Source organism: Haemaphysalis longicornis, unplaced genomic scaffold (genome assembly GCF_048455015.1).
Source record: "Haemaphysalis longicornis isolate Haplotype H1 unplaced genomic scaffold, Haemaphysalis longicornis Haplotype H1 scaffold_12, whole genome shotgun sequence".
NCBI classification, from domain to species: Eukaryota; Metazoa; Arthropoda; class Arachnida; order Ixodida; family Ixodidae; genus Haemaphysalis; species Haemaphysalis longicornis.
In genome coordinates, this window is record NW_027526225.1 from 89,181,144 (window position 1) to 89,252,115 (window position 70,972).

Consider the following 70,972-nt stretch of genomic DNA (forward strand, 5'->3'; position numbering starts at 1 on the left):
GAGGATGGAGAATGTCCAAGTTTTGAGGTTGGCTGGCTGTTTCCATCTGTTAACAAAAAGCCAAAAAAGCAGATCGTGCATCGCAATATCTTGCCCATTGGCAGAATCGCTCGCCATCACGAAAACAATGAAACAATGAACACGTTTATTGAAAAAAGAGAGGGCCCCCCTTGATATGGCCAGAGGCCTCTGTCAGGAGTCAGAAATGGGATAGGAAGTTAGAAAAGTCGCACGTGTGAAAGCATCTGCAGGAATTTTTGTCCAGCCATTACGTCCATTTCTTCACTGGCGAGCAACTCACCAAAGCGCAAATATCAAAAGAGGCAAGCGCAGATTTACCACTCGAGTTTAAAAATCTGGCAACGGAATACGCTAACTGCCCTCACCAACACACTATTACTGCGCGATGTAACGTGAAACAGCATAGCTCCAAGGATCTTATGGCAGACGTTTGGCCCTTTTGCGCGCGCGAGGTAGCCAGGGTCTCAATCTGCCTTCCCTTCTGTTGCCAGGTGAAGGACGCTGGTTTCCTACACCTGCTGAGGGAGGGTGTGGGGTGTGTCGAGGAGCTCCTCCGTCGCTGGTCGGGTGCCCAGGCGGTACGCATTCGCTACCGTGCCAACCGGTCCGGCAGCCACCACTACGCCCTCGTGTCGGCTCGAGGCCGCGACTGGCAGCTGTGGTTCCTCGAAGAGCTGCTGCTCCAGCCCTGGTTCGAGCAAGCCGTCGTACGAGGCAGTGTCGAGAGACATCTGTGACGAGCATCACTCCAATGGGCATCTTTGCGGGAGTTTCACAGCGCCCTCTCCATCCCCTGGTACTTTTATACCACCTGATATGGAAGTGCCGGCGATCCTCGTCTTTATCCCATCCCGGAGCAGTGAGTGGAGCAATTGACCAGCGCGGACACCTTGCGGAGCAACACGAGGTCGTCAGTTTGGGTGGCCAGCCAGGATGTCTCCCACAGGGCTGCTGTCTGCCGTTTAACACTAAACTTATCGTTTCAATAAAATGTTTATTCCCTCTCCCCGTACCCTTTCTTGAGCACATTAGTTTAATTGTTATCACTGATGCAAAAGCCGTTCTGTATACATTAGGCGACCGTTTTTTCGGACTCCGAAAATTCGGACTTGCTGGATATTTCGGACTTTCCCGAGGAACCGCCTGTTGTCTCATTGGAGTAATGGCTCACGGATTCTTCGGACTGCTCTTTTATTCGGACCACTTTTCGTTCCCGTCCAAGTCCGAAAAATCGGTCGGCTCTGTATGCATTCATTTGACAGGATCAGCTAGAAAGCCCGAATGTGCTGAAATTCACAGCATATGGCATTAGTGTACTGGAGCCCACAAAAATGAAATGAACCAAGCGATCAATGCACGAGAACTATCGGCGCGACACCTCCTGGCCCAGCACCTGCTGTTGAGATAGCAGAGTGTGCATGTGGGTCCTTCGCTAGCAAATGCATGTTTTCAGGATTTCGGCTGCAGTGCTTTGTTTGTCTCGAAAGTAGCACCCGGTGGAGTTTTGCACGGCAGGTAGTACCGTGTAGCTCAGAGATATGCTTGTAAGGTGCTCTTTTAATTCGTGAGCAATCTTTGCCGAGTATCCCACACTACCAACCGTGTATACACCTGCATAACTGGCATAGTTAACGCATTTAACCATTTTAATAGCGGTGGACATAAAGGGCCGAAGGAGATTTCTAAAAGCAGAAAAAGGAAGAAATCAGCAGCAAAAAATACAAAAGATAAACTAACTAAATCCAAAATGTTGTTTACCTCCATCGAAGACAAGAATAAAAAGTCTAAGAAACAAACCAAAAAAGGAATAAAAAATATAATGAAAATCCACTGACCATGCGACGCCCCACAAACGCATAAGAATGTATAATTGGCGAAGTCAAAACACGTTTTTATCCTTACAATAATGCAACATACTAAAATGTACAATATTTGGCAAGAGAAGCAAACTTAAAATGAAAAGTGGCGGTGGTGCTTGATATTTGTTTCTTCCGTTGCACGCCGACTGGCAGGCATTAAATCATGCACGAAAATTTATCGTCCAGCTGCTCCAACGCAATCTGCTGTACAGCCAACAAAATCATAAGAAACGAGCTTCTGATGCGCATCATATCTCAAAGCTGAACACGAACCACAACACAGCTTCAACACATGCCACAGGTTGTCAGCCACTGCAAAGAATCATTAGGTTGAAGGCCTTGAAGTTTAAAGGAGTACTGACACCAAATTTCGACGCCTAAAAAATGATATAATTGGCTTCAGTAGTTTGTACAGATGCCTCACAGAAATTTTTGCAGCGATCCGAGGACGGAATCACATCTAAAATCGATTTTGATTGTCCAGGCCACGAGCTTTCACAAATCAGCAGCACTAGCGAAATCGCTTTCGGCGTGACGAAACATCGGCCTGCGTGTCTGGCCGTTTCAGGGTGACGTCATTTAGTCGTTTTCGGAACCGGAAACGATATCCTGCGCTGCTGTCGTCGGTGGTATTCGTTTGGTGGTATTCGTAGTGTGAGCAATGCTTGTAAACGTTGCGTGTTCCACGTCTTTGCTCTTCAGTTCGTGGCCGGCGCATGGTGTTCCCTTGCATTGGTGCCGAAAACTGCGACACCGCGAGGTGCGCGATGTCGTAGGGCACCGCGGCGACGCGGCGGTGCGCGTCGCCGAGCTCGCCCAAGTTGTGCTATGGCAAGCTCGCGGTATGCGAAGTACTGCTCGTGGAAGCCTGTCCGAGCAAATCGACGACGACGCCAAGATGCATTATTTTCCACGCGCGACATGCAGCGCTAAACGTGGACCGAGTTCGTGCGTGGCGGCGGCCGCAAGAACTGTCGCCCAAGCCAGCGGGCTCGGGGTTGCACGGGTCACCTTGGGTGTTGGGAACTTTAGGCTTAGTATCGTGGCGACTATTTGATCGCCGGTATCTGTACAACTGCAAATGAACTGCAAATCCCTTACACAACTTTTCACCACACTATCATCCCCTTTTTCGCATATGGAGCTTTATTTTGGCAATAATTTCCGTTTCAGCGATCGGTGACTAAGACATCTGCCGCGGCCTGTTTTGATTCTAGCGCGCAGGTGGCGCCATCTTTCGGCCGCTCACCGCACCGCGGTGCCGGCAGTGCTGGGTCGGAGCGCCGAACCTCCGCTGCCGGTCAGCGTAGGCTTACCCTCGCGGCAAATATCTGAACGCCACTTTTATTTTCAGCGCTGATAATAACCCCTAGCACAATTTTTCAACACACTAACATCTACTTTCTCGCATGTGGAACTTCTTTTTCGCGATCAGATTGATTAGAAGAGTGGCGACAAGCTGTTGCTATCACGGTCTGCGCCGGTTCAAGCCGCAGTGATGATAAAAAACGGACGACGGCGAAGGCATCGCCGGCCTAATCGCCTGGCCAAATAAAGTTGTTCTGTCTGTCGGGTTGCAGCGACTCATCCAAGTCTGACGATTCAGACAAAATGTCGACTGCGCGGGCGAGTGCGGACCATGTGCAATCATAGCAGACGATGTGGCGAACGCATGGAGGAAAGAAAAACGTCCCCGACGTCACGGGTGAGACAGTGACGCAAGGCTGGCCCGCTTGCAGGCTGGCCTTCGAACGGCCATTTTCCCACGCAGGGACCAAATTTGAAATTGGTTGCAATAAACGTGCTATAAATTGGTTGCAATAAACGTGCTATAATTAATTCTGTGTTGGTGGCTGACGGCTTTCGGCTCGATTTTCGTAATTACTGGGCCAATAGGTATTCTTTACAGCATAAAAACTGAAAGCGAGAAATTTCATGTCAGTACTCCTTTAAGGTTAAGCTCATGTGAAACATTATGTTAGATAGCTCTAACATTGAGCCTAATGTGGTAAGCAAGGTCAAACTCATAAATCATGTTGCGCGTACTTCATGTCAGACCTTAAACGTGACGTTAAGCCTAATGTCAGGCGTCGCATACCCACATACCCCCTCAATGCGGACATGTTCTGCTCAGTGCCTTGACGGTTTTGCGACTCGCACCGGCAGAACAAGCTCCCACAGAGTGACCTGTATGCCACTTGTAGAAGAATTTTCGCCTACGGGGAAGCTGGCAGCCATGACAAAAAATGGCCATTTTAGAACGAGGCGTCACCTGGAATATTCGGAACAATGGAACAAAACTCACGTTTTTACGCATCGCCACTATAACTGAGCAAGCTTTTAAAGCATGTTTTTATGAACCTGCTCTTAGCGAAGCCCTGGTCTTTAAAGGAGCCATGAAGAGAAAATGCAACTTCGTGTAATTTGAACGAACTAGGATTCAGTATCTCACTCAGCTCCATTACAGCCCTAAAAGATGTTTTTTTAACAAAAAAAAAAAAAAAAAAAGCAAGAAGTATTTAAGAACTTTCAAATTTTGCGCCACAATGACGTGTTATGAGCAAGAATGGCGTCATACGGGTCAACAATAAAACATAATTTTCAGTGCGTTAACTGCACGTTAGCATTCAAGTGATGCGGTCAAATGGAACTAGAGGCCCCATTACAGATGTCCAGTCATGTGTCGTCGCGACAGGTCAGTTAGGCGGCCGCCAATCGCACAAACAAGGTTCCGTGACGTCACAGAAAAGTTGCGGGAAATTGGCTAGGGGGGTCGCGACTGCTTCACACGTTACACGTTTTCTTTAATATCTCCGTTATTTGTTCGAAGATTGCGACGATATTGGCATCTGTTATCGGGACTAAGCAGTCTTTCTAATAAACCCAACTTGTATTTTGTCTTCACGGCTCCTTTAACCCCTTTAGCCCATTTTTTTTTTTACAGTTCCAGATTGCAAGCACAGAGCAGTTAACATTTTACAACCAAGCATACCATACAGTAAGTTCTAAACAAGTCTAATTCATATGTAAAATTCTATTCTAGTACTCTACTCAAACAAAGCAGTCTTTTTCAGTTTATTAGCAGTTTTCTTTAATGACCGCTTAGCCCAACAGGCACACATCACGTACCATGTGGCACGCGTACGTCACAGACACAAACCCAAAATGAACCATTTTATTCAGCCTCGAAAACAGACACTTCACTTTGCAAACGAACTCGCGAACCGTCTCAATTTTATTGTACACTTGAAAAAACTAGAGCCTTTGAAGCGCGATATTAGATACAAATATGCACAGATAGGAAATATTCACAAGCGCAACCCCCTTCGTAGGAAAAGAACTCCGAAAGGCCTGCTCGTTAATCTCCTTGTCGTTGGCGATGAGTTGGTAGACTAGACATTCATAAATAGGCAGAGCGACCATCCACATCTCTACTCCCCGCATACTCCAAACATGGCAATCACCGTGTCATCGTCAGCACTTGGACTGTTGTCTATCCTCGAGGTATGGTGTTACAAGCGCGCTCGTTACGTACAGCCACGCGCGTACACATTCCAGGTTGGTGTAAAAAACAAAAGTCTCTATCACAACACTGCACTTTGCTCCTTTCTTTTTTCCGCCAAACGAGGGGTGGACGACGTGACGGTCAGTCAGTGTCCATCTTCTCGGGGCCTTTGTCGTCCTTTTTCTGTTCGGAGGGCTGGCGTCCTATTTCGCTCACGACCTGCAAAAATAAACGTCACTTCATTGTGCAAAGCTTCAAAAATCGAGAACATGCGGACCACAGCAAACAATGGCCAAAGTACACTCATTCCACATTTCACTGCTCCCAGGTGAAACAAACTTTGCAGTGTTCCACCTAAAATTTCCATAATGTTCCACATAAAACTGATGCACAGTCGTGAAAAAAAGAAATGCGGTCACGAATATATGCACCGGAACGCAGAAATAGTGCGGCTTCTTTCGACGAAGGTCAAATTGACGCACGGCTTAGTCACAGTAACGAAGATGGAATATGTGACTTTTCAAAAATATCAATGTGCCATTATTTGACCTCCACAAACAGCACGAACAGTATTTTTCAATTTTGTGTGCCCTGGTTCATATTTCCGTGTTTCCATTTTATCTGTCCATGACAGAACGTACTATTTTGTGTAGACAAATACATGATAAAGGCAGCACGTACCTATAAAGTACAACCGACTAACGCCTGACAGAACAGACAATAAATAAACAATTCAAATCAAATGAATCGGTATGAATCAACAAATAAAGTAAAAAATCGCTTCAGCTGTCACTAAAACTTGAAGCATACTGGCAATGTGGTACCTGAACGTGTTAGTGCACAAGCACTACATAGTACAACCACAAGAAATCCATGTGTACTCTGAAGACTAGCATATTTTACCAGCAGAGTTGCATAGGACATTGCTTTATGAAATGACTAACCAACTCAATCATTTTGGTCAGGCAACAAGTTGACACAATTAGATTAATCTACCAATTTTTATACCAGTGCACAAGCACTAGGAGGGTAACCACAAAAATCTGAGCATCCATTTCTTGTCCCCACTTGCAAAACTGGGAATACTACTCTGAACTTTTCGCTTTCACAGGATGCTGACAACAAAAATGGTACGACAGACCACCGCACACGTCAGATGTTAGAGAAGCAGTCTTACAATACAACCTGGAAGAGCCTGTCAAGGCAAAACATTTCCACAAAGGCGTACCACGTGCCACAGCATCTCAGTAAAGGTCCACATCATGACCTTTCGACCATGTAGGACATAAACCAAAAATATTCTACCAATTTGAGAACAAAACCAGAACTGCTAGTTTTCTGGGAAATAGTTCTTCAGGGACGCCTCTTTCGATAGATATTATTATTGTTCATTTTTTGTTAAAGCTGAACGCTAGAAAAAGGAAGGTATTGCAGTGAAGACCAAATCAGGGTGACACCCAAGGACTGAAAGTCGTAGTTTGATGACATGGCTGTAAGTCTAAATATACTTGCACTAGCAGCTTCATTTCTTGTATGTTGGATCAGTGCTTTCCAAAATTTAGCAAAACAGCAAAATTCTGTGCTGTAATTTTAAATTTTAATTGCCTGACGACCTGATTAGATATCATGCTTGTAAATCACTAATTACTTGTATCACAAGGCCAATCTTTCATTTGTAAGCTTATAGGGTCCAAATATGAAAGAAAACATACAGAAAAAAATATTTTCTGTAGAAAGAAAAAATTCAGGGCTGAAAGCGTTAAGCACGCCCAAAATTAGACGGACCACTCACTATTCCTTCTCACCATAGCTTAGGAAACCCTTCTTTCCCTTTCTATGGCTTCTAATCCCAAAGACGCAGGTTCGGTTCTCGGCCGCGGCGGCCGCTTTTCTGATGAAGGCAAAAAGCCAAAATGCCCGCGTATTCGAGATTTCAGCGCGCGTAGATCCCCAAGTGGTCAAAATTAATCCAGAGCCCTCCACTATGGTGCGCCTCATCGCCTCTGTAGCATTGGCGTGTTAAACCCTACAGTCAATCAAATCAATTCCAACTTACCCTGTTTTCCACCTCCTGGAGCAACGAGACAACTGCCTGTAGTTGCTCAACTGCCCGCTTCTCCTCTTCTGCGTCGCGGCGGACGGCTTCAACCAGCTTCTCTTGCGGATTCGGCACCGGCGGCGTGAGCACCGTGAAGCCCGGCCCCTTGCGCACCTCCCGGCCTGCCGCAGTCGCCTTTTTCGTCGTGGCGATATCGTCCAACTTTTTCGCCACTGTGGAACCGTCGGGCGGTGCGGGTGTAGGCGCGGCGGACGCGATGGGGCTCTCGCGGTGCTGCCCCGTGCTGCCGACCTGGCCGGTGGCGATCTTGGCCTCCACGTCGCGGCTGATGGCAAAGTGGCCGTGCGGCTCGAAGCACAGCTCCAGCCGGTCGTGTTCCGCATTGTACGTGAACACCTGCGAGGGGCAGGGTCGGGTTGGGAACACTGAATGAACTAGAATTGCAACCTTTATAGAAAAAGAGGACCTTTAAAGGGGCCAGGCAGACAAAAAAAAAAAAAAAAAACAAGTTGGTTTTATTCGAAATATTTCGTGCTGTACAGTGCCTCCCGCGCTAGTCCGGCAGCAAATGATGTTTTATTCACCGAGAAATTAATAAATTGAAGTTAAAATTTTTATTCGCTTGCCAAATCCTGTGTTTTCGGGACGTCTGCAATGACATCACAAGAATCGCCGTGCAGCCGTCAACCTAGATGATGCCACGATACCGCGAAGGGCCGTTTCTCTGCCTTTGCTTTGTTTGTGACCTATTTGCACCTGGCTTGTTTTTGTTATGGTAGAAAGTAATTGTTTCGTGAAACATGGGGTATACTCGACAAACAGGGTTACGCAAGACAACGTCGCTTACGCCAATCGGCCAGTCTCCTGTAAGACAACTCCAAAGCGGTGGTCAGCTGTGCAGCTAAAACAGGCACAATGCACCCAGTACCAACAGCGGTCGCATCGGTACTTCATGTTTACGTGTACTTTCGTAACTTCATCCCACCATTCTTACTGCTATAAAATGAATATGCATTACATTTAAGTGCAAATAGCTTGTTCAGCAAGCTTATAAGCCCTGCCTAATTTGCGTTTGCTTTTGCCGGCCTCAGCCAATCGCAGAGCTGCCACATATGACATCATAGGTTCTGTTTTAGGGAATAAGCTAGTGGATCGCATAGCCATTCCCCTTTTTCCTAATTATGTAGCTGATCTAGGCGAATTTTACGTTAAAAGTGGTGTCAGTATGATTCTAACGAGGCAATCTTTCGAATGAACTAAGCTTGTGTTTTGTACGCATGGCCCCTTTAAATTTGCCTGAATGCTAAAATCGCAATAAATGAGATAGAATTAACAAGACTAATTTCATAGCTAGTACAACTGGACACCAATCCACTCACACAAGTAAGCTTCTAGGCGTGGAGTAAAATACGCAGTAATTGCACAGAGAAAAAAAAAAAAAACCCTGTCAAATTTCAAACCAACTTTGGTAATTCTCATCTATATTCCAGACTCAAAGAAGTATTCAAAAAAAAATGCAAGTACTGAATTCATGCTACATGACGTCAGCGGTGATGCAACAGAGAAAAATACAAGAAAACAATAATCAGAGTGTTAACTACGCATTCGCATTCCAGTGATCTGATTAAATAGAATCAGAGGCACACAACTGCGCAGTCAAGTTTCTGCGAGTGGGGTTGGTTGGCAGCGACCAACACCAATAAAAATGCAAATGACACCAATAAAGACCCAACATTTCAGACAGTGCCTGTTGAGTCCGCACTGCATCCTCCATTTCCCATCATATCTAGCTTGGTTGTAGAGAGTTTGGAACAAAATTGGTGTCATTGTTATCGGGACAAGGCAGTCTTTCTAATGAACCAGACTTGAACTTTGTCTCTGTAGCCTCACTAAGACTGACCCAGAGCCTCAATGAAGCTTGGTGCTGGGCTAGTTGGTATCGAGACATCATGAAACGTAGAGCGCTGAACTTTACAAGGTGACCATAGAATAAAAGGACACGAAACGTTTGATGCGCTACTAGCAACTGTAAAAAGTTTAATCAACAAGAAAACATTTAAACACTCCTGTGACCACTTATCACATCCCAGTAAGAGTGCGTCTCTTATCAATTTGTACAAATGTTTTAAGATACTCTGTCTCTCTCGCCAGCAACAAAACAGACGGAGTACAGTAAAACCTTGTTACAAGAGGCTCTGTTACAAGAGACAAGAGGCTGTGCTACAAGAGACGCTTGGTTATAAGAGACCTTTGAACGAAAACAGTTTGGTTGGCTTCCTTATGTTCGCTATGTCAGCAACATTGCATACAAGAGACCTTGGTTGCAAGAGACCTTGGTTGCAAGAGACATGATTCCCAGGTCCCTTGAGCGTCTCTTGTAGAATGAGGTCTTACAGTGCCAACGCACTCACCCTCAAATTGTTTTCTTGTTCATTAAACTTTTTACAGTTGCTAGTAGCGCACCAACCGCTCCGCGTGTGCTTTTATTTTATGGTCCTCTTGTAAAGTCCAGAACTCTATGTTCCATGATGACCCCGAGCCATTCTGCGCAGCTTTGTTCCCAGCTCCCAGGTGCTGCCCCGCCACACAAAGATGGCCGCAGTCTGCGCCTATCAGTCGACCGTGCCGCTATTGTCACCTTTTCGGGGATGAGGGGCAGCTGGCAGTGGCGGCCGTCGACCAGGCCGACGTCCCGCTGCATCTGCGCGTAAAACAGGCCCCCCCGGCAGAAGAGCCAGGCGTTCTCCTGCGCGTACGCCCACACTGACCGGTCCGAGCTCTTCAGGTGAGACAGCAGTGCCCGCAGGCCGGAATCCAGCGACGAGGCCTGCTGGGCCTCCGCAATCAGGCCTGCAGGGGGAGGGAGGGGGAACTCTTGACGGGCAACGGCAGTCGATTCCACAAACGCGGAAAGCAATCCGCACACTGGGGCTCTTGGATTTACAGTTTCGGGTTCACTGCAGGTAGTTCGCGGATATTCCGAAGAACTTTTGTGCCACAGAAATACGCGAGAAATACAAATGCTGGGTTGCTTCCCTTACAAGTCTGCGTTAAGTGCAAGGCTGTAAATTGAAGAGTCCCAGTAACGAAACAACGGACGAGAGAAGAGGGCAAGAAGTAACAGTGGTGTTCCATGTGGGGAATTTTCCCTTTCTAGGGGAATTTTCGGCTGTAATTTTGGCCAAAAGGGAAAAAAAGAATTTTTAATAGATGCAGGGAGTTTTAGGAGTCACGGAGTCAAAAAGAAATATAATGTGAGTAACCGGACTTCGCATAATTTATTACTTTATTTTCTTTAGGGAAAATCCCTTAAGAACCTCGTCGGATTTATGTTCAAATATCCGCAGTTGTGTTCCCGCAAGCCACAAGAATCCAAGACCGCTTCGAATACAGTTCATAAAACAGGAGTGAGAATAGAGGAAAGAACACTGCATGGGGAAGAGCTAGTAAAGTGTGAAGTGGCGCTGGCTGATAGGATGAAGCCTGTTTGCATGTATTCTTGCGCAATGTACAAAAAAGTATTTCGGGTGTGCCTTAGTCCGCGTGCTCGCAATCAACAAGAGATGGCACCAGAGTACCAGCACTGAGCTAAAATTACCTCGATTACCCAACAATGTCTCGTTCTTCTTCATATAAACAGTTTTTACTTAGAACTTTAGCATGAAAAGTAAGCATGCTGTTTGGTACAAAACGTAAAATGCATAGTCAAAGGATGGTGAGCAGAAGATGTAGTGGAATTTAGTTCACGCTGAAACTCTCATTCTCTGAACGGCGTCTGCGTCGGGAAAGCAACGTAAAGTAGACATAGGTGTCACTGACTAATGCCGAAGACTGAACAGGAATCTACGTAAAGATCTTTCAGCTGAAGAAAGAGAGCGCAGGGAATTTTGCAGGGAATTCTTGAGAAACCTGCGAGGAAAATATGCTAAACATAGGGAATTTATGAACCGAGAAATGGGAATTTTTCGCCCCAGTACGGAACATCATTGAGAAGTACGGGAAGGCCATAAAGTTTCATACCACTATGAACTAGAGACAAATAGGAAAACCTGGCACCAGCTTCCACTCATGCTGCACATCAATGAGAGTGCCACAGTGTACTGCAGAGAGCTGCTCAACTTCTGCTTGGCATGGCTTGTGACCAAGCTCGAAAGTTGTCGAAAGCATTCATCGGGGATTTTTTTTTTTTTTTTCAAAACATTCATGCAATATGAACAAGCGTAAAAAAATGTTTCCCCCATTGCGGGTTTCACTGCCAGGAGTGAAACGAAGCCATGTAGCAAGCCAGGCCACGTACACACGGACCACTGTTAGCTGTCGTGGTAGCACATGCATTAGTGCAACAGTTTTTCCTTTAGTATATATAGTATATATATTGGTATGAAAATCTAAGACAGCATGCCAACTTCTTACAGGCAACGGTGGTTGATTTTTCAATGTGCAAGGCAGTCAGTAGAAGAACAACAGAGAAACGAAATGAATTTTTTTTTGTAATGTTTTGCCTCCACATGTGTAAACTAGTCTTCTTTTTTTCCAATTTAGAGTTATTGCTGTTTGCATTGAATGCCATGAAAATGAAACCCGAAGGTTACATTGAACGCCTGTATATAATTTGTCTGGATTGCTTCTTTTAATGCGTACACAAGAACTTGTAGTGCATTGTTTTCTGTTCTACACCCCTGAAGCACCCCCCCCCCCCTTCCTTTTTCTGTGTTACCCCTTCTAATTGTTTTCTTTTTTTTTCCTCAACATTATTTCTGTGCCTCCTTTTTGTATAGAAGTGCGTACTATCTTTTTCATTTTCCCTTTCTTTGGTTTGTATTGTTTACGCGCGTACGCGGCTGTCTCCAACCGTAATGAATTTGTAGGGCCCGTCAAGTTGCATGATTGCAACTCTTTCCCTATTGTCCTGGCCATAAACTTTTGTTTGTGGAAATAAAACAAACGTTCAAACTAGCGAGGAAAAAGATGACAGGTAAGGCAAGACACAAAACTTAGTGGAAGGATGAGATTTGGGGGCAAAAAGTAACATGGGGAGGCCTTTGATCTGCGCTGGAATATCAAAAGCGTGACGATTACCACAATGAACGCAGTCAAGACCCACTGAAGAAGCGGCAGCAGCCAATAAGGCACGCATCGCTGCAAAGCCACAGAACTCCGTTAAACAGAAATCAATTAGCCAATGAGAACGCTACATTCCAAACAGTAGAATCTGCATGCACCAGTTACCAGCATAAGCTCGGAATCACGTCACTCTTGAACAAGCCCATCTACAACCGAGTCTCTGAAACAGCAGCATGTGAATGAGACCGGCAGTGGTTAGAAAAGGGTTCTTGGCACTCACTGTGCAAGCGTCTTGCTATGTCCTCCTCCAGAGAAGCATTACTTGCGGGTTCTGCACTGGACAGGCCTCCTGCAAGAGATGGGCAGAGTGCGAGAGAAACTTTTAGAAATGAGCAAAGCTGAAGAGGTGGGAAAGACCTCGGTTGACACAACAGCGCAGATGACGGCGGTAATTTTGACCTAGACACCTCTGGGAATTTCGTGGCAGAAAAGCTTCAAAATGTTCCCAGTGCTGGTACCCACAAAGTACAAGGTACAGTCTACGCTCGTTACAGAGGATCCGGCAGCAACGGACTTCCGCTTACAACACACCATTTCCGTTGGTTTGTTTGGTCCCCATGCATTTTAAGGGGGCACATGGGTCTTTGATCAAAAACTTTATTTTTGCAGTTATGATGATGAAAATTTGGGGGGCACATGTAGTTTCTCATTCTGATTGTAGATATCAAATTTGTTTTTGAGTAAAATGATTATATTCACATTTATTTGGATTTTATATTCAATTTTTTGACAGCCTTTGTAAAAAAACTGCTGGAGGGATGCAGCTAAACAGGCAACCAGTGAACTGTGCACAAATCAAAGAGTGCAATAAGACTAACATTATTGTTCTATCTGGTCTGTAGCAGAAGTTACGACCATTTGAAGTGTGGGCCTGGGAGGCAAAACCGGTTTTTTTGGTTGCCACCTTTCAAGCCCAAACTTCAAATGGTCGTAACTTCTGCTACAGACCAGATAGAATGATAATGTTAGTCTTATTGCACTCTTTGATTTGTGCACAGTTCACTGGTTCCCTGTTTAGCTCCATCCCTCCAGCAGTTTTTCTACAAAGGCTGTCAAAAAATCGAATATAAAAATCCAAATAAATTTTAATATAATCACTTTACTCAAAAACAAATTTGATATCTACAATCAGAATGAGAAACTACATGTGTCCCTAAATTTTCATCATCATAACTGCAAAAATAAACTTTTTTGGTTAAAGACCAGTGAGCCCCCTTAAGTGGAATCCACTCCACTCATAATTGTCCCGGCTATAGCAGACTGTCTACTACAACAGACTAAATTTTCGTCAAAAATTGTTTTGAAATAACATATTAACATAACACCACATTAACATAATTAACATAACACCACAAACAACAGTTATGTAGTGACAATTTTCCGCAAATAAGCCTAATGTTATCTTTTTGGTGAACAATGTTCACAAACATGGAGCATTTTTTTAGATTTATTAGATCAAAAATGTTTTGCCTATATAAATTCCTATATATATATATTTTGCCTATGCAAGTTTTGCCCAAGAATTCTTTCAACTTTTGCCGGGCAGCTGAAGCTAGGGACAGACAGACAGACCGACCAGAATTTTCGCGTCTGAGTAGCCCAAGAAAGGCTATTATTTTTAAAAAAGCACAGGAAAGGGTGACCAACCATGGGCTCCTTGAGACGGGGTCGGGTCGCTTCCGACGACCTCCACGATGACCCGGTCACCGTGGGCCAGGGGCAGGGGGCCGCCATCCGCTGGGGTCACGATCTCCCGTGGCGGGATTCCGCTCTTGAGCAGCTGGCGATGGGTCGGGATCCCAAACTCAGACACCACCCACGCCTGTAGCTCAGCCAGGCTGATACCGTTGGAGCCAGGCCTGAGCTGTCCCTGTGACGAGGGCGTGGGAAAGAACAGCGATGAGACAAGTCCGGCTCCCTTGTGCAGTTTGCGTCACAGTTGGTGTTGCAAGTTGATAGCAATGGCCTCCATGCAACGGGAATGACCATATTTGCAATTACTATGACCATCGATGAACACAGTGTGTTTTAACGAGTTATCTATTTTCGCACATTAAGCACAATGTTTTCCCAGATATTGTACACGTGTTTTCTTCCAAAGTCCGCGTTAATTTTTCAGCTGCCCGCCCTTGAGGCTGTGCATACACTAGTGCTGTAGTGCTGTATAACATTTTTCAATTCTGTACCGGCCCTTACGGGTTGACAGTATGAATAAATAAATTAACGAATAAACAAAAGCATGTTGCTGTACCTTCTGCAGTTGCATCGAGTCCTGCTTTATTTTGCATCAAGGAGGCTCATGGGTCTTTGACAAAACTTTATTATTTGAGTTACTGTCATGAAAAATTTCAGCGTACGGACCATATATATAAGAAATAAATTTTGCATAGAACAAATAGTTCGGAATAGAGTCAAACTCCGCAATAGCAAAACTGCCGGGGAAAGCCAAAAAAATGGCTTTTGCGGGAATTTCGTTACCGCGAGAATGAAACATTAAACGACACAAAAATTGGCCACAAACTGAAAACTTATCTCCGAAAGTCAGTTACATTACTTTGCGAGCCTCAACTTGCAGCAACTTCACAGCTCAGCTTACACACAAAAAGTGGTTCATTGCTAATCGTCGTGCGCACCTAAGAATGATGGTTTGATTGATTGATTATGATATTTAATGTGCCAACGCTTCACAGGCGATGAGGTGCGCCGTAGAGGAGGGCTCCGGATTAATTTCGACCACCTGGGGATCCTTAACGTGCGCCGAAATCTCGAACACCCGGGCATTTTCGCTTTTCGCCTCCATCACTAAGAATGACGGGATCGTGCCAAACACTTTCAAAGCTTCCCACGGGATCGCCTTCTCTGCATGTTTTTCTCCTTGGCCTTCAGCACCGGGTATGTCCGAGCATGCAAGTGAAGCCCAACTTCCTCTGTTGACAAAATTTGCCAGACAGTGTCACCTCGTTGTTCCAAGGCCGTTTGCAAAACTAAGTGAGCACCACTTTGTTGACATCCAGAAAGACCACAGCCGTCAATGTTATTATGTTTTGCGAACTCGTCGGCACTATCCTCCCTTCCTGATTGATTGTAGGGTTTAACGCGCCGACGCAACGCAGGCGATGAGGCGCGCCGTAGTGGAGGGCTCCGGATTAATTTTGACCACCTGGGGATCTTTAACGTGCGCCGAAATCTCGAACACACGGGCGTTTTTGCTTTTCGCCTATCCTCCCTTCCTCCACTTGGGCCACTGACTAGGGCTATGATGGCTACCTCAGCTTGTAGCGATAAAACTTCCACTTTTGGGCTGGCGGAGGTACCTTACTGTGAGAAGACGTTCCAAATGCTGCACACAGAACAAATGCACGCACGGTGGTCAGAGGTAGCGAACTAGTGCAGCCCAAGCCAAAGCCATGCCATGAGTAGCCACGTCTTGCCCCTTGGTGGCGTCGCCACAAGGCTACCTCCACGGTCATTTTTGTAGACGAATATGGCGGCGGCCATGAAAGCATGCGGTGGCAGAAGTTTATGCACTTTGAGTCGGGAAGAAAAAAAAAAAAAAATGCATTTGAGCACTTTTTGGCAACTGTAAGCTTCGAATGGGTAGGTAAAGTGCTGACTGGACCTGCAGCGAATTTCGTTAGTGTGGGATCGCTTTTTGAAGACATTTTGCTGCTGTGAGATACGAAATACGTAGCCGTCCATGGATGTTTGCCGGGTATCCGAAAATATTTCGTTGCTGTGGGAATTTCATACTTGTGGACTTCGTTATCGCAGGTTTGACTGTACAGTGTAGACCATGTATAATGTAACTGCTTGTATGCGGGACCTGATATAACACGGGTTTTCCTGGCCACTGGCAGGCCTCCCATAGAAGTCAATGCATTAGCTTACCACTATAATGTGGTTGCCCAAAGCGAAATACCGCTTAGAGTGCGGTTTTTTGGCGGGTCCGCTGCTCAACAGGCGCAGCTGCGATTTTCGGGAACAAGGAAGAAAGAAAAAAAAAAAAAAAAAAGCCTGAATCAGCCAGCCCACTCAGTGCGCGCTCCCTGCTCTCCTCTAACTTCGACACATAAAAGAAAAAAAATATGCAACCTTTGGTTCGCATGTTCCGTTTGCTCGCTTGTGATAACCCCAATTGCCATTGCTTGACGCACCTCGAAAAGTAGACTTACCTGCCGCCCATCGGAGGTGACCACTCGTACGAAGTTCGGCCTTTCAGTGGCCACGGTGGGCTGAGACGGCGCTGCGCCAGCGGAAGAGACGGCGGGAGAAGGAAGCGGCGCCACGGATGCGCCGGACGCGGCCGAAGGATGGTTGTCCTTCTCTGGCGAGCTGCTGGAGCGCTTCAGCCGCGATGTGGCCGCACTACCCTCTATCCGCTTGAGGAGGCGCCGCTCCGTCTCACTCACTCCGAGTTCCTCTTTGTGAAGAGTCTTGCCAAGGCGAACAGGGAAGGAGGAAGAGGACAGATGTTACGCTTGGTTTTACAGTCCCCTCGTGCGAGTCTCAATTCGAATTCAAGGTTTAACACATCCCATCCATACCTCGGCCCAAACTATAGGGGCGGGTTGTATTCAAGCTTTAAACGGTGGTAGGTGAAACAAACTAGGTTTGTGAAGACACTGGCATTGTCACCCCATTCCAGTGCCGACTTGAATACCAAAGCATCAACTCCCAATTTTAATGGCATGGTCAGGGGAGCATTCTAAAAGAGTTTTGGCTACCCAGAGTTCTTTACTGCGTATCATGATTTCGCCCAAACAGGCCTAGGTTATGGTTATCAGATCCTACACCCCCCCCCCCCCCCCCCCCCCACACACACACACACAAACAAGCAAACAAATGGACAACCAGCATGGCTAGCTTAATAAAGACCTACAAGTAGCAACAGAGAGAATTAAGCAGTGGCTGTCAGAATTCTTGAGAGTTATCCGATACATTTTGGCCCCCCAATGAAGGGCGACCAGAACAGGTCATAAGACACTGGCCACGACAAGTCACAAGCCATGGTGACCACATGGGCCATAACGGGCCACTGGCCACAGTAAGTCGCAGGCTGGAGCAGGTCCCTGACCAAGGTGACCTCAATGCCCACTCTGGCCCACTGGTGGCCTTACCGACCATAGCAGGCCACAAGCCAGAATGGGCCCACTGAGTTCACCTTGTATCCCTTGATGATGAACTTGCAGGGCGCCGTGCTTCCAGGCGGGGTGCGGCTCCCCGGCTGGCGGCAGAGGCGTGGCCTGGTCTCCCCCTCACTCCCGTCCTCTGGTTCGGGCCTATCCTCCTCCATGGAGTCCTCGGGCAAGCGGGTCTGCTCCAGGATTTGGTCCACCACCTGCTGCAGGAGCCGCTCCACACCAAACACACCTGCACGGCACGCACAGTTTTCGTGGCTTGTACGACTGCAGCGTTGCACTGGTGACATAAGCGTTGTTTAATGGTACATAAAGTTGCCATACGGCCAAGTTTTGGTGTGCCGCAGTGTACAGTGCGATCTGCTGTTAAATGGAACGTGGGAGCACATTGCCATGCTTCTTAGAATGGCTTCTATGAGCTCTCAGAAGGAAATCTGCAGTGTGTGTGTGTCTAGGTTGTTTACCAAAAGAAATGTTCGAGGTGTGGGCCTCAGTTTTGATTTCAATTTCAATGCATTACAATTAATCAATTTCAATCAATCAATCAATGCCTTGTCAAAAAAATCAATCACTTAAAATTAATAACAGCTTCAGCTCACGCTGGTCTGCAACCTCAGTCTCTCTAAGCATCCGTTAAAAAAAAAAAAAAACCTTTGATAGGAGTACGTACAAACAAGGGGGAATCAGACAAGGCTTGATGAAACAGCTAACTCAATAAATCATTTAAATCCATCCATAAATGATTAGAGTCAGACCAAAAAAATCACATCACTCCTTTGTCCTCATTTTTCCCCAAAAAATATGAAGGAAAAACAGTCATCAATTTTGTCGGTGAATCTTAAAACACAAGGTGTGTAAAAGCCTGTAAACCGGGCACGTTTGACTATACTCGGGGACAACATAAAAATGACAACCGAGGTTGCTGCCGAGCCCGACCACTGCAGCCAACGGTTACTCAGCGCAGCGCAATAAGTGCCGTACAGCGAGTGTTTTGAATGTAAATCGAGCCGTTTATGTGACTTCTTGACACTTTATCTGCTATAAATTCCTGCAGCGATGACAAACAAACTAGGTGTGGGAAAGAGATGACGATACGCATTAAGCGCAATCTCGCTTGACATCTTGGTCCATCACTTCAGCGGAGTGCCACACTATACAAATGAGCTACTGCCGTTCTTCGCTTGTACTCCACTCGAGTTTAGCACCTTCGCTAGGACTTCGAATACGAGTCAAACAAACTCGTTTTCAAAAGTTCCAATCTGCTCCGACAATTTTGCCCGCCCTCACTCATGCTACCCCGTACACTAACCGGGGAAGGGCACTGAGACAAAGCAAAAGTGCTTCCCTGTTGCGGCGTTGTATACTTGGGGACAACTTTCTGTGGCACTGGAGCTAGTTGTTTCGTGTTACTGTGCCAAAGTAGTTCCTGATAAACTGGTTTCAGTTTCAGTGCAACAGATACACCTTTGCTTCAGTCCATTTCTTTGCATGAGCTCCGTGGTTGAGTGCAATGAACCGCAATCACCGAACATGTAGGCATATTGGCGTCTCCTTCGCTACGCTTCATTTGTTTCTAAGCACAAGCCAATGCTTTGACTGGAGAACTCGGACCATCGAACTCTGAACCAATGACGTCAATTGTGTCAGAGCTGCAGTTTTGAGGGCATGCACTGATATGTAAACTCTTCTTGACCTAAAAACAGCAGTGCTGCTCACTGTTTAGCGTGCCTAAATATAGTGGACGCAGCATACTGAAAGAGCAGCACTCACACACTACGGCGCGAAGTCAAATCCCATTTGGATTGCTTTGAGTGTTGGAGGGTGAAAACTATCACACCACAGCACTCATCTTTCTGGTAACTTCAGGTAATCTTCCAGTCTCCAAACGTTTTACGTTTTGAGACTTCAGGGTCCCACGCGGAACCTCTGCCTTGAGCCATGCGACAGCCAAATGAGAAAAAGCTGGCTAACTAAATGTATAAACAGCGGAAAGTCCCGGTTGCATCAGCCTCACTTGGGCCATACATGGTGTGCAGAGAACTTGCCTCGTCTGCTTTGATAATTTTTGGTCCTCAAGCTTCTTAAAAATCCTATGCGCGAATTAGATCACAAGCTATCGTAGGGAAACAAAGCTGCCGTCGCCAAAAATGCCATGTTTTTTTGTTTGTTTTTTTTTTTCGTGAAGAGAACCTATGCGATGCCAGTGGCGAACACTGGAAACAAAAAACCCAAAAATCTAAAACAATGCTTTCTGTTTCACTCATTCTCACTAATAATTTAGTGCCACTGTCTATCCAAGGCTAAAAAATAAAAGCTATATCTTTTTGAATTGCTTAGGTTGCATTTATTACTGATTATTTTTGTTCAACTACTCTCAGCTGCGCAGCGAAACGGCAAGTTTCAGATCTGTAGCCTTGACTGCATTAGCCCAGAAAGTTGTCCCCCGAGTAAGTAGAATCTCGATAAATGGAAATCGCTTAAACGGAACAGTAGCCTGTAAGTTGGCTGGTTTTGTACTCAGATAACATTAAAAAAACTTTGGGTAATCGAAACTAAAATTTCCACGTCACCGTGTAAACAGAACCGAAAATGAAACTTCTTGTCAGGCCTACTGCCATGAGCATCAACTGCTGAAGATGCTGATCCAGAATATGCAGTTGCAAGGGCTTAAAAAAAAAAAAAAAAAAAAAAAAAAAAAGTTATGCATTTTTTAGTGCACATTGACTAATTGTTGCCAAATAAACTTTGTGAATGCTGTGCCTAAATCTCGTAGTTTTCTTGCTTTCTGAAAAACTATCTGCTACATTCACCTTCCAGTGCTTAGAGTTCCATTCCATGAAATATGAAGAGAGTGTACACACTATAATTTGCACCACTGCACATCTCTTGCAGTAAGTAGATGGAACTCCTGTTAAATGGAACTAATTTTTTCAGCCCCATGAATTTCTGCTTATCGAGAGCCTACTGTATAGGCAGACAGATTTCCCTCATTTGACCCACATAGAAATGCTGATGCCCTTAAAAACGAAGAATCACGAACCCGGGAAGTGTTTGTTGACAACTTCCGAGGCCACTGTGTAGACGTTGCTGTTGAGCGTGGCGTCGCTCTCGTGCTGGAACCAGTACACGGTGTCCTTCACCACCTTGGCGTTCCACTCCAGCGACACGGTGATCCTGGCAGGGGGAAACAAGGAACTCGGTGGCACAACCCAACCCGACCACTCCCAGCGTCCTCACAAACTCACAAACGCAACAACAAGAGCTCACGGCCACTGTACACACACGATGCGTGAGAAAATCGCAGCCAAAAAGGGAACATATGACACGGTGTAAAGCAGCACAAAAGTATTATTCCACAAATGTATCCTTTTTGTTGTTGTCCTTCGAGAAGTCCTACAAGAAGTTCCAGTTCAACAAAAAATCAAATTATTTCCACTTCACGAAACACCGAGCACAATTTAGTAGCTGCTACAGTGAGGTTGAGTTACCGTATTTTCGCGCGTATAACCCGCACCAAATATGCGAAAATGCAGGGGTGAAATAGAGGTGCGGATTATATGCGAGGTAATTTCCTTTGGTGCAGTTTCACTGCAAGGTGTGTTGGGCCGTGATGCCCCTACAGCAGTAATAGCGACTCAGCCACTGTTATCTCATTGACAGTGCTTATTTTGCACATGCAGCTCAATAATAACACTAAGCTCAACCTGAAAAAAATGTATGCTGCAAGTCATCTAGTTACATAGCTAGGTAAGTTTCTTTTGCCTAAACAAATGTGTAATGTTGCTTGCGTAGTAGCTTTGGTCCATCCTTTTACATATAAAATATGCAGGCAATACGCAAGTATACAATTTTTTTTTAATCGACAAAAACTGGTGGTGCAGGTTATATGCCGGGGCTCGTTATACGCGCGAAAATACGGTAACTCTTTCTCTGCCACACCCATCCAAATCGATCACCAGTGATGAAAGATCTCAAACGATTTGACGGAAGCTAACACAATAAAATGCCGCAGGATTTGGCTCGCCCAAACTGTGGCACGTATGGTGCGCTGAAGAACCAAATACCACATTGCGCTAAAATTCATGAGCGGATGGCAGCTGGGTGTGCCTCTTTGAGCTCTAAACTTTGCGCAAAGCAGGAGGAGGGCCAACTCACTGTTGCGGCAGGGTGTCGTACTCCTTGCCGTCCCAGTAGTGCTTGTAACCGCAGCTGCAGTAGTTGGAGTTGGACGGCGTGCGGGTGCGGTCTCCGTTTCGGAGCTCCAGGGTACCGTCTCCCCGGAGGTGTCGAACGTGGGCACTGCGTGGGTATAAGACAAGTCGTTTGCAGCCACAAGCAGCCAAGCCACAAGTCACGATGAGGTAGGCCAATGCTTAACGTAACCACCATCATCACGAGGCAGAATGAACTGCCATATCTCCCTTCCACCAGACTTGTTTATTGGCCCTAGAGTGCTCTTATGCTCCCCATCTGGTAGATACCGTTAAGTCGGAATAAAGGTCGAGATTTTTCACTAAAACTTTTGTTGAAAAGTCACCCCTCAACCTATATACAGGAGATTAGCTTAATTTTTTTTCCTTTTTTCGGCCTCAAGGTAAGGGGTTTGACATATACAGTCTACACTCGTTACAACGGACCCTCTGACTCCGGAAAAAAAACGGATAAGCCTTACAGTGGGTACTTTGATTGATATTGCATGCACAGTACATACTTTGTTCTTTCTACACTCCTGCAGCACCTCTGCACAGTGTTCGCGCGAGGGCAAAGAATCGCGTAAACACCGTTTCCAAAGCTTAGCGCCGGCACTTCGAAAAGGCCTAGCCAATGCGGTCAAACGTGTAAAGACGCAAGATAAGCTGAGCAAATAAAGCAAGAATATAACTAGGCGCAATTATAAACCAGCTATAAAACATCAGTCGTGTCCATCAGCATTAGCTAGGCTTTTTCAAATCCCCTCACGACGAGGCAGGTTTTCCCGAAACCGTTCGTCAAACAAATCGGATCGCTGCCTGACGTTCCCTCAAGGCAGCTTCCACATTTCTTGCGATTTTATTCTGGTCATTGAAACAACTGTAATGAAATAATCTGATGACGGACAGCTGTAAAATCGAAAGTTAGACCAGTTGGACTGCGCACGGCTACCGGCAGATTGCACACAATGAATGGGGAACAACCCCTACTTGAGGCATTTCTTACCTTTTTCACCGAACGGAACGGGAATGATGCATGCGTGGGAATAATAAAAACCAAACTTCACTGAACCCGAGTTTTTTATTACATAAAAAAAACTGACGAGGGCAGACTCGCCTCCGAGTGCACCACTTCGAGTATTCGATAGCCCTGTTTTCAATCTCACCGGAGTCGCGTTTATCGGCAGCGGCCTTGTTCTTGACGGTAGAGCAGACACTCTGCTTAGACAGGCCTGTACTTCTGGCGATGTCAGCCTGTTTTTTCCCCATGTTCAACAGCGTTAATTACGCTTAATTTATCCGATAGTGAAATCAGCTACCCTGCCGCTTATGCCGCTGGTCGCAAAAAAAAAGCCACTGGCTTGGCTTGGCTGCGCCAACGACCCGGCTGCCAGCAATGTTGCCAGACATAATAGTTTTCTTGCCAAAATAAACAAATAAAAAGCACATCGGGGGCCGGCCCCGCGGAAGTCCGCTGTAAACGTCCAGTCGAAACAATTTTCGCCTAAAATTTAGTCTGTTGTAGCCGATAGTCTGCTCTAGCCGGGTCCGTTGTGAGCGGAGTGGACTCCATTTAAAATGCATGGGGACCAGACAAACCAACAGAAATGGTCTGTTGTAACCGAAAGTCCGTTGTCGCCGGATCCGCTGTAACGAGCGTAGACTGTATTCCGGCTCGACCTATATTCCGACTTACACTGTAGTATGTACTCTGTTCCTCATGCAGTTAAAGTATTGTCTGCCAGGCTCATCAGTTGACTAGCTCAACTTGACTTTTCCAGCTAATTTTCAGCTGGTACAATATCTACTACAGAGCTTTGTTTCAACACTACATTACCTTCATTTCCCTCATTCTTTGCACTGACATTCATTGCCGTTTCATGCTATTTCCCTGTGCATTTCACATAAACTGTGGTGTTGATAGCGTGCTCAGAGTTTGTCAGGTGCACCACGCACACTTGAGGAGTTCCCTTGAAGATGCGCACACTTGAAACCACCGAGGAAAGGCAGAGTTCATGAGTGCCTACTACACCATAAAGACGTACAACGAATGAGACGTCATGTTACAACCTTGCAAGCGCTTTGGTTGCAGTGTACTGTCTACACGTGTGACTGGGGCGAACAGACTCACCTCTGACACCAGCTGCAGCATTCCAGGGAATTCTTAGAGATGACTGGTATCAGCTCGTCCTTTTCCCGGTTATACCAGCACGTCACGCCTGCGAGGAAGAGACAAAAGTTACAAGCTGACCGGTGAACAGGATGCAATAGCCTCTTGCAATAACCTCTAGATGCAATGAACTCTTTCCCGGCCAGGCAAAAAGCTGGAATCTCTGCCACCTACACAACCAAGTGACAAGAGACTTGGCAATACTTTCCAAGTTTAAGTGACTGCCAACTGAATAAGAAGCCAATCGTTTCTGAACTGCCCTCGAAAAGCCTTGCGCAAAGAGTACTGTGTGTACCCACATTATAACCAGCACCCTTTCCTTTTTGAGAGGGAACCACACCTGCAAATTATGTGTGCACAAATATGGTAAGAAATGAAGACTACCTTATCGCCGTTTTGAAAGGGGCTGTAGAACATCACTTTAGGGCTTTCGCACAACAGATGTACTCGAAAACCTCCTTAGAGGAAGTGAACTCTTGTGTGCCATACTTAGCAGGCATTACATGGCTGCCCCGGTCACATGCAAACGGTTATGCCAATTTTCGTTTCAGCACAAATTTTATGCTATAGTTGAACCCGTGCATACTGAATCCAATGAAAGTCCGAAAATAGTTCAATACAACAGTTAATCCAAGGTGCAAAACATACTGAATACAAGCACTTTCCACGGCTATGTTTAGACTACCCATTATAATGAACAATTTGAATAACCAGGTTTGAAATCAACAGTTTCACACACGCACTCTGTGGAAAGCACAAAGAGAAATGCTGCGATGAGGTGTGGGGCCACGGTGGAGATGTTAGCACTGAAATACTCCTGAAATCCTAATGATTCCCTTACTTACAGCAGAGGGGGTTAAAGCAGGCCAGGAAAGTACTTCCCCATCTACTGAAAACCAAAACGACTGCTACTCTAGAAAACAGAAACACAACGCTTGCAAGATAACTAATTGGGGGGTTCAACACGCCAAAGCTACAGTTGGCCTTTGAAGTGCACTGTAGTGGAGGGCTCGGGATAAATTTTGACCACCGGGTGTACCTTTAACTCTTTCGGGACCGCTCCATAGGCCATCGATCACATATGATCGATGGTTTCGCGAGCCTGCAGAATACAAATTTTCGCTCGATGGCACACCTAGCGACATCTAAGAGATAGTTTGAAAACTGGAATTTTCTCTTCTGTGAAGTTTCTTTTTTTATCGCCAGGTGGCAACGCATCAGATATTTTATTCTGACGGGCAGTGGTTTCGAATGTAAACAAACATGGTGTCATACTCGCGCGAGCGCGATAAGAAATCCGCCTCGTCTCGTCTCGCATATCTTCGCCTTCTACTGTTGATTTTAACGATGAGAGTGGCAGTGAAAAGTCGGAATGCGGCTTTAGAGAACGGATTTCAGCTCGAGTGAGGATTCGGGTGTCGATCAGCTTGGAACATCAAATCGCGCTCAAAGGTGGGTGTTGGTTTCGGTTTCAATTGGTTCTGGAGTAGCTTTGTGCGCTCGAAATATGTTCTGGCTGGTTTATATTTATTCGCTAGGGTGTTAACTACCTATGGTGGTGATCTCCTGCCACCAGCGCAGAAACGGATCAAGTTTTCGCCGAGACAAGAGCCAGGCGTGTACCTGGGCGACGCAGTAGCCATGGCCTTAGTGCCAAAGAGATCACACACAAAACAAAAAACCAGTTACACCTAGCCACATCAAACTTTTGTGATAAAGAAACAAAGCATTGTGTTAGATTTTGTATATCCTGAAATAATTTTGTTCTTTTTTAATGTTTTTATATTTAAGCTTTTTTCCATATTTTTCTTTAGTTTTTTTACGAAGTTCTTACTTTCAGATTTTTTCATGGTTCTATCGTCAGTGTTGAAGTAAAACTTGGTATTGTATGTCAAAGAACATATAATTAGCTGCATTTTGGTATATGCTAAGGCAGGATGGTGCCTTTGCTTTGTGTAATAAAAAATTTGTACCAAGACCTCCATTTTTCATCACTTTTTGCAGCGGTCCCGAAAGAGTTAACATGTGCCAAAACCTCGACACACAGACGTTTTCACTTTTCGCTTCCATCTGAAAAACAGCCACTGCGCCTGGGACTGAGCCTGCATCCTAGGGCTCAGCAGCACAAACGTCTTAGCCACTGAGCCCCGTGGCAGGTAATGCTTGCAAAATAAAAGTTACAACGCTCGATCGGAGCGTTACAAGAAAGTCATGCACAGAACTGTAGGCAGCGGGTGGAAACCACTAGCAAACTTCGACCGGATACCGCCGCAGACCCGCAACGGTACGTACCATACTTGACGAACGGGTACAGCTTGTCGGGCTGGAGTGCCGAGCCCCCGTTCATCTTGACGGCGGCCGTGTACAGCAGTCCCCCCGGCCGGAACCACTCGGGAGAGACGTGGTGCTCGCACACCGCGTTGCACGTCAGGCAGCGGTACAGGCGGCGTTCTTGCACCGCCCGCTGGGTCGCCCGCACCACCAGCGAGGGGTGGATGCCCACCACGCCTGCGTGCACAGGGGGAAAACAAACTATTGCAGGCACTAGCTGTGGAGGTATGGTGGGGTGAAGAGATATTAACGACTGAGAATTGACGACGCCCCTTCAGTTCTTGTTCATGGGCTGAAAAAAGGTTTGAACATTTTTGAGAAGAAACAGTATGAAAACTGTTGTAGCCTTTGTCAGAAAAGACAGTTGCACTAAGAAGCAAAACTAGACATCCTGAAATGCCCTCGTACAGATACGAAATTTGCCAGTGAACAGCTGGTGGTGTGCAAGGCCGATATGAAGCGCTCTCCCTCTCCTTCTCTGAACTGATATCCAATGACTCGGTGTTATTGTTTTACTTCAGCTGGAGCTACTACTACATAAGGCATACGTGAAGCGCAATTACGAACGGCACGCTTTTTTTTGGGGAACTGTAACAGGCGACAAAAGTGCCATGGCAAATCAGCCTGAAGTTTGGTAACTGCGTAGCAACACCAAATATGAATTCCGCAACGCAAAAATGAAACCAAAACTGCTGGAAGTTGCCTGAAAATGCCATCTAGTAAACAGTTGGTGTCGTTTTCAGGTAATTATCACCCCTCAATGCTGTCGAATTACAAAGCTGACAACACAATTTGATATAGCACTTGCTGGGAGCCTTCTGATCAAGAACCTTTGATGGTAATGCAGCATAACCATGAGTGGCATGCTTTATTGTCAAGCACAGCAGCCATGCCTTCTTTTGCAACAACACACACACCTCCGGTCGCTAGAAACGCTATCAAAAATCTCAATGCCGGAGTGGGAAAATTTAAACTGATTCTAAAAGTGCAGTGCCTACATTAACCACTGGGGTATGTTAGGTGCATTAGAAACAACCACAACTTGTCGAAACCGGCGATACCAAGCATCGATCACCGGTGACTGATTTCAATAGGCGTGGTAACGAAGAGTTAGACAACGTGGAGAAGTGCGCATTGTCGCATGCACCGAAGCTGTTCAACCAGAAAAAACATACAGGACCATTCCGTGCGAAAGAAAGGCAGTTTCATCAGTAAAGTGATTTTATAAATGGTGTGCACTCTTATTATATTATACTCTTATTATTTTTTAAAATAGGAAAAAATGAAATTTCAAAAACTCTGCAGAGAGAATCATCAGACAATGTGCAAGCACACACCGCTCAACTAAACACCAAGCTGCTTTGAAGTCTGTTTCACTATGTACTTTACACAAACGCATTGCTGGGAAGACAATTTTCAACGGGCAATGTAAGCAGCCATATATACGAAAATACCCACCCAAGCCCCAGGTCATATCGTTATTAGGCTTGTCTCATGGGGCAAAAGTGTGACAAGACAGATGGGCTTCCTCGTACACCCATAAACACTCACGCGTTCAAAACCTCACCGGTGCGCTTGTAGACGTAGTGGTGGACGTCGGCGACGAGTGTTGGGTGCACGCCGTACTTGAGCTGGAAGACCTCGTCCATGGCGGCCGTCAGGCGCAGTAGGTAGGCCTCCGATAGTTGGTAATCCCCGCCCACCGTGCAGCAGCCGTTGGCGTCAAAGTCCATGTACGAATCCACCAGGCTCTGGGGCACGCCCCACGCCTTGGGCAGCAGCGACCGGGGAAGCTGGGGAAGCTTATCCCCTAGAACAACGGGGAATGAAGAGCTCAGAGCTCGACACTACTACGGTGTACTAGAAGGTAAGGTGTGTTGTTCAGGGGAAAAAACCAATAGAAAGCGCAGGTCCCTTTTCCGATGAAAATATTTTATGGAGCGCAGGGATTCCCCAGAGAACCCCTGTTGCAGCCAGCGCCATCTATAAGTTTTTAAAGCAAACTAAACAGTTATTTGACAGGCTTATAAAACTTTATATCATTAAATAAAGAAATAAGACTATTTAGGGCAATTAATAAGGATTAATTTAGCAAACAAAACTTCTGAAACCAACTGGTAAGCAGTGGCCACCAGGGGTGCTGCTTACAACAAGGGCTCCGCAGCAGAAATTTTCATCGCAAAAGGGACCCCCCTAATCAGCCCCGAATGACACACCTCTCTCTTCTAGTACAGTACAACACTACGGTACATCAGCCAGCCACTAACTCACCCATGCGCACGCCGACAAGTGGGATATAGTGGTTGCGGCCCGAGGAACTCCAGGAAAGGCAGAGGGGCGGGTTCCGGCGGTTGAGGGGGCCCCCCCGGCAGCTTTCGGGTGCCACCAGGCAGGGCAGGAAGAGGGCGGCATAGTCACCAGGGCTCTGCATGCCGGCCAGCGAGTCGAGCAGGATGATGGGCCGCCGCAGCACATTGGCCAGGCTGAACACGTGGATGTTGCGCAGGCCCAGCAGCTCCCCCTCGGGCGGCAGGAACTCGGGGTCGCACTCCGCTATGATGGACGGCCACTCCTGCTCGTCCACAAAGTCCTTCAGCAGCTCCTGCAGACCAGATTCAAAAGCGAAGGGCATAGAACCAATCCCTGTGGCACACCCTGCTCTCAAAGTCTTTCGAGAGCATAATTTCGCTTCATCATGATTGGTGCTTTTCTGAGGAGAGCCATGAACGAACAAACTTTCTTGATCCTGTACAGAAGCCAGACGAACGAGAAATGCAACAGCATTTCCTTCTTCGAAAAGCTTCAAGAGCACAGTATTGGCTTCAGGCATTTGCAAACTTTTATTGGCCAGCAATATCGGCCATATGCTCAATTCAAGATAAATTAGAAGTTTTTACAGTAATGAATGGTCCGTTCCATGGATGCACATTTTGGGGAACACATTAAAAACGGTAATGCATATTTTCAGAAATTTGAATGGGTTAAAACGATACGAGTTCAAATTGGAATTAAGGGCTTTTTGGGAGCTGGTTGAAAAGGGAAGCGCCCGAACTTGAAGGTAGTGTAATGTACGGTGCTCCGTCAAGCCCCAAGCAGACAAGTACCGCCACCTGGTAGGGTCCACTTCAATAGTGACTCGCGTGACTTACTAGTGCGGGCCTGGAGCTACAAGGCGCACTTAAGCATGGACAATGCCGGTCACCTTCCGGCTAGTTCATAATAAAGTACCTTCCTTTGTGTTCCATCAGTGCGTCCACGAGTCCTGCATTCTCACCTCGAACTACCAAACTCCAGCAACCAACAGGGGCGGTATTCTCGAGTTTTGTCCCTTTTGCGTCCTTTTCAAAAGTGTCCCTTTTGGCGAGCCCTCATTGGCTAAAAGCAAACAACCGGAAGTGACGTAATGCAAGCGCAACAAACCCACTGCCAACGCCCACTGCTTAACCGGAAGAACGTCACGATGAAAGGGACTCAAAAGGGACGTTTTCAAAAGGGACAGTGGCGAGAATACCGCCCCAGGTAGTTTCGAGAACGGCACACATGGGACATGTCAAACGGGAAGAGAGTTTCGGGAATGGGTTCAAACAATACTGGTTCAAACAGGAATGGATTGTTTTGGGCTACACCCGCTGGCCTAAGAGAGTCCTTCCAAATTGAGCAACATTGTATAAACAGTGGAGCTTTCGTAGAAGCTGCAAGTTCACCGTTGCAGGAAAAAATACCAAGAAAGTGCAAATGCTCGTGAGCGCATACCCCCTAGCAACTGCCGAACGTCCATGGCACATGCAGTGACTTTAGGAGAGAGAGGGAGAGAAAAAAAGAGAAGAAGAAGAAAAAATCCAGTGCTGTTGTCAAGTGCTACCATGCATGTAAAAAAAAAAAGAAACTCCAGCGCTAATGTTGAAAAGACACCCAGCTTGGAAGAGGTCACCGCAGCCGCTGCATTCTCTAGAAGCCATTCCGGATAATTGGAGACCTGTGTGTGAGTGTGCCAAATCTTCCCAAGACGACTTGCAGATCCTGCCACCGCTGCCTCAAGTTGATGTCGCAGAGTTGGTGGAAGTCTACAATGCCAAGGACGACTTTGCGTCCAGCACTCGCCGCGAATAAGGTGACAACCTCTTCAATGCAATGACCACTACTAGCACTGCAACTATTCAAATAAACAACGATACTGAAAACTTAACTATATGTCCAGCCAAGCCCACCTACAACAACGTTGCCACTCAAGTATTGCGCGCGAGTGCAAGCTCCCGTGAATATTTGTCTTCCCGGCCCCTTCAACGCACAATCTACTCCTCAAAGAAAGGCACACCGCCACAGCAGGCGGCGGTCGTACCTTGTAGTGCGTGAGGTGCTCCTCCAGGTGCCGCTTGAGGTGGCAGCGCAGCGGGTGCCAGAAGAGCTCCCGCCCAACGAGGGCCCGCGACACGGCGTGCACGAGGCAGTGGCCGTCGCCGTCAACGTGCACGGGCAGCAGGCGGTCCTCGCCATCGTTGTGCGCTCTCACCAGCGCAAGGGTGCCCCTTAGGTAGGACAGGCTGCCCGAGACATCGCGGCCGTAGCCCGCAACGTCCAGCAGCTCGGGGTCGATGCGGAACGCCCGCACGGCCAGCAGGCTGCAGTCGAAGAAGGCCCCCGCGCCCATCTCGGACAGCGGCCGTGCCTTGCCCGTCTGCTTGTCCATGCCGTACGTGGTGAGCAGGGGGGAGACCAGCTTGCAGTGGTAGTTGGACAGGCCGCGCACCTTGATCGTGTCCTCGCCATGCTTGGGCACCAGGTTGCCTGCACATTGACAGGGGAGGGGATGAACGACCGACCGGCTCTCAGAAAAAATGACTCATTTACCCCAAATATTTATGGTAACTGCCCATAAATATTACGGTCACTGTACTGACTACAACAACGTGTCACTGTACTTCAGGACTCGTCGGCATCGTAACGTAATCATAAACCCCAATCACAAGGTCCCGCTCTGCATGTACAGTCGTGGACAAATAAAAAGCTAGCATGAATATACGAACCAGAACATGCAAAATCGAATAATGTGGTTTGTGGAAACCAGATGATGGCGCAGTTGTGGCACATTTGTAAAATAACAACTCCAAACTTTGTTACTGTTTTGAAGCCATGCTGCAATTTGACTTGCATAGAAAGAAATCGCACCGTGTCTTTTCTGGTTCATATTTTCGCATTTACATTTCCTTTGTCAATGATCGTGCATAGTACGTGTGTGCTGTCACAGTGTTGGTCGGACATGCGTTGTTTCGCGTCAGCAAAAACTAACATAACTTATCGGTATAAGCGAGTCATTAATTTCTGTCCTGCTGCACTCCCAACACAAACACAGGCTACGGAAAGACACAAGACAACTATGGGTGAAATTGTTACCAGTTCCTTAGGCAGCTGCTCTGCCAATAGCTATCAGTTCATACTGCTGCTGCTTGTCCTTTAACTTTCACCAAACACTAATGTCTGCACTTGCAATTCTTTTTCCGCCCCTTTACTTTTGCGGTGACTTGCACTCTCTGCCCATCTTTTTTTCTTTTTTTCTCTAAATTCGCAAGCCTATTTGCACGCACAAATAAAGTCCATCACACGCCCACTAAACTGAAGCTGCAAAAAATTTCCCAGCTCTAAGCTCTACACTTTTTTGCAAGGCAAAAATCCTTGTACCAGTAAGAAGTGTACTTCCATGTACATTTAATTTCAACGTCCATAGAGGTAAAAGAAACAAAAAAATCACCTGTATCACAGTACTGTACGTTGAACCCCTTTATAAGAGACACGTACCGGGGAGCAGTTTCTGTCTCTTATACGAGATGTCTCTTATAAGCAGGGTACCATGTTTTCACTTACTAATCAGACCCTAGTTCAATGTGGGCACCCTATGACTAAAACAAGCTCAAAAGAATGCTACAGCATGTTTCAAAAGATTCATTCTAATTTATGTTTGGCCCCTGGAATTTATGAAACAGTTCTGAATCTTTGTTTGCTTCATGACTGTATTTACACTGTATATTTTACAACCGATTCTGCAAGCTTTTTTTAGGGGTGTGCGAATATTCGAAACTTCGAATATTCGATTCGAATTTTTTGGTATTCGATTCGATTCGAACGACACTTCTATTGTTCGAAATATTCGAACCACCCAAAACTAAAAAAAAAAAAAAAAAAAATTCAGAGCGTGTCTTCTGTATCGGTGTTTATTTACAGTGGACTCTCGATGATACGATTCTGGGGGTGCGAATTACGGGATGATAGGAATTTCCGAAAAGTCCCGGTGAAATTGCATTGTTTGCAATGGGAAAAATTTCGGCTGTTACGAACGGACCTGCGCGGCCCGGCGGAAGATACGAACGAGCAAGTGACGGCTCTCGCTCCCCTGTTTGTCACTCTTTCTCCAGAAACGGCCGGGCTGTTGTTTTCTGCTCGCGAAAACGCTCTGCGTACGCCCAACGCGCTGACACCGCCGCGAAACCACGCCCACGCTGCGCGCGGCGCGGCCGGCGGCGTCAACATGGCGTCGGCTCCAGCCGCGAAGTGGCGCGGGGGCTCGAGCGACCGCTTCTAACCGCTCTTTAAAATGCGGCTCAAGGGAGACACGAAGTTGCTTGTGCGGTAAAGGAGCTGATAATGTATGCGAAAACGGTACTATAAAACATCATCCGCGCCGCTAGTGAATGCGCCCATAAAATATTTGCCGGGGTGCTAAGCCTAACCATCTCCGGCGAAGCCAAGCCGGCTGTCTCGATCTCATCGCAAGTAGTCAGGCTCCTCCATCCTGCCGCGCGCGTCGTGCGTCATTTTCTGACCGAGGTAGGCGCTACCGCGGGAGCGAAATCGTCGATGTGGGCGTGAAAATACAGCGCTCGCAGAGCCGAGGCGAGCGAATCGCGTGCAAAAACGCACCATGCGGTTCACGCTTGGCTGTTTCGGCGTGTAGCGAGCTTGGGCACAGCGAGTGAGGAGACGAGCGCGAAGCTTTACGTGCTCCAGAAAGGACTGCTTTGCGACACGGGGGTTAAAAAAAGCTGAAAAAATCACGAATTTCTTCACGCGAAAGTAGGAAAAGAAATAAACGAAAACTTTTTTCAGCGCTAAATTTTTTGGTCTGTGTTGGTTCATACGAATTTCGGATGATACGAATATTTTTCGCAGTCCCGCGAGTATAGTATCATCAAGATTTTACTGTATCAGCGCGCGGCAATGTGCACGGGCTCGGGCATGCCAGCTACTAGTTTCTCAAGTGAGCGGCTGTTTTCGGTATCTGGTAAAGTGGTGATGAGCAGGAGGTTGTCACTGCTCCCCGAGCATGTCGAGCAGTTAACCTTTCTCCATGTTAACATTTAAGTGAGTGCAGACCTTAACCTGTTGAGTGCAATGTAATTCCTAATTTTACTTTGTGTGATTTGTTGTGCAATAAAGTTGCAGTTTTTGTGTCTCTAGATGGTGAAAACATTAATTTTACAAAAAACAATAAGTATTCGTATTCGAAAAATATTCGATTCGATTCGAACTTTGTTTTTATTATTCGAATTCGCTTCGAAATTCAAAAATTGATATTCGCACACCCCTACTTTTTTTTCTTTCCTCGTTTGTGGAAGATGAATCGTACATGTTGAGTTCACAAGCATGATGAATAGGCGGAGCGCACAGCTTCTTCCGCTGTGTGCTCAGGCTATTCATTATGCTTGCAGGACTGCGATGCTTTTCGATTGGGAGCTATGCCAGTGGGAGAACCCACATGTGCGATCGCGCTCCATCCAATGGATGGCAGTAAGCTTCAACCACTTCTGTAAGTTGCATTTCCATTGGCAGGGCCTCTCATTGTCATTTCATAGCTGACTGAACCACTGTGTGTTTGCTGAAGTTATAATAAATAGCGACTGCAGACGTCTGTCGTCCACCTGTGCTTCCAGGATGGAAGCAACTGCAATTAGTGACTGGTGGCACTGCGTCTGAAGTTAAAATGTCTGTTACAAGTGAGATTATTGATTAAAGTTCAAGGATGACTTGTCCCTTATAACCAATCTTCTACATCCGATGTCTGTTATAAAAGAGGTCGATTTAATAGGAAAGATAGGGCAGCCAACCATGTGGGTCAATAGTGTCTCTTATACCCATTTGTCTCTTACATCAGTGTCTCTTATAACGAGGTTCAGCTTACTAACAAAAACTGCGACATAAAATATGCTATGCTCCCTGCTGCCATATTTTTTCAATTGACAAACGGAGTTCACAGGTTTATGATAGAAAAGTTGTGCAAAGCGTAAAGCAATGACAGAATGCAGATGTGCACTCAACTCAGCACTGCTACCTACATTAAAAAGACCCTTTGCTGGTGAAGGAAAGTCACTAAAACCTCGGCCAATGCAAAGAAAAAAAATTTTAGGAGTTCTACAAGCCACAAGGTGTTCTACAGCTACAAGGTGTATGTGAATGGAGGGCTACAGATTAATTTGACCACCTGGGGAATCTTTCCCATGTGCCAGAACCTCAATACACGAGCATTTTTATCTCCCGTCTCCATCAAAAAGCCTCATCCCACGCAGTGACCTCATCTCAAATATGCAGTACATCGTGTCTTTGCCCGCTCCATTGCAAACTACCGAAAAGCGACCCACCAAGCAATGCTGGCACAGCGCTTGTTACCCTTTGCTATAGATTACAAGCTCCCACAGAGGGCATGATGTCCCCAAACTGCTCTCCTGACTTTCAGCTTAGCTATCCGATGTTCTGCTAGACAAATTAGATACAACTGCCCTGCATGGCTGAGTAGATGCACCTGCCTTCCCAACATGACCTCGGATTAGTTTCCCACTCTTAGTTCACCTCATTCTTCTTTTTTTTTTTTGGAGGGGGGGGGGGGAGGAATTAGAAGGGGCAACCAATTAAATTTGTTCGAAGGTTTCACCCAGATTCCATTTAGACATGCATCATTTAAAATGTGGTTCATCCCACTGATTGATCAGTGCAAGACAACACAGAGTTGTCTTGTTTGCCGCAATGGGCGTCCTATGCCACGGTTATCCTTCCCTCCTTTTTGCTTGGTACGAGTGTCAGTCTATACAGCCATGCCTGTCTCAACAAACGTTTGGTTGTTAGTCGGCAAATCAGCAATAGTACATAGAGTTTATATCTCATGCCAAACTTTGCACCAATCAGTCCAAACCACTACATACTGGACGGTCTCAGCGTAAATTGAGAGCATTCGTAGATACAGTAAAAGCTCGTTAATTCGAACTCGGTTAATTCAAACTCACGCCCTGGTCCCGGCACAGCCCTGCATATTTCAACGGGGGGAAAACTCCAGATAATTCGAACGCGTCAGTATCCAAAACAGTTTTAATTCGAACTGGGGTCCCCTGGTTTCCATCGCTCCTCGCAGAAAAAGCCGGCCCAGAGTGATTACAACGTGTTTCAAATTCAAACCAAACCAAATTTACTAGAGATGCAAAGCAACGAAACAGAAAAATAACAACGTGGCATGCGTGCTAGGCTCCTGCAACAGCTTATCTCGGCTCTACGGAGAGCGCCGCGCCACCGGCACCAGTGCTCCAGCACATGCCAGTATTATTTACGGAACATTCATGAAATCACCTGCCACAAATGTGTAATAGCGCCTCATTCGCGATAACAAGTTCAGAGGTGGCTTCATTGTGTTCTGCCCACGCAGTGTGGTGTGATTTCTGTTCAGTCGAGCGCTCGCCCGCTAATTCGAACTTCGCTTAATTCGAACTATTTTATGGTCCCCTTCGAGTTCAAATGAACGAGCTTTTACAGTAACAGCTTAAAATTTAACCCCGAGGCTTCTACAGTGTAGTAGTTCTGAAGACCTTGTATGTTTTAGGAGAAACACAGGAAAAAAAAAATTGTGATTTTTAACTCTGCTCAAGAACTCAAAAACAGCAATTTCACTTTTTCCATCAGATGCGACATTTCTTTTGAATATAGCTAAAAAGATTTTAAAGCGAAGCTTTTGTACTGCTAGGGGAAAGAAAAATTCACCGGTATCATGTACGTAGAAAACTCCTCTGATGCAAACCCATGCATATGCGAGAAAATACCAGGTTGGAGAGGAGTCAGAAGCAAGGGCAGGATTTACAGATGATGCAGCTGCATCCTCGCATCTGCAGTCATTGGTAAGTGGGACGGCCCCATCGGAGGGAGTGAAAGAGTCTCTCTCATAGCCGAGCGCACGCGTAGCGAGCTACTGCGTGACGGACAGCTCAAGCGACTAGGGGCAGCGTTAACATGGCAATGGCAAACACGGCCGAACATTACAGCTTCGTCGGTTAACCATTTGAATGGAATGCACGAGTGCATTTTTTTAATTGTACATTGTGCCTCTCTTACCAGATGCAATGGCTCAACAAGTTCTACACAACAATGATTTGATTTGATTGGAGGGTTTAACGCGCCGACGCAATGTATGTGATGAGGCGCACTGTAGTGGAGGGCTCTGGATTAATTTTGACCACCTGGGTATCTTTAACGTGCGCCGAAATCTCGTACACACGGGCGTTTTCGCTTTTCACCTCCATCAGAAAATCGGCCGCCAAGGCCAGGATTCGAACCCGCGTCCTCGCGCTCAGCAGTGCAGCGCCTTAGGCACTGAGCCACAGCGGCAGGTCAACACAACAGTGATACACCACTGAAGAATTGGGAGATGCGAAAACTTTGCACACGTTAATAGCCAAGCGTCGCACAAAGTGTGTTCAAAGCAAGGTGCATGCATTTCGATAGCTGTCGCTTCTACACAACGGGCTAGTGTTAGCTTCACCGTTGTAAATAAACAACACCCGATTAGTTCCAACGATCTTTGACGAGCGTCTCACATAAACCAGTCGCAACCACTCACTGATGAGGATGTTGCGGATGAGGGAGTGGAAGGCAACGCCCGGGTTGGAGACCTCCTCGACGTTGCGCAGGGCCGTCCGGTCGTGGCGCTGTCCGCAGTGGGGGCACTCGACGCTCAGGTCGTACGAGGGGAAAAAGAGGCGCGAGCGGCACTCCTCGTCGGGGCACGTGGCGCTCAGAACACGCGGCTGGGAGGGCTCCTTGGGCGGTGGAGGCTGGGGCGGCGCACCGGACGACGCCATGGTCGCACCCTTTCACGCCCGTCCACTGGTATCAACTGGGCAGAGAAGCAAACATTGGGACCTCTTGCTTTGAAAAAGATGAAGGAGGTAGAGCCTACCACAAGATGAAGCTGTGGTGCTTCAAGGGGCACATGGGTCTTTGGTCAAAAACTTTACTTTTGCCGTTATGATGACAAATTGTGGGACGTGTAGTTTTGCATTCTGACTGCTGAATATCACATTTGTATTTGTGTTAAACTACCACATTCAAATTTATTCAGATTTTTACATTTGATTTCTTGACAGCCTTTGTAAAAAAACTGCTGGAGCGATGCAGCCGAAGAAGGTACCAGTGAACTGTGCACAAATCAACGAGTGCAATGAGACTAGCATCGTCATTCTATCTGGTCTGTAGCAGAAGTTACGACCGGTTGAACTTTGCCTTCCAAGTCCAAACTTCAAGTGGTTGTAACTTCTGCTACAGACCAGATAGAATTGTACTGTTAGTCTTTTTGCACTCTTTGATTTGTGCACAGTTCACTCGTACCTTCTTCTGCTGCATCCCTCAAGCAGTTTTTTACAAGAGCTGCCAAAAAAATCCGAATAAATTTGAATGTGGTCATTTTTACACAAATAGAAATGTGATATCTACAGTCAGAATGAAAAACTACCTGTCCCCCAATTTCTGTCATCATAACTATAAAAATAAAGCTTTTGATCAAAGACCCATGTGCCCCTTCAACACTGGGGCATTACTAGCAAAGAGTTCATACCCAACCAGAATAATGCACAGTTTTAGGCATCTTCACGTGCGAAACTGTCTCCCGAAGGGCAGATCCCACTCCTCATGTCAGCAAGTCAGGAGCACGATCATGACTTCACTTGGAGACGAGTAATGCTAACGGTTAAGTACGTGTATACATTCATCCCTATCATTTCCAGCATTCACTGTAAATGATGGTCAAAACTACAGGTGGTGACACTGGTATAAATTTTGGCTCGGAGCCTGGCGTACAAAATATATATATATATATATATATATATATATATATATATATATATATATATATATATATATATATATATATATATATATATATAGACAGAGAGAGAGAGAGAGAGAGAGAGAGACATTAGTTGAATTAATGTGTCGATGCAAGCTAGCTGGTATGCCATCACGATTTAGGTTCAAGCACCAAGCACAACTTCAGGAAAAAAAAAAAAAAAACATTTTGATAGGACAGACATTTTGACAACGTCTACCAAAAAGATTTTGATTGATATTGGGCTCACCAGAGGAACTACACCCTGTTCCGTGAACACAATTGAGAGGTGCGAAAGCTGCAGCTGGCATTGAGCATTCAGAAGAGCAGAAACATCAGCAGCAACTAATGACACGAAACGGAGCAACAAATAACCCCACATTCCTCCGCACTCAGGTCACCTGTTTCCTCAAGACAGCACCGTACAACCGGCTGCGGAAGTACTTTATTTTTCACAATGTGCTTCATGCCCCTGTACAGCTTAGAGCACTGCACGGGCCCGACCCGGCCCGGAAGCGCGGGCACCCGGCCTGCGGGTCGGGCCGCCCAAAGTCGATTATTGGCAGGCCCGGGCCGGATTTGAGCTCGACGCCGTGGGCCCGGGCCAGGCTCGGGCTTGAATTTATAGGCCCCGGCCGTTATTAGTCCCGACGTGAAGTGCAGAAAAGAGCATTAAAATGAATATTCTGAGTTTACTTTTACGTGCTTCTCGATGTTAGTTTTACACATTGTTATAAAAATGCGTTTTGCTAGGTCTGATAGTCACTATACTGCAATTTTAATGACTTTTCATGTACTGCGTCAATATTTTATATTTTGGTGTATGACATACCAAAGGTATGATTACAAGGAACACCCAATTAATTCAGACAACCTGGAGCTGTGCGTGTCAGTGTATGTACACGTGTGTTTTAGACATCGCACCAATCGAAATGCAGCTGCCGTGGGCAGGTGTCTGTCCGCATTACCTGTTGTACTCAGCGTAGTATATTCGTGACTCGGGTCTCTAGTAATGGCCAAAATGGGTTCCCCAAGCTGTCAACGCATTTTCCACCGATTTTCTGCAGAAAATCACCGCGTCAGACGCGTTCATTTAAGAACGGCAACGATGATGATTGATGATTGATAGGAGTATCCCCTTTGTAGCGGGTTGATGACGTGCCATCTTACCAAAAAAAAAAGAAACTAATATACCTATGTTTCATACTCTTCGTTTAGTACTAGCGCGCTTCTCTTAGGGTAGGCACAAAAAACTTATTACGCACAAAATACTAATTTTTTCTATTACAGGTGGTAGCTGTCCTAGGCAATATTCCCCTATCTGCTTTTCGTCCACCAGCATTCCAATCTTCGTTTCGTGGCCTCGACAGCCTTGAAGTGAACTTCCTCCGTGCTACCCTTAAAGGAGTACTGACACGAAATTTCAAAGCTGAGATAACAATGTAAAACGCTTCCTTTTTATCAGGAGATATCTCTCAGCAAGTTTCAACAGCAACCGTTCAGCGAAACATATTTAAAATCCATTTTAATCTTCGCCCGCACGAGAAAGCCCAGAGCGGGCCGACGTGACATCATCTGCTACGTGCCCCAAACTGGCGACGTCGGGGCTCCCGTGACGAAGCCGACGCGCTGGCTGTGGTTGGCGCGCGCTGCTCGGGCGTGTGTACACGTCATGGTTTTGGGACTGACGTCATGCTGCCCGGGCCTGTGGGGACGGCGAAGACCTCGGCCGGTCTGGGCGCGCGCGTGCGCTCGCTCGCGCGCGCTTCCAGAGAGGCAGCGATACGGCAAGAATGGTGACGTCATGTTATACATGCTGTCATGGCGGCCGCTCGGCGTTTTTCAGTCGAAACCGAAACTGGCACGAATAAACGACGCCGTAAATGAATGTTTACGCTGCGCTCGACCGTCTAATCTGTCATTCTATGATTAGTGGGCTGGTAGGCACGCATAGCAGCGAAAAAAACGTAACATAAAAATTTCGTGTCAGTACTCCTTTAACAACCACTGCAGGTAAAATACTTTAACACACATACATATCCGTGGACTCAAATGCGGAGCAAAAAATTTCAGCAATACCAACTTGTGGCCGAGACAACCACGTCACAATGCCAAGAGTTCTGGTCACCAAAGGTGGTGGGGTCTATTGTGTTAGAATACGAGCTATTAGTACGCCGATGTGACGCGAACTACAGACGGTGTAAGCTAAACTACGTGCACTTTTAAACCCTCATTTTTTTCCGTTTCAGTTCATGATGTGCTTGTACAGACTTAGATGCTCCGTCTGAATGCCCACTATGAAGACACTGGACCAAATATAATAAACAAGCTTTCTTCAGCGTTTAAGACCGGGCCTGAACACCCACACACGGGCCCTCCCTAGGCTCAAAAATAAATTACCGAGCCTGGGCCAGGCCTGGGCTTGAGACGACAGGCCCGGGCTTGGGCTAGGTATTACGGGCTTGGGTCGGGCTTGGGCCTTAAAGGGACCCAGAAAAGCTTTGTGAAGGTGGCAATCAAATGCATTCAGGTGGTAGAACACATAATGGGGGATTTTTGAGCTGAGTGTGAGCCCCATACGTTGTACGGATAATTTGTGAACAATTTTTGAAGATCGCCTTTCTCAGCCGATGAGCCGCAGCGAGCTGACTGCGGCTGACGCAACGGCGAGGGGCCCCCCTGATTCGGCCGCAGGCAACGTCACTGCCATTGGCTTCCGGCTGCTCTTCCTACTTCCTGCGCGATCCCGAGGCAAAGGCGGGTCCGCAGCGATTGACGCGTGCCTAGGCGCAGGAATGTAGCTAGCGGAGAAAGGTAGTCGAGCGTCGCAATGTCACATGGCTATTCCCAGTGTTTCCAGCTGCTTTGAAAGAAGCAGAGAGGGAGGAGGAATCGATCAGCAAGGGGGGAGAGGCGCACTAATTGCTTCTGGCGCAGCTAATACTGAATGTAGATCAATAATTCCAACGGCATTGCATCGCCATATTGGTACTACGCGACAATGAAGGCCTTTTGTAACTTTTACAAAAGGCTTTTCTGGGTCCCTTTAAAAATCAGGCCCGTGCAGTGTTCTAGTACACCTTGCAGGTTCAATAGCACTACACAGAGTAGGAAATAGAGCTCGACTGTATGAGCAAGCACTAATTTTGGGCTTTAATTGATCAAGCTGAAGGGGGCGCGGGACAACGTACACTCAAGTAAAACTTCCCCCCAGGTGAAGCTATTAAAATTCACTCACGTAAAGTCTGTTCAGCCAAAGCTTTTTGATTTATCTCCAAATGCTATTGTCTGCACTGCTGTACACCCCGAGATTTGACAGAAGTTGCCAAGACAAGAACAAATGCACCTGGTCTCGGAACGGGACATGACGCTGGTACTTTCCGATGAGTTTAGGCTAGAAGTCTGCGGCTAACTTTGTGCGAGCCATCATGACAGCTGCCCCGCCTATAGAAGTCAGCTTCGGAAGCCCCAAACTACAGCTGCTTCCGAGTGCACTGAAAACTGCTGGCCCTGACAAGCTTTGATACATAGGCAAGCACCATGAAATCACCCTCTTGTACAACTCCGCTGATTTTTACAACGAGCCAAGGAACTTAACGCACATGCAAGTTATTGATAACCTGCTAAAAGTTAATAACCTGCACACATTTTTCTTAACTGGCATATTTAAGATACACAAATCGCTAGGAGGAGTTGAATGAAATAAACACAAACAAGCTTGCTACGGAAGAAAAAAACAATCTTAAATCAAGCAAAATATCAGCGATACGTTGATTAATGTTGCACGAAAGCTTACTGAACATTTTACTTGCAAGATGAAAATAAAAAAATTCAAAGTTGGGTTTTACATGCAAAGCTAGACCTGGGATAGATACGAGTCGTAGCAAGGGCCTACAAATTAATTTATAGCAACTGATTATCTTTACCACACTCTGTAGCACAAGACATATTAGTCACTGAAGTAAACAGAGAACAGCGACTTTACAGTCTGAGCAAGCTCAAAGGATACGACATGCAATTTTTGAGATATGTCAAGAAATAAACTTTAAATAAACAAATGAGGGCACGTCAAGTAATGCAGTAGCTTGGAAATACACAAACGGCAAACCACCCAGAAAACTGCGCAGCATACACCATGTTATTTAAGTTTGTCTACTTTTGCTTCAATGATGACTACGTGTGCTGCCATAAGTGGGACCCGATTACTGAACGTGAAATAGTAAACAAGAAAACGAGCTAAGATCAAGCTATCTAGACATAAAACCTCTAAAATCATGCACAAAATAAAGCAATAAAACCAAGCCAGCTGCTTCAATCTGTTCAACACAGCTTTCATATCATACGCACCATAAAAAAAGTGGTTTAAATATTAGATTGCTGAGAACAATTGCATACCGACTGTAGATGTAATACTACCTTTCACTGGCAGTCAAATGCCTGACAGGCATTTATTTTCCTGCGCTGTGAACTTAATTGTGAAGACACAAAAAGCAGCCTTGTTACAACAATTGGTGCAATCATAATTTGAAAACAAAACTCGTGACTAGTCAGCATTTCTTCAAATGCAATTTTCTACAGCAGCGGGAGACAACAGAATCGAACCAGAGTTCTTTTTTTTTTTTTTTCATTCACACATCTTACAACGCAAACGGGCACGAGTTCCGGAAACATTGCAACCCGCCTGGCATGACAAGGGCAACGCACCTCGAGACGTCACTCTGGCTTGCGCAGGGCGCTAATTCGTACTACAGGCGCTCGCACAGAATTCACAGAAAATATTTTGAGTCTTCCTAGTAGGCTGTGTGCTGCTAATTCATCAGCACAACTTCAGCGCCCTGTTTATGCTCTAATTTCGGTGGTAATGATATGCGAAACGATGCAAACGCCTCCAGCACTGCATTAGCCATGAAACAAAACCAATTTTTTTCGAAACATCGCTTCCCGCGAACCCCTTCCGCACCGCTCACTTTTTCCGCCACGATACCCTCATTTCGAGCGCCAAATTCTTCGCTACACGCTAGCAAGGCAAGACGGCAGGAAGCATTCAAGGTACAAAGCGCCAAGAAATGAGAGCATGTCGCGGCATTCGGTCCTCGGTTTCGCTCGGGACAAACTAAACAAAAGCTAGTTGACGTCTTCAGAGGAAGCAGTAATGCAAGCGTGCATTTTGGCCAGATGTAATCGAACTTTGGACTAATGGTAGACGCGTTTTTGGACTAATGGTAGACCACTAATGGTAGACGCGTTTAAGAGTGTCAAACGCAGCAGGATCGCGCGGGTCGAATATTCAGACAGCTCGCGAATGGATGAAGGCTTGACGGGGCTGTTTTCATCCCACGAAGAACTTACGCGAGTAGCGAGGCTCGTGTTGTCGTCGATAGAACGGGACGCAGCGAAGCCGCAGCCATCTCACGCGCTCGTGCGTCCCATGACAATAGCGCTGACCGACGACCTCGCACGAACGCCAGTCGGAACGTAGAACCAGCTGGGGAAAATGTTGTTATGCTACGGGGCGAAGGAAAATCTCCAGGATCCGCACGGCCCCCCGATCACCGCCGCAGCAGCAACAGCGACGCCAACGTTTGGGATCTATCTGCTTGATAGATAGATGGAACTGGGCTTTTTCCCTTTGTAGCGGGCGCCATCTGCTGTGGCTTCCACGCATGGAGGCATTCCTCCATGCATGGAGGCTTCCACGCCGCGAGTTAGTCCGAAAAGTTGTAAAAACCAAAACCATGAAAGGGATACCAAAAATAATGGCACAAAAAAGCAAAAAAACAAGAAATAAAATGCATTTTTGTTGCTCAAAAAACGACTGTCATTCGGCTGGTCGCTCAAATGGCTCAAATCATAGGCCCATGGAGGAAAGCATTACGCATAGGCTCCCTTTTAAACGGGTGATCGACGGGAAGTCTGGATCAGGCGTTAGCTTTCTTAAAACACATTACTGTCCTCCACTGCCTCCACTTCCTCTGAAACCCTCCGTTATGCTCTTTCGCCACCAGTGCGTGGTCCAATCTTCTTTTTGTGACTTCGACGGCTTCCCAGTGAGGCTGTTGTTTCGGTCCGTGGAAGCATAGAGTTTCATACAAAAAAGAAACTCTATGCGTGGAAGCCCAGCGCCATCGCGAGCGGGTCCCACCGCGGCTGGAGGTTTTCAAACATTCAAATTCAAGTTCAAACTGTCCGTCTGACTGCCGGAGTCTCTCTGCGCGCTGTCAGTGCTGCCAAAGCGTTAGTCGCAAAAAACGCAAGTAGCAGCAGGATATTCCGCAACGATGAGCGAAGACGTGTTAGAGACGCTGCATTCCGTCCTCAGACGGCTGACAGTGACGGAACTGCGCTCGTTGGATGAACTCTCCTTTTCGTGGCTTCCGTCCCTGCAAGAGCTGTCGCTGCGTCCCGCCGTCAACACCATTGTGGGCTCCCTGCAAGCCATCGAGTCCCGTAGCAAGCGGCTCGAAGGCGTCGCCTTGATCTACGCCTGGCTGCTGCCGGTGTACCACCAGCCGTGGATGCTGTTCAGCGTCGAAGAAGCGTCCGAGCTGTCCGACTTCCGTCGCCTGCTGACCAAGTCGGCGTCTGCTCTTCGACTCCGCAGCCACGAGGTGACGCTCCAGTGGACCCTGAGGGACGGCGCCGTCCGCGCATGCGTGCTGATGAAAGACGTGGAGCGGGAGTTGTTCGCGGAGGCCCAGGCCTCGTACGTGGTGTTGTGGCCAGGTCTGCCGCTGTTCGCTGTGCAGACGCCGGGGAGACACGCCCGGAACGAGTTTCTGACCGCACTCGGCAAAGGGTTGAGCGACGCCCTGGTCAGGCGACTGAAGGTGCCTTGCCAGGACCTCGGAGCCGCCTTCCGCGCTGGCCTCGCTTTCATGGGAATTCCGGTGCGCGCCCGTTGTCGTTTGTGCGCATCGCTGAGGGCGGAAAACAGAAGAAAGGAAACCACAGCACTAGCGTTCGTCCTGTGGTTTTCTTCCTTCTGTGTTGCCTCCTTAGCGCCGGTACGATGTACCCAGTATCCTTAAGCGCTAACCACATGTAGCGATTTTTCCAGCGACGCGACGAGCGACGCGACTAGGATCCGCAGTCGCCGAACCGAAGTCGCTCGCCGAGGCAACCACATGACAGCGACGGCTGGAGCGACTGAGGATGGCAATTTCAATGTCGTCGCACTGCGCATAGTAACGCGCTTGGTACACTGGTTGTTTGCAACCATTTTTTTTTTGTTCATTTGTAATAAAAAGCATGGCTTTAAAGTATAAAGTAGAGATGCACTTCATTGCATCTCTAAAACTGGTTTGGGTTAGCTATAGCGCACGCTTTTCCTTCTGCGCCTCGTCTCTCGGCTCCAACATGAACGCCGTGAAGAATTCGTTTTCTTGACGTCGTTTTTCCCACACGGGTCTCACCCAGTGTGTGCGGGAGCCTTCTTGCTTCTGCTTCAGCGTGTACACAAGCTTTGCCACGCAAAGCTTTCTTTGCCGCTGCACCGCAAACACCGTCTGCGTGGATTTGCAAAATCTTCCCCCCCCGTTCTCTTCCAAAACCGGAGGTTGCGTGCTTACGTAAGGGCTCTCCTATTGGCTAGTCGCTGAGGCCACTTCCGGGAGGCGAGCGACTGTTTCTGGCGACCCAGAACCGAGCGACTTGGTCCGCGGCGAAAAGTAGTTCGTCGCTGGTCGCGTCGCGCCCCAAGTCGCTTGCAAAATCGCTCCATGTGGTTGGCGCTTTAAACCAACTAGCCTAACTTTCCGTCCATTTATTTATTCATTCGTTCGTTTTACAAGTACTTCCAGTCTTGTTGCCGGGCCCTAAGCAGGAATGGGCATTCGGAACAAATGGACGGAAAGATCGAACACGATGGGAGGCAATGAACAAAAATGTAGCATGGTTCGAAAAAGGACAGCACGACACAAGCAGGACGGGAGAGGCAATTAGTCCCATCCTGCATCTTCATTGTCACGTTTATTGTCCTGTAATTTATTTAGAACAAGTATGCATAAACTTTCCCAACAATGTCTTTTACTGTAGTGATGGTATTTCATAGTTGTAATGACTCTAGGCTGGCAGTAGGTTTAAATCATTGGGTGACTTTTTCTTCTGTATGGCCTTAAGGGCTAACTGCACTCAAATTTCACCTCAACCAAATTCACTTTGAACGTACAGTACGTAAAACCAAACCAACTGGGACATGACTGATAGCCCCGTGAAATGCCTCTTTAATTAGCTAGACACGCTTAAAATAGCTCCGTCGCAGGCGACGCTGCATCTGCCGGCGGATCGCGCAGACAGCCATGAAGCGGCAGTGACACTGTGGCTGGCCGTGCGCTTTTTTCTACGGCCAGCCAGGAGAACCGGTTGAAAACGTGGAAAACAGCGCGCATTAACGGGACGCAGAGCAGAAACAAGGCGCTGAGGTTTTTAGTCAGTGTGTGTCTTCTGCTCTGCGTCCCGTTAATGCGCGCTGTTTTCCACGTTTTTAACATGCCCCAACCAGCCCACTTGCTTCCCTTTCTAAAAACTGGTGGAGCTCTGCTGGGTGCGCTTCCACTAGGCACGGCGAGAGTGATGCGTTGCGTGCAGCTTTGCCCCGGCTGGCTGACCGCTTGCTTGCCGGATGGAACGTCGCTTCGGCCTGGCCATAATTGCTGTGCTCCCCTCAGTTTTGCTTTCGAAATCTCCCAATTTTTGATGGTCGTTTGTGCCGCGGATATGTGCGTTTCAGGTGTCATGTGTATCTTGCAGTTTTTTCGCCGGACTACACGTAAATGTTTTCAGAAGGTTGAAATTTTGCATGCAGTTTTCCTTTAAAGCCGCTCCAAGCTTTCCGCCTATTTATTGCTGGTCAGCAACATGTTCTTCGGGTTCTGCTGCAAAAAATACCTGCGACTAAACTTTAGAGCTGAGCAGTGTAGCTTGCGTCATTAAAGCATGATGGTTGCATTGCCCCGTCGTTGCAAAAAAGCAGTACTAATGCTGCAACAATGTTTCACGGCAGATCGAACTAGCACAAATTCCTCACTCTGGTGGCACAAATACAGCGGGACGTGTTTTGCCGCACCCATATTAGTGGACAGGGAAAGTTGCTCACAAGAGAGAGAGGCATTTCAGTGTGCCATGCTATGGCCGGTATTCAATGGCATGGAATGCATGCTAGCAACCATGCGAGTGCGCTGCCATATCTGTGGCCAAGCGTCTGTTGCTAAGCGACGTTGTGCGCACGGCCCCCAGATCAGGTACCCCTCTTCTCCTCCATGCAACCGTGTGAGTGCGCCGTCACTCGTTACGTCGGGCTCCGCAAGATGGCGGCACTTGTCCATCTCCATGGCGCATCGGCCATGTCTGTGGCCGTTTCTAGTGTTGCCAAGCGAAGAAATTGACCGCTAAACTTTTCAACGAATACCGTCTATACACTCGACAGCACAATATTCTTCAGAACTGGTTACACATAGAGACATTTTCTCGCCTTCTCGGTGTTGCAGTAATGTCTTACGCTTAGAGACAGGAAGCGTCTGTTCTGTGCCAGGGAAGTCTGGTGGGAGGCATTGTAGTCCAAATTGAACGAAATGGACTCTGGCTGGCCACATAATGAAGCGAAACGACAGCTGGTGGACTATGAGGGTGACAGAGTGGATGCTGAGAGATGGGTCTAGGGGAAGGGGAAGGACATTGACTAGGCGAGGGGACGAAAAAAAGAAATTTGGAGGCAAGGAATGGATCTGGGCAGCACATGACAGGAGCGGGTGGAGGTCAGTGGGAGCGGTCCTGCAGTGGACCTAGATAGGCTGTCGATTTCTCCAACATGCTCCGTCTTGTTTGCAGGTTGAAGGCACTCCCGGTGTTCTGGCCACTGCGATACCTCCGAGTCGTGACGCCGTTCCGGACATGCTGCCGTTGGACGTTAACAACGAGAAGACGAAGAAGCGTCTTGTGAAGTGGGAGGCGGCTTTGGCCGAGCTAGGCTCGCTCTTGCGACCGGTGGAGCACAGCTACAAGATCACCGACAAGTCCGGCTCCACTTGGGTGAGCTTCGACGGGCCCGACTTGATGGAGAAGCTGCGGAGGCTGTACGCCTACGGCTTCAAGGAGATCATCAGCCCCGCCATGCTTCCGGCCTTCCTAGGCCAAGACTCCCACGTCGTGGACGACCGGGACTAGGACTGTTGATTTTTTAGCTTCTGACTCTGCATGTTTTGTTTGCGTGCATTGCTGTTTGTTCCATGCCGAAATAACAGTTAGTTGGGACTGGGACTCTCTTTTGCCTTTTAAACTCCGCTTCTACTGCGTGCGTTGATGTTTCTTCATTGTAAAAATAAAAAGCTGAGACAAATCTTTGCTGGTCTTGTGGCAGTAACAGAAGAAGAGCTCTGGTGCCTGAACAATATACACTAGTGGTGTTGAGGAGATAGTGATCAACCGTTTAGCAGCACTTTTTGTGTCAGTGTTCTGGATAAATGTCGTTGCTTTCCTGTTACATGGTCTATGAGCAGCATTCCCTTAAAGTGGCCATGAAGACCAAATACAACTTCTATTTGAAAGAACTAGCCTTTGGTAACTCACTCAGCTCCATTCCAGCGACAAAAGACATTCGTTTGTCTGAAAAACCGGAAGAAATATTAAAAAACTTTCACATTTTGTGCTACAGTGACGTATTATGGGCCAGCAGTACAGAGGTAGTTATCCATGTGTAAACTGCTCACTATACTCGGTGACAACTCAAGAACGACACCGGAAGTTGCCGCTGTGCCTTATCACCGTAGCCGGATGTTTCTCCGCGCGGCGCAAGTAGGCCGTTACTGGGAATATTTTGAACATGGTGTGAGCCTTTCCCGTGATTTTTTGGACTTAATATGCTTATAAACGACTCCAGTGACGACAAACAAACTGCGTGAGACAAGGCAGACGATATCACGCATTCATAGCAAACCCCTTTCAAAACGCGCGCGCACTGACATCACGGGTCCGGCGCTTTGGCGGAGTGATACACTACATGAGGTGGTGCTGTTCTTGAGTTGTAACCGAGTATAGCATTCAAGTGATCCAATGGAACTAGAAGTCCACAATTATAGACATGTTTCTCGACAGTGGCTTGATCAGCAGCTGCCGATCGCATAAACAAGGTTGTGTGATGTCGTAGAGAAATTTCCGGAAAATGGACGTGGGGTTGCCATGGCTTGTTCTACTCTCCTTCATTCCTCCACTAGTGGTTGAAGTTTGCGATAATATTGGCATCACTGTTACGGGGACAAAAAAAAGTCTTTCTTATGGACCAAAGTTGTATTTTGTCGTCAAGGCCCCGTAAAAGCGCCACGTTGCTGCACAAAAGAGCAGACGCAACCGTGCACGGTGTGTTGCACCGCGGATAGGGAGTTTCGGCTACAAAGTTGGCTCGACTCTGGAATACCGACTGCATCTGAAATGGTCATGGAACAACAAGACTACGTGACACTGGATATTGTCACACCTTCTGTATCGAAGATCTCGGATATCGAAAAAGCCTGCACTGGCCTAAAATGGCTGTCCCCCCACTGCTTTTCTGTTACAAGTTGCCAAGATGATTCTGCAGATTTTGCCCACTGTTGTCTTATCGCTGGCTCGCAACGAAGTGTCTGTACATACGTGTGTCACAAAATTCCTCGTCTTAATTTTGTGACGAGGAGTGCGCTGAGTCCCAAAAACATTTTCTTCTGCCGAGGTGTTAGGTTCACGCACAATTTCTTGCAATGTCATTCCACTAGCATGCACTTTCTTTAGATAGTGGATTTTAGCCTCGGTAGGAGGTACAACACCTGGATGCAAGATACAAGTATGCGTCCTCCTCATTAATTGATGCATCGCTTGCTCCTGCAATTACGAGATAAATAAAAATGCTCATAAGAGGTGGATGATTCCTTCAACAAACGTAGACAAGAAATAAGAGGCCACCTAGCTTCTAATGACTGACCATAACAGACGAGCATTTCTTATGGGTGCTCAGCTAATATGGAACGCTACAATGAAGATTCACTCACCTAGTTAATTAAAACGTTCCCAAAAGCACGCACACAGACAGTTGTACGAGGCGACATTCCGTTGCCAAATTGGTACAAGCCAGCACTTCAGGTGTGATGCATAACTTTAAATGCGTTGACATGCTGTGCCCCACCTCTGTACCAAACCTAAAGGGTACCACAGCATTTTTATTTACGGAACAGAAGTGCAGTATACATCCCCAGTTATGGTTGCTGAATTTAGTGCCCAAACCAATTCTTTGCTAATTGCACAGTTGAAGCTGTAGGAATTGTTGGATTTCTTTAGCCTTTGCCAATTATCTGCAACAGGCCCCTTCGATAGTATAAAAACCATTTTAAACCTACCATTAACTCATACTCAAAGGAAACAGTATTCTATCGTATTTCATAAAACATTTCATTGTAACCTTACTAAAATTTTTTTTTACCCAGCCAGCTTGGTTCATGTATCTTGACGAGAACACCTACAAAACTTGTTTCTTATTACAATCCATTCGCACATGACTGTTTTTCAGCAAATCTGCAGCGACAAAAGGCAACAGGTCTGTTTTGGCTTTTCAGCACAGCTTTGGTGTCGTGCAAAAAGGTATCACTTCTTTACTTGGCTTTTTTGCAATGCTCTGGTGTCATGCAGCAAAGCCTACTTTAAACACTGGCATTTTGTTTGGAAAGAACTCCACAGCACCGGCTGTTCAAGGAAAGCAGAGATACTCACTGACGACTTCTTGCATAGCCACTAAAGTTTGGCGGAATCGCTGGTCGTTGAGAATGACCGTGTTATATTTTCTGGCTTAAGGTGTGGAGCCAGAGTGTATGCACTGGTATGCACAAGCTCCGGTGACGCGATGCATTGTGGGTAGGTCGCCATCGTGCCGTTCGTCGAAGCGGGTCGACGGCCAGCGCAAGTGGCGTGTTGCCGGATATCGCACTTTTGGGGTTTTGGTGGTATGAATTGACGCTGTCAAATGGAATCGGTGAATCGATAAGCTTCTGACAGTTGCTGTTATTGTCACTGGCCAGTCCACCAGAGTGGGTTTGTTCATTAAACTGTGGATGCCATTTGGCAACGTTGCATCACAAAGTGCCCCATCAGGGCGAATGTTGGCCTGCGGTGGGGACATCAGGGCACTACATCAGCCAATAAGGATGTTAGGCCAGCATATACCTGTATTAACTGCTAATGAGGGGAGGAGGAGAAGCAAAATTTCATTTAACGCTGAAGTTGAGCTGGTCAGTGGGTGGAATTCCAGGACTCCTCTGGTGTCGCCTGCCATCTCCGCCCGTTCAGCGAGCCCACTCAGATCCAAGCTAGCAAGCTAGGTCATTCTCCCACAGCTCCTGTGTTGGATTTGGCACTGGATCAAGGTCTAGGTTTGACTGGTATGTCCAGACCGGATGGCAGAGTGTAGCTGGCTGCTACAGTGCCTGCACACGGGGTTGTAGATTGTAAGGTGGATCGCATGTAGCCCTGTGGGGTGTGAAAATGTGTTCGTTTGAAGCGGTCGGAGTATGACTTCTTGTTATTTTGTTAGCTGATTGGTCGGGGGAGGAGGGGTGCGCCGTGTGAGCATGTAATGTTGGATGGTGTCATATGGGATAAGCGAGTGCCCTCTGCAGGTTTTGGGATATCACAGCTTCCTGTTCTGCTACACCTTGGATTCGCTCTGCCAAGCATAAAGCATCCCAATCGCTGCACTGCAACGTTTCGTCGAATTTCTCAAGAAGCCGTTGGTGCAGCGTCCAAGATGGGTCCGAGCCATTCTTCAGCCCCGCACAGAGTATCAGGCTCAATTCAACTGTCTCACAAAGTCAGATTGGGCGCTACTCGAGTCCATCAACAAGTCGTGGCTATTCGAGCAATAACTGGCCTACCAGCCTTCACCCCCATGCCAATTCTCCAACAGGAAGCACAGCTGAACACATTTGATGAATTATAGTGCATCAGCGTCGTCAAGCCCGCCTCCAAAAGCAAGCCCTCAACCCATATGCCCCTGCTCTTGCAGCCTACACGACCAATCCACCAGCCCGACAGTTATCTGTCGGGCTGGTCGGGCCGACAGTTATCTGTCGGGTTATCACTACCCATAAGGCCAGACCATCGTGGAAGTTCCACCAATTAAGAGATCCGCAACCTGCTTCCCGCATCCATCCCCGAACGGTTGGTGCTCCGATCCCGCTTTCTATGGAGAATGCTACCATTTCCTCTACTGTGATATTTGCCGACAAGCTCCATATAGCTTGACCGAACGTGGCTCCCGACCTTACTTATTACATACACCTACATCACGACGGAAAAGTGACGATCCACCCAAGCAGAGTTCCTCGCAGTGCGTGATGCTCTGCTGCACACAACTGTACTCCTTACAGCGGCTTCAACCCAGTGTAACGTCTACACTGATTCATCCGCTGCTATCCGCGAGCTTCGAAAAGCATTTACGCCTAACTAACTTGTGTTAGAAATCCGGGACATAGTGGACATTTACCCCTGCCGTGTTCGCGCAGGGGTAATTTACCCCTGCCGTGTACAGAATTCCAGCAAGAAATAGTGGTGATTCTAGCTAGAAATGACAATATTCCAGCTAGGAAAAGTGGAATAATTGTAGCAAGCAAATGATTTGTAACTGGGAATGAAGCATGAGCGAAGGATTTCCACCTGGTAATGATGCTTATGCTGAGAAGAAAATGACTATTTCTAGCTATAAAGGCAGCTGGAAATTTCAGCATGAAGTTTTCCAGTTGGAAGAGCAGCTGCTGCTGCTGGTCTGGCCAGAAAATTTCTAGAAACGTTTTCTATATGGGAACTTTTCTAGCTGGACGGCATGTCTGGTTCAATAATCCAGCTAGAAATAAAAAAATATTTTCACCTGGGAACGGCGACGGTGCTCCTCAGGACTGACTGACTGACTGACTGACTGACTGACTGACTGACTGACTGACTGACTGACTGACTGACTGTCTGTCCGTCCGTCCGTCCGTCTGTCTGTCCGTCTGTCTGTCTGGGAACAGCTACCCGATGGGGTGCAGGCTGCAGATGCTGGTACGCACCCTTTGCGTGTGCCATATTCCGCTTCTCTGTCACCTTCCTCAGTGGCTATTCGCCTCGCCAGTAGAAACGAACGTCTCCGGCGGTACGGATGCCCCTGGCGGGTTGGGCCGAAAAATGAGGTCCTGCTCCGACGACTTCGCTTGGGGGTGGCCCCCACGCCGGCTATGACGAGGACCTGGCTACCTCCGTACCAGGCCTAATTTGCGGGTAGGAGGCTGTCTTGCGGGTGTGCTTGGCGAGCGACGTCCTGCTGGAGGGTTGCTTCGGCAAAGGTGTATTGGCGTCATTTCCATGACAGATATGACGTCTGTGAAATCTTGGGGTATTGCGGCATTTTCGTGTTACACTATAAAACCCGGAAACGAACAACCCTAAGTATGACGTACTATTTAGTTCTAAAGGTTGTTTCCCCGCAAGAGGACGCTGTGTGCAGGGGTGCACCCTTTACAGGCCGCTTGCTTCGTTGCACTGGCGTCATTTCCGTGACGGATATGACGTCACTCAAATGTTTGTGAATCCCGGAATAAAACGCTTTCGTGTTAAAACACTCTTTGCGTATAGTCTGCTGAAAAAGAAAGCACGATGCAAAATACAACAGCTGAAATACGCGCGTGGACGCCGCAAGCGATAAGCAAAAATCTGTGATTGTGAAACCGAAATCGAGGAGAGGGCGGCCATTGCCGTGACGTTGCAGCCAACCAGCGAGCGGCCGAACGATCAACAGCTCGGGAGCAAGCCTGCGCGCAAGCTGTACGCGCGCACGGGGTAGCAAATGGGTGAAGCGTTCGCAGAAGTACTCGACCGGTTCGCCAGCTGCGTGGCTGGCCAGAGGAAGAAGCCCCGGCCGGCCGGAGCATCACAGGCGCGTCATGGCTGTTTGCGCGATCCCCCGGCAGGTGCAGCGTGGTCTGCGGAGGAGATTTTTTCAGCGCTTCTAACTGATTATCGCGGCGTTTCACGGGGCCACCACTTGCGTCCCAGCTACTTGGTGGTACGTACTACACATTAAAAATAAATTTGTTCGAGGTGAAATTTGGGTGCAGTTGGCCTTTAGGAATCGAAATGTCATGCCACGCCCAAGCCAGAAGCTAGCTGTACTCCTACCATAATCTCTCATGACATGGTTTCCCAGACGCCGTTTCCTTTCTAGTACACTAAGAAACTCTATGCCTATTATAAATACGTTGCGATATAAGCTTCCGTAACACCTCTCTTACATACAAAAAGACAGGGGCACACTAGCATACCTTGAAAGCATTCATTCACGCCAGAGGGCATAACGCGTAAGAAAAGGTCAGTGTAAAAACTGCTTGAAGAGATTAGACACAAACTGTTTTTTTTTTTATTACTCAGTTCTCGCATGTATATACACACGAGTGCCGCTCTTACTGAACCTCAAAATAAGAACTGCCTCTGTACAACCGGCTTGTCAGGCGAGGATACCAAGAAAAAGCACTTCTACTTTACGTATACTCCCACGGATGATCTTGGTCATGCCCGGGTCATTAAAAATGTCTGCAAAGTACCCCAGCCATAACGTGTTGAGGACGCAGACGTTTCTATAGTCTGTGCACGGTCTTACCGCTCAGCATTACACCAGATATAACTAATGTCTGCTATTCGTTTACTTTTTGTATGACGTTGCACCTCAAAGGTACACACAGCGACTCTCTTTTGCGACCGGGGGACCATTTGATCACGCATGCATGCGCCTCTAGCCGCCGAACTTGCTATCGTGGCACCTAGATCTCAGAAGCGCTGCAGGTCAAAACTAGTCAGGAAACACTTTCAACCTACTCCCAAAAAGCAGCACTCCAATGACATTTTCACAGGTTTGGCTAACAGCGACAGTGGTTACGATTAAAACTGCGGGAAGACGCACAATGACAGTTTGGTCCCTTTATCTGGATCGGTGTTGGGAGCCAGTACCCGTCTCAGCCCCTGCTTTTCACTGGGACGCGTACGGCATTCAAGGGTTCATCGAAGAACAACGTCATGTGGTACGGCCACGACCTCGGGCTGGTACGGTGGCCACGGCGCACAGCGATGCGATGCTGCAGCCGAGGGTGCAACGACGTCCGACGAGCGACAGGAGCAGCGCGGCCGAACAAGTCCATCAAGGCCAGTCTCCTGCGCGTGGTGCTGGGAAGGCGCCTTATCTTCACCATGGGAAAGTGCATTCCTCGAACCGCAGTCTCCTCGTCGTCGTATTCCTCGTACTCGCCGGGGAATAAGGCCGTGGACTCAGTTCCCGCCGTCGCCGAAGTGGCGTTCTTCCAGGGACCTCCGTGCTTCGGTGCGCCCCCTTCCGTCTGCGAGGTGGTGTAACCACGCCTGACCACAACCAGCCGCGGTTTTAGGACCCCTTCTTCCGGTGTAAGTGATTCGGGAAGTTGCGGTGTATTCTTTCGCTCCGGCGTCGTCGACCTCCTGACTACGATGAGACGAGGGTTGAGCGCAATTTCCGTAGAGACAGGCGCTTGCTCTGTCGAGTGCTTGTTTCGGACCGTGGACTTCACGCCGGATAAATCCCATGATGCCTTGTCATCGTCGTCGAACACCCCCATCATGTCTTCGGATTTCATCTCAGATGTGGCTGTCTCGGTAGTCTTGGTCGACGTTTGTAAGAACGTGTCAGTCGTTGGGGCTGTTCTGAGCGGAGGTGCGTTTGTCGAGGAGCTGGCTACCGTTTTCACTTCAGGTGTGGATGTTTTGGTAGTACGGTTCAACGTAGGCAAGGCTGTGTCAGTTGTTGGGACTGTTCTGAATGAAGGCACCTTCACTGAGGAGCTAGTTAGCGTTGGAAGAGCCTCATCCGTGAAACGCAGCATTGTGGCCCTCTCATCTGTCGTTTCGAATTTTTGCAGACCTGTCCTGTCGTCGGTATTTTCACGGATGGCTGTTGTGGGTACTGCAGCCTTGGACGTCTCAGTGGCATTATCTAATGATGCAAGGTTGCTTCCGGCCTCAGGAACGTCGTTCTTTTGCGAAATTGACACTTGCGTCGATTCGGCTTCCGTAGGAGATGTCTTATATTTTCCCGTGGTAGCGTGTTCCTCCTCCGCATGTGTTATCTCATCGGAACCGTCTCTGTCTGGTTGTGAGTGAGTGCTTGTTTCTGCAACAGCTTTTGCTGGAGGCGCTGCGGTCGTGGAGTTTTGAGCAACCTCGTCCCGCTCGATCAAAGCTCTACCATTGCTGTGGGCGGCTGTTTCGTCTCCGGAGGGCTTCGTTGGGTGATGCATGAAATTCCGAGCCGTTTCGTTCATTGAGCTGTTCTCATCATCAGTTGCAGGAACCGTAGAAACGTCTGAAGCGTTAGACGAAGTTTGTCTTGGTGGTCTCTCTTTTTCAGGTATTTTCTCAGAAACGCCCTCGTTGGTTACGCGTACAGAAGATTCTGTGACCTGTGTTGATGACACAGAATGGTTAGACGAAGTTTGTGTTGGTGGTATCTCTTTTTCAGGTATATTCTCAGAAACACCCTTGCTGGTTACACCTACAGAAGGTTCTGTGACCTGTGTTGATGACACAGAATGGTTAGCGGCGTCCGTGGCAGGCTTAATCGAGTGCGAAGTGCTTAATGTGACGTGGCTTTCCGCTTTGCTCTTGTGAGATCCTCCCATACTCGTCGTAAGAGTTATATCGTTCTTACCAAGATCCCTACTGTCTCCTCGGGGGGAGGAATGGTCAGCAACTTCCACAACAGGTTTTACCGAGGGCACAGTTCTTAATGTGCCTTGGCTCTCGGCTTCGGGCTTGTGAGAGCTTGCAGCGCTCGCCGTCAAAGGTATTTCCTTCTTAAGACGCTCCTTACTGCCCATTTGAGGGGTGGAAGCCTCCACTACAATCGTCGAAGATGACTTCGTGGAAGAAACAGGCCGCCTTTTGCGTCTCTTCCTCCTAAAATTGTGTAAATTGTTCTTCGAGTCACCTCGCTTTCTGACGACCTCTATCGTAATGTGAATCGCACTCGATGTGGCAGAGGGCACATCATGACTGGCTGATGGTGTCATATGATGCTTAGTTCCCTCCACAGACATGTTTCGAACATCAGTGAGCTTCCCAGCGCTTGTACTGAGGGCTGGGTGCGTAGACGCTTCCTCTACGCTCTTCAGGCCATTGCTAATTGACCGTGAAGTTGTACCATTACCAGTGCCGGCTGAAGAGTTCACCACATTTCGCCTGAGTCCGTCGCTCATGTTCATCGCCGGTTCTGAGGGTTCCTCCGACATGCCATTAGTTGACCTTGTTTCTCGGTTTAGAAAAGAAGCAGTGTGTGTACGCGCAGTCATGCTGCCCGAAGACTGAACGTCGGCGTTCAAGTTTTCTTTTTTCGAAGACTGCTTAGTCTTGTGACCCTGCCTTGTGCTTCCAGTTTCTGGTGACGAAGCGCGTTTGTAGAATATGGCTGGGACACCAGGACGCGGCTTCTCGTCTCCAGGCACGAACACGCTTCCCGACGTTCCCGTAGTCCCAACCCTGTTCTCTACGAGCACGTCCACGCCTGGTGGTTCAGAGGGCGGTTCCCGCTTCTTGGCAGTCACTGCATCGATTTCGATCGCGGCATTTTTGATCAGAGTATCCTCGAAGTCTTTCTCTATTTCGTTCCCGATAAGGCCAGTCGCTGTTCCTCCTGGCGGCAGGGCTTCGGCACTCGACCCGCCACTGTCATTGCGCGTGACAGCGGCTTCCAGTGGGCCCACAACGCTCGTGTTTGGTGGTGTGAGCTTCACTACAGCGGCGTCATATTTTCCCGTCGTCTGCGACGTCCCGTGTGGTCCTCGCACTGCGTGGCCAAGATGCGAAACGTCACCTCTATAATCATTGGCTGGTTGGTCGTACCCATCACGTGGCCCCGACCAAATCACGTTGCTGTCTTCGAAAGGCGCTATGTCGTCGTAGCCATTTTCATAAATTTCAAGAGCAGTGTCATCGGCATTGTTGGTCGTGATGCTATCATTTGGCCCGTTGTTACTGAGGCGCCATATGGGCACAGGCTCAGAGTTGCGTGATCGCGGACTCGCCAAGCGACTGTCATCGCCTTCGATGGCTGCCACGTTCTTCTCCGACACGCGAATTCCAGCCGAGCGCAGTTCCGTCTTGAACACGGTTTCTTCCGGCAGAGCTTCCTTCATTCCTTTTCCCAATGAGTCGTCGTCGTGACCAATAGGCTCCCTCGAAACAGTTTCGATTCGCGTACCTCCTCTATTGCCGCGTTCTGTCGAGAGCACAACTCGCGTTGCTGCGTGCTTAGGCGCAGCTGGGTGACCGCCGTGAAAGGCGTCGTTACCTGTGCCTACCCTAGCCTTAGCAAGATGGTTTACGGAACCGCCTTCGCTCGACGCCGCGAGAGGGACATATATTTCCTCGCCGCGCTTTGAACGGACAGCTATGGTCTTCTCGTTGTATCTCCGGATATGTTCGCCGTGCAGTTCATGTTCCGAAGAAAATACGGGCACGCCGTGATGGTCTGAAAGTGGCTGTCCTTTGTTAAGAGCAGAGTTCACGCCTTTCTTTTCAACGCGTGGCTTGTACACGTGCCTGACATCGCTGTTTGGGGCGTCAAATATTTCCCGGACGTTACCATCGGCATCACCTGGACTTTGCTCGTTAAGGTGTCCCACTTTCTCTTGCCTTCTGGTACCCAACGCACCATGTAGGGAAGACCGATTGGACGGAAGCACCGGCGCGACCGTCGGCGCGTCCTGGACTTCGCCCGACGGTTGTTCCGGCGAGTAGAACTCCTGCTCGGCCAATTCTCTGGCGTTGTTTCTTTCCGTGGGTGGCTTAAGGGGGTCGTAGAAATCCCAGCCGGGGCCCCTCTTGGAGATGTAAGGGTGGAACGGGTCAAGCGTGTACTTAGTAGGCGCCGGTTCTTTGGGCCTTTCTGGCCAACCGCCAGCAACTGTTCCTTCCGTGAGGCCTTGCTTCGCTTTCTGTTTGGTCAAGTAGTCAATCATGAGCCTGCGACCGTGGACCGCCCGGATGCCTTCGCGCACTTTTGAAGGGGCCTGCTTGGAGGACAGGTGCCGCTTGAAGAACTCGGCGAACGACAGCACCTCTTTGTCGTCTTTGCCGCCTCTCGGCATGCCCCTGATCATCCTCTGCTCGCCGGTGTTGTCGGTAGAGGACGCTGCGGATCCGTTCGGTTCCCGGTGGGTACGTAGGCCATCGCTGGGCAGCCGCGACCGCTGGTGCGCCTCTTGCCCTGACGTCTTCCAGGGGAGCTCCTTCTGCAAGCCGATGTTCAGCTGTCGCATGATGTTGCTGGCATCACGTCTCTCCTTGCCCACTGCGGTCTTCGTCATAGTGTCACTCGCAACCTTGGATATTCTGCGGTATGTCTTCAGCTTAAACTTGAGCCTCTCTGAACGCCGGCGCCGGAGTTCAAGATCACTCTTATTTACGGACACCCCGGAACTCAGCAGCCCGACTGCTTTTGCACTCTTGCCGTCACCTGGTTTCGAAATGCGTGCCTGGGACGAAGAAGAAAACACCTTGTCAGCGCCTTCCCTCACGGAAGCCTCTTCGCCGTTGTCCACTTCGGACAGGGCGTACATCTGCTTTTTGCTCGTAAGGTTGCGTCGGTTGTACTGTTGCAGGGGTGCCGCAGCTCCCACCTCCTCAACCTCAATGGCCGACTGTTCTTTCTTATGTCCTTTCTTTCTGTTCTCGTTCCTACGCTTCTGATCACGTTCAAAGGCTCCCGACACTCCGGCGTTGTCGTTTGCAACAGCTTTATCTCGCGGACCGAGATTTCCCTTATCGAGACTTTGATTAGCCATACTCCACGGCAACGACTCCTCCCTCACTCCGTCTAAGTGTGGCTTGCGCTCTTTACGAGTTCCACCACGGTGGTTAATTTTCGAGAGGAGGGGCTCTACATTGGCTCCTGGTCGCTCTGCTGGAACGGGGCCGTCACCACCAATCTCCAGAAGGCCATCGCCGGGTGCCATTTCCTGATGCGCCATCTGCACCGGCAGTGAATCGATTGGGTGGTCTCGCTGGTTCGCATCCTTAGGCACCTGTCCGGCGTCTTCTAGCTGTTCGCCCAGCTCGGGCCACCGTTGCTGGGACGTTACGTGGCTCTCCCAGGTGGAAGCATTCTTGGCGATGGTCCCGGGAGAGGCAGAGGCTCTGTCGTGGCTGAGGCTGTCGTCTTTCCGGATTGGAACGGATTCGGGTGTCTTTTTAGCAGAGGTTTCAGCCGCTGCGACTGCCGCTTGCTGAAAGGAGTCCCTGGCGGGAACGGCATGACTACCGCTGCCGTCCTGGTTTTCCGCCCCCGCTGAGTTGACCTGCGTGAAAGGTGAAGTTGGGGGTAAACTTTGTCAACATGGTTTTCCTACACCTGGTCGAAAAGCAACGCGCAAAGAAGTTTAATGTTTTTTTAACTGTCCAATGCTTGAGGAAGCTCTAATTTCCCTCTCCTTTCTTGTTTTGTGCGTATCTTCCCGTGGCCGTGGTCTTCGAAACTGTACAGCGTCACTTGCGTTCTGCTCCGTCTGTCTGAGCCAGGACCGAGGCATTTAACTGGCTCTGGGAAGTTTATTACGGCTATATCTCCCTCATTATAAGTAGAGAACACGTGCAAGCAATATACATCGTACTGAGCCCAGGAAAGGGGCTCATCCGACAAGCTTCCGTAGGAAATCATAGGAAGTGACCGTAGGACTAGTGGTCGTAGGTTTGGCGCCTTTTGTTCCTAGTTCTTTATTTCGCTGTATACGTAAACTGAGAATGTTATCAAAGCAAAGGAAAAAAAGAAATCAAGGAGTGTTCACTATCAACCGGTATACCACTTCTTAAGCGCCGTATACGCTGTTACTCCGGGCCGAACTACTTACATTCATAAACCGTAAGCTACATTTTAACTGCAAAAAAAAAAAAAAAACGCGAATGGCTATTAGTTTTTCCAATCCCTCGCAAGAACCAGCTCAGCCTTCAATTAGGTGCAAGCCGTTGATTCAGGCAGTGTCTACTCTGCCGGCGCCGGCCGAATAATTTTTCCCAAATTCTCCCGGCGGTCGCCTCCCATTGGCTGCCCGAAGTCACGTGACACCTGACGGTAAAATAAGGAACTTGTATTCCACCGGCACCAGCCGAATAATCTTTTTCAGATACTTCTCTTCCTTTGATTTTTGGAACAGTTTCTAAGTCTCGTACATAGCTGACTTAACATTGCACTACGCCCTTTAGAACAAATGAGCACAAACTGGGCAACAATATTGAACGCAGCGCGGAAACTGTTTTGGAGAATTATGGCGCGTCTCACGGAGACGCCACGATCAATCAACCTGGTTCCAGCAAAGGTAACTCGACGCTTTTCCCCCGAGGTTACAACGGGGTAAGTGGTAATAAAACACATACAATGTTCTTTCTTTCTCACCTAACCTAACCCAACGCAGCTCAATTTAACCTAACCTAGTGTCCGGGTTATTCTTAGTCATACCGATCACGTCATACTCATCTATGCTAAGCCACTATGCCATGCTGAGTCACTATGCCTCTAAGTGCGTGCGTGCGTGCGTGCGTGCTACGCCTCTACAGCGTTGTAGCAGGTCCGAAACACCGCCTGGTCCGTTATAGAACGTCGCCGGATACCACGCGATGCTGCACTACATCGGTTCAACCATACTAGGTGAGGCTCCTTGGTACACAAACAGCATTTCCTCACCAGGCAAAGATTTGGGAACTCTGCTTGAGTACACTAGCTAAAAATCCTCCCAATGATTATACAAGCACACTATCGGCCTCCAGGTACTCGATAGGCGTGGCTGGAGAACTTTGGGAGAGGCCTTCGTCCTGCAGTGGACACAACCGGGCTTAACATAAAGCTAAAGATAAAGTGCCCGGCCACAGAACAGTTGCCAAAGCTTCCGGCAAGTGAAGCAGCCAATGAATTCAGAAAAAAAAAAAACGGTGGTTGATTCCTCTGTCATGGGAATCGGTAAAACATGAAAGTGAAGTGTGCAGCGAATTCTGCACCTGAGCATGACTTGCGGGTTGGCGGCTGTCTTGTGAGTGTGCTTGGCGAGCGACGTCCTGCTGGCGGGTCGCTTCGGCAAAGGTGTACTGTCGTCATTTCCGTGACGGATACTACGCCAGTGAAATCTTGGGGTATCGCGGCCTAAAGCACGTTCGTGCTAACACTTTCGTGTTAAAACGGTTGTTCGAAAACAACTAAAGGTTGCTTCCCCGCAAGAAGACCCTAAGTGCAGGGGTGCACCCTCTACAGGCCGCTTGCTTCGTTGTACTGGCGTCAATTCCTTGACGGATATGACGTCAGCGAAATCTGTGTGCATTATTCGGCCGGCCGGCGCCGGCAGAATCGACACTGCCGCCGTTGCCTCACCTGGCGGGAGCCCAGCAGATTAGCCACGAGTCCCAGCCGCTTCTCGGTGGGGGGCCAACCGGCCGAGTGGTTTCCGCCGTGATGGACAAGCAGCGGCGCAGTGCCGTTGTTGCCGTGCTGTCCCCTGTGGAAGGCGAAGTGCATGGGTATGCGCCGGTTGATGCACGCCTTGCCGGAGTCCCCGTTGTCGGCGGTGCGCAGCTGGGGCTGCGCCATCATATAGTTCCAGATGAAGTAGCCCAGGATGGGCGTGAAGACGAGTATGTAGGCGATCGAGAGGCCGATCACGATGCGGCGCAGCCTTAGCGAGGCCGCAGTTATGCGCAGGTCCTTGACGTCGATGCACTCGAAGTTTGTCACGCGACCGCCGGCACGCATGGTTGTCGCGGCGGGAACGGTTGCAGGTTCCTTCTATTTCGGTTGGCGTGCCGCTGGTGGCGGCGATGGAGGTACGGGCGCCGCCCGCACTCTTACATGGCTGCTATCCGGCTGGCTGTCGTTCTGATCACACTGCCCCCAGGCAGGAACACCGGCGACGACCACTTCCTCTTCTTCTTCGCGCTCTCGATGCGCACGGCGCGCCCCCGCGCATGATGATTGCAGTCTCCGAATGCTGCCGCGGAGCTCGTTAACGTCTGTACACGTATTACGCCTGTATTAACTATGCCTATACTGCACGCCCGCAGATGAAAGACGAGAGAGTTTTCGAGGGGAACTTGGTGGCGGAAGGCTACGGCCATTTGCGTGGCGGTATCGCCATCGTCATTGTCATCCCGTTTGTATCCACTTCAGAATGAAGGCCTGTCCACCCGTGTTCCTTATTCCGTCCTTTCATAGAGTTAACGGTCTTCCCCTACTTCTGTATACGCCTTTGGGCACCAGCCACCCCGTGACCCTGCAGGTGGTCCAGAGTTGTCAGTTCTCCGCCGCGTTACATGCCTGGCTCATCATCATCATCATCATCACCAACAAAAACAGCCTACTGAGACCACCTGACCTTCATCAGTGGATTTGGGGACCCCATCATCGCTCCCTCCTTGCGTTTCTTCGCGAAACGGGAGTTAACATAGTATTTATGCCAACGGGCAAACTATCGCAATAAAAAAAAAGGTCCACTGAAGGGCAAAGACCTCTCCCATCGACCTTCAGCCACTCCTGTTCTGCGCTGCTAGAGTCCACTCTTTGAGCCCGAATGTCCTTATTTTATCCCTCCATCGTGCTCCTGGCCTTCTCTTCTTCTAGGCCCGTGATCTGATATGGGATGCAATTGCTTCCTATCTCTAAGCGTTACTCCCATAATCCTTCTTTCCAATGCTCGTTTGGGTGAACTTCAAGCCCCTTGGTTAGACACCAAGTTCACTGGAACACACTGTACGCATTGGAACTTGTACACATTTCGTACTATTTTGAACGTACAGCGTTCGCCACTTATACAGCACGGCACCTGGGAGAGCACTGCTATCAGGCCAACGGCGAAGGACAAACAGCAGTACGACTCACTGCAATAAGACATTCGCGGCAGCCTTGGCCACTCCTGCCCTCGAAGACCGCACCATCTTGGTTCGCTGGGCGTCTCTTTCATGCCCCTTTCCCCGTTTTCCTTCAATAAACTTCATTCTCTCTCTCTCTCTCTCTTGAACGTCCTGTGACTAACTTCTACTATTTTTGGTACAAATAGGTTTTAACATAATGTGCGCGGCGGATTGAGCCAATCTATGTAAAATACGTGAAATATCGTTCATAGATGTGTCTAAAAAGACTAAGAAGATAAAAACGGGTTTTAGTGCAGTTTCTACGTAACACGAATCGTCTCGGTAAATAGGTGCATAAAAGTTCATAGGAATCATAATTCCCACAGTTAATGGTCGCCAATACCAATAAACGTTTTTTTTTTTTCGTGTGCTTTCGCATCGTCGGTCGTCTGCTGTGCCAGGTTACACAGCTTTCCGAAATCAGGCTCACGATTCTTTGTTCCCGTTCGTTGGTTTGTTCTCGCTTTACATTTAATTATTCTGTGTACGCGCGTAGCTGTGCTTGTGATTCGCCGTTATGAGATCATTGCAGACGAACAGGCTGCCTTTTCATCTGCAGTGGACGATCTCATAATGGTGCGTCACAAGCACGTAGGTACACAATAAATGTAGAAAAGAAAAAAACGATGAAAGAAACGCGATTTTGATTTCTGAAAAGTAGGCCTAAAAGTACACAGCACTTTGAGGTTTGATGTCAAACAACGTTAACGCCCTTTCAGGCATTAAGAGGAACGACAGAGATAGAGAAATTGGCCGGCGGTTACGATACTCCCTAATGTGATATTTGGGCACCGTAGCAGTGCGCTGAGGCAGCACTCACTCGTTGGTTCTCTCGACGGCAGCGATGATGAGCCTCTACGTCGGCGGCGCGAAGTGCGTCTCAGGAAAGGACTGCGAAGTGCGTCTTAAGCGAAAGCACATCACAGTCACGCGCATGCCCCCCTTACGTTTTCGCCAAGCGTCGCGCCGTCGAGCGCCTCGTGCGGGCACAGCATTTTGCCCCCTCCCCTCCTCCACCACACACTTTAGGAGAGCGCTGGCTCGGGCCGCCACGGCGAACCGCCCTCCCCTCCCTATTTCGCGACACGCTCCTCCTTTGTTTTCTTGTTGTTGTTGTTGCGCCTTTAGATATGGCACATACCCAATCAGGGGATCGGCCAATCAACAGAGGATGGTTAAAATGAATGGAATTCTTATCTAATCACGAGACGCTTAGGAAAGATCATTTAAACCGGTTGGAAAAAGTTTTGAAAAAAAAAAAAAAACCCTGAAAAATCAAAGCGAGGGTGACCAATCACAATCATAAAGAGAATCGTTTTAAATTTTCAATGTAGCGCAGGAGGGCAGAGCATACATCCCGGCGGCAGAACCCCGTTTCGGATGCCCCGAACGATAGTATAGCCGGCACTGTTAGGGATATCCCGAAATTGTAAAGCGGCACCTCCAGGGACTGACGTCTCAGTCGGGAAAAACGTTGGCATGTCAAAAGGTAGTGTTCGACAGGCTCGTCTTCGTTGCAATAGCTGCGCAGAGCTGTTGGAGCCAGACGAGACCTGTGTAAGTACCTATTTAACTGGAGTACTCGACAACGCAAGGCTGTAATAACCACCTATAAGTTGCGTGAAGGGCACCATTCAGGTTTCCATTCGTCGTTCGCTTTTTCTTTCACTCGTCGGTCTTGCCATCGTTCAATCGGTTACCCCGACAACGCGGCTCAGCCTAGAGACGGCCGCCAAAGGGCTGCGCCTTAAAATAAATGTTTGATTAGGCAGACGGCCGTCGCAGTGGCGGTCCCGAGGGAGGGGGGGGGGGAAGAGGGCGAAGAGGGCGATCGCGAAGAGGGCGATCGCCCCCCCCCCCCCAAAAAAAAAGAGGTCCTCAGCTTCTTTTTTTTTTTGTTTTTTTTTTTTTAAAGAATCCCACTTGTTCGAGGTCGTGAACGGGTTGCGAGTGTCATAAATGCGGGCTCGAGCCAGCCGTTGTACCGCCCAAGGTGGGCCAAAAACCACTGTGTCGCTAAGGGATTTGTGCGCAAGCGGGTCACTTCGCATACACGCACACACTTGAATGGCTATCACCTCTTTCGCAGAACTGGTGCAAGAAGGGGAGCGGTTCTTCCTTCGCCCCCCCCCCCCCCCCACTTAAAAAATTACCCCCCCCCCCCCCCAAACCAATCTCTGGGACCGCTACTGGGCCGTCGTTGAGCCGTCACTCGGTGGGAGTGGGTTAGCCTCAGGCCAGGTACCCTTGGGCCTTGTCTGCAACCCTGGCACGGGTAATCAATAGACAGAAGTGGTCAGCGTGACGGGAGCTGGTCAGCAAGCCCGCCCACTGCTCGGGGGAACAGTTGAGATTGGCGGTGAGCGAGGGGGTGTTTTGACAGGCCCACGCCATGAGGTAGGTAGCCTCAGAGTCAGGCAGAAGTCAGGCATAAGAGAGGGGAAGAAATGGCAGGTGAGTGGACAATAAAGTGGAGGTTGGTTGCGTTGTATTAGGTGTTAGCTGGTAATCGAGGCCAGATTACTGCTTCTTCCTTGGTTAGTTGAGGGTGAGGTTGAGGCGAGGTGAGGCGAAGGTTGCGAGAATGGTGGTGGATGTCGTGGTAGCGTGCCGAGACAGCGGGAGGTAAAGGAGGCTGGGCTGTGGGTTCTGACCCTGAGGTAAATGGCCGGTGTGGAAGGGCGTGGGCAGCGGCGTGAGCCGTCTCATTTCCCTCCAGGGATGAGTGGCCAGGGGTCCAGACGATGTACAGCTCGCGGAAGGGATTGATTGGTTGATGCGAGTTTGCGTAGGGCGGGAAGTGAGATGCGTCAACTTTGAATGTTACGGCAGGCTTGCTGGGAACCACTGCCTCCGAATACCTTACAATAATCACAGAGTCTGTGATTATTGTAAGGTATTCGGAGGCAGTGGTAGCGCGATGGCCATGGCAGTTTCTTAGGCAGTGGTGGTTGATGTGGAGAAAGTCGTGAGGGAGGTGAGAAGTGTGCCTTCTGAGTCTGGTGAGTTGATGGTGCGTGTAGCTTCCAGGGGTTCCTGAGGGTGTTGTGGATTCTGAGTTGAAGAAGTAGAGGTTTGAGCAGGGAGGCCAAGTCCTATTTTGAAAGCTTTTCGAATTAGTACGTCGCCTTTCTCTCGTTCTTTGGGTTTGAGGGTGAATTACTCGGTGGAATACGTCCTGCGGCTAATTAAAAGTGCTTAAATTAGTCGTATTCTATTGTCTTCTTTGAGACCTTGACGTCGGTTTGAGATGCGTTTGATTATAGTGGTGAGCTCGGTGACAGTGACTTGTAGCTGGGGAAGAACTGCAGCGCCAGAGCCATCTTGATGGAATGGGACTCCGAGTATACGAAGAATGTGTACTTAGGAATGGGTGTGGAATCGATTGTTGTTGAAGGGTCGAATAGACAAATAAACAAAAGGCGTCCCCCGTGTCACCTCGCCTATTTCCTGAACATTGGCTCCTGAAAGCCCAGCCCTGCAGACCTGTAAAGAAACGAGCGAGAGGTGATCCTTTATTAGTAAGTAAACAAGTGGATCACTCAGCTAAACAGCCGCCGTCCCAGTAGCGTAGCAAACATTCTCATTGGCTCCGAGAGGGGTCTCTCTTTCCGGAGGTTAGTTCAGTCTAGCGTCACTAAATTAGCTACGCTTTATTTAGTGACGCTAGTTCACTCTACCCAAGGTGCACCGAGGGACGCAAAGTGGGGCTTGTGTGTGTGTTTTTTTTACATGTTTCATTGCGTCATTCCCGCTATGTGTATATTATGATTAAAAATTTCGCGTCGATTGGGTGAAATAAACGTCACTGTCAAAAATGCCAACCCTCTAAAAAAAGTAAGTATAAAAGCCACTCGAAAAATTTGCTGCTAATCACGTGATCAACGATTTTGTACATGCAATGAGCTTCGTATACGCCCGCGCCGTATACGACCTCCGAGCCAGTGCTGGCACAATCGCCCTCGGACGCGAAAGCTATGCAAGGTTGAGACGTCTGTGTAGTACGGCTTTGAACACACATTCGTGCGCCAAAATTACAAAGGAAAGGCTAGAACAGCTGCAACATCCAGTTTTGCCTCGCAACGAGTACAACGGGTCACTTCCAAATAAACGTACAAAAACGTAGAAAACATATATACAAAAACGTGGAAAACGTACAAAAATAAACGTATACCGATCCTTCGTAGATAGCGTGACGATGCCGCTTATAATTATGCACCGCTGTCCGCACTTGTTCTGTTTTTGACTGTATCTGTACCTGGACCAATTTTGCTGCGGTTGACAGTAATCGATTCGATATGGGGTCCTATTAAAAGATTCAATATGGGGGGCCCTATTCTCGCTGCATAAATTGCCGGCAATTCGCCATGTTTTTTTTTTTGCGCTATAGCACGACGTAAGCAATAAGTGACTATGACGACATGCAGTGTAATTTGACGAGTCACTCATAAGGATCGCTACCAAGGTATCAGGTATTGTGCAAGAAAGGTATAAAAACACTTGGCATATACTATAAAAATTAAGATGGTAGCTGAGGCTGCCAAGAAAAACACATTTCTGCAGATCAAATTTGCCGTCAACACCACAAGGCGATCGAGTAACGTTGATCCAAAAGTGAGCGAAAGGCGGATGTCCAGCTAAAAAACATTACACATTTTTTTACCGTATCTATATATTTCTTTCAATCGCTTTTAGTAACATAGATGGGCTATCTGCTTCAATGCAAGCTTTGTTGCGTTATCACCTCCCCTCGCCGCCACGCCAAGGTAAATGCCACGCTATCGTCTGCTGCTGTTACAAGTTTATGGCGTGATCAGCGACAAAGACGGCGGCGACCATCGCTTGGGTGACACATAAGAGCAGCGAAGCGCTACGCCTGATAACCGCGGAGCGCACCGATGTCGACTTCAATCTACGCTGTAATGAGCAAACGAGTCATTTTTCTTTGCTATTTTTTCCTCAAGTTCAACCATGTGACCCAGCAACTTACTAGGAGGTGCGTGGACAAATACCATGCATAGGGTTCTATTTGTCATGGGGAGACTTGTACTGCCCTCTTATGTTGCGGTTACGCCAAACAAATAATTTTTACCTTATTGCCAAACATAAAAGCAAACTTACGGGCTGTTATTTGTATTCTCCCTGATCGCTGACTTGGAAACAGTCGAAACTATTAATTCTTTAGGTAGAAAACATGCTTTAAACCGCGCGTCATGCGAAAGTGCGCCTGCTGCAAATTCGCGGACATTTCGCGGCACCGAAAGCAGGGGCAATTTTTTGCCCTATTATGCTTGTATTTTGCGACAAAAACAGCCGCCATTTTCAAGCTGTCACATAACATTACGTTACTTTTACGCAGGCTGAAGTTGTCGATGTGTATCGTTCGCGCCAACTGTTTAAATTAGGTCACGCCTTCTCAGCCAATCACAGAGGGGGTGTGTATTACAAGCAGTACTGTTGTTGAATAGCAAAGACAGGCTTACGTAGTCATGTCCCGTGCATTTAGTCTAGTTTTTCATTGCCGGCCAAGAATTATTAGCTTTCAGTAAAAAAAAATAAGGCAAACTTTGGAACTGCTGCCCGTAAACGTCATGAAACGTCAAAATGACAACACACACAACCGCTTTGTCAACCGGAAGCACGTGACCAAAATTGAAAGCCAATCAGAAAAGACTTCCCGCAAATTCCCAGACTTGCCAGAAATTTGTGCAGTCGAGAATAGGGCCCATGGTCGTCAAACAGGGTCACGTAAGTGGCGATGTCGCTTATGCCAGTTGGCCATTACCGTGTCAGGGGTGTCAGGCAGGCCCAACGCGCCCGACGGCTATGCCGATTCGGCCGTCATAATGCGCGCCATGTGCTTGATTTGATTGATTGATTGATTGTGGGGTTTAACGCGCCGACGCAACGCAGGCGATGAGGCGCGCCGTAGTGGAGGGCTCCGGATTAATTTTGACCACCTGGGGATTTTTAACGTGCGCCGAAATCTCGTACACACGGGCGTTTTTGCTTTTCGCCTCCATCAGAAAAGCGACCGCCGCGGCCGGGAATCGAACCCGCGACCTCGTGCTCAGAAGCGCAATGCGCGCCATATGCACTGGTGCTTCAATGTTCACGTGTTCATTCGGAACTTTTATTGTACCCTACTATTCTTGCTGCTATAAAAAGAACGTGCACCAATTTTAAGCGCAAATACTTCGCTCTGCAAGATTAATCCCTGCGCAATTTGCGTTGAATTTTGTCGGCCTCAGCCAATCGCAAAAAACGTCGCAACTTTAGTGCGGGAAAGTAGCCAGGGTGTCGCATTCATATTCTGTTTTCCTCAGCTTATTTTAGTGAAGTTTGCGTTAGAAGGTGACAGTGTTATTTTAACGGGACAATTTTTCGAATGAACCAAACTTGCGTTTTGTCTTCATATGACTCCTTTCAGAAGTTCTTACAGCTTAATGCTTGCGATAAAAATGGTGAAAAAGTTTCAGCGACGGCAACAAATATTCG

At 48.0% G+C, this 70,972-nt stretch overlaps 3 protein-coding genes across 4 annotated transcripts in view; 2 read left to right on the top strand and 1 right to left on the bottom strand.

Moving 5' to 3' along the window:
• The window catches only part of LOC144162966 (uncharacterized), a 15,864-nt gene extending 14,488 nt beyond the window's left edge, over positions 1-1,376 (top strand). Inside the window, exon 10 of the mRNA XM_077693710.1 lies at positions 513-1,376. Within this exon, the coding sequence (XP_077549836.1) occupies positions 513-758 (246 nt within the window). The 3' untranslated portion in view covers positions 759-1,376. The remainder of the gene's footprint in view (positions 1-512) is intronic.
• A 3,663-nt stretch (positions 1,377-5,039) lies between these two features.
• LOC144162964 (deubiquitinating protein VCPIP1-like) lies at positions 5,040-44,133 on the bottom strand. Its single transcript, XM_077693707.1, has 16 exons — positions 43,874-44,133; positions 37,262-37,537; positions 30,737-31,182; positions 28,669-28,999; positions 27,965-28,207; positions 26,359-26,574; positions 24,028-24,115; positions 21,862-22,005; positions 20,747-20,880; positions 17,730-17,938; positions 16,741-17,001; positions 14,216-14,438; positions 12,789-12,857; positions 10,083-10,294; positions 7,442-7,840; positions 5,040-5,604 (listed from the first exon to the last, which is right to left on the bottom strand). Exons 2-16 carry the CDS (start codon positions 37,500-37,502, stop codon positions 5,527-5,529), a joined length of 3,294 nt encoding a protein of 1,097 aa, XP_077549833.1. The 5' UTR covers positions 37,503-37,537; positions 43,874-44,133; the 3' UTR covers positions 5,040-5,526.
• Positions 44,134-44,569: 436 nt separating this feature from the next.
• Positions 44,570-50,055, top strand: LOC144162965 (uncharacterized). 2 transcript variants are annotated; one of them, XM_077693709.1, is made up of 2 exons: positions 44,570-45,132; positions 48,350-50,055. In XM_077693709.1, the coding sequence occupies exons 1-2, from the start codon at positions 44,803-44,805 to the stop codon at positions 48,683-48,685; spliced, it is 666 nt and encodes a 221-aa protein (XP_077549835.1). In that variant the 5' UTR covers positions 44,570-44,802; the 3' UTR covers positions 48,686-50,055. The 2 variants fall into 2 exon arrangements, with proteins under 2 accessions (XP_077549835.1, XP_077549834.1); XM_077693708.1 differs by having other exon boundaries at positions 44,572-45,411; positions 48,350-50,044.
• The last annotated feature ends 20,917 nt before the right edge of the window (positions 50,056-70,972 follow it).

Bases quoted from the DNA above. Each gene is read 5' to 3' on its own strand.
- LOC144162964 (XM_077693707.1), bottom strand. From the start codon at position 37,502: ATGGCGTCGTCCGGTGCGCCGCCCCAGCCTCCACCGCCCAAGGAGCCC. The intron at 28,208-28,668 runs GTGAGTTAGTGG...CCGTTGTTCTAG, and splicing joins ACTTGTCGGCGTGCGCATGG to GGGATAAGCTTCCCCAGCTT. The intron at 26,575-27,964 runs GTGAGGTTTTGA...CTGTGCACGCAG, and splicing joins CTACGTCTACAAGCGCACCG to GCGTGGTGGGCATCCACCCC.
- LOC144162965 (XM_077693708.1), top strand. From the start codon at position 44,803: ATGAGCGAAGACGTGTTAGAGACGCTGCATTCCGTCCTCAGACGGCTG. The intron at 45,412-48,349 runs GTGCGCGCCCGT...TCTTGTTTGCAG, and splicing joins TCGCTTTCATGGGAATTCCG to GTTGAAGGCACTCCCGGTGT.